This window comes from Rhinoraja longicauda, chromosome 21, assembly GCF_053455715.1.
Source record: "Rhinoraja longicauda isolate Sanriku21f chromosome 21, sRhiLon1.1, whole genome shotgun sequence".
NCBI classification, from domain to species: Eukaryota; Metazoa; Chordata; class Chondrichthyes; order Rajiformes; family Arhynchobatidae; genus Rhinoraja; species Rhinoraja longicauda.
In genome coordinates, this window is record NC_135973.1 from 38,385,450 (window position 1) to 38,446,348 (window position 60,899).

The 60,899-nt window shown below is 47.7% G+C and overlaps 1 protein-coding gene across 2 annotated transcripts; it reads right to left on the minus strand.

The window, feature by feature from the left end:
• Nucleotides 1-10,408: 10,408 nt before the first annotated feature.
• Nucleotides 10,409-36,036, minus strand: rps15a (ribosomal protein S15a). Of its 2 annotated transcripts, none has more exons than XM_078418360.1 (5): nt 35,954-36,036; nt 30,829-30,966; nt 28,297-28,376; nt 24,927-25,012; nt 10,409-10,539 (listed from the first exon to the last, which is right to left on the minus strand). In XM_078418360.1, the coding sequence occupies exons 2-5, from the start codon at nt 30,959-30,961 to the stop codon at nt 10,446-10,448; spliced, it is 393 nt and encodes a 130-aa protein (XP_078274486.1). In that variant the 5' UTR covers nt 30,962-30,966; nt 35,954-36,036; the 3' UTR covers nt 10,409-10,445. The 2 variants fall into 2 exon arrangements, with proteins under 2 accessions (XP_078274486.1, XP_078274485.1); XM_078418359.1 differs by having other exon boundaries at nt 35,863-35,969.
• Nucleotides 36,037-60,899: the final 24,863 nt, after the last annotated feature.

Sequence of the window (60,899 nt, forward strand, 5' to 3'; positions counted from 1 at the left end):
TTACAAGCCCACCGACTCGCACAGCTATCTGGACTACACTTCTTCCCACCCGGTCCCCTGCAAAAAGTCTATCCCCTACTCCCAATTCCTCCGTCTACGCCGCATCTGCGCCCGGGATGAGGTGTTTCAGACTAGGGCTTCCGAGATGTCCTCGTTTTCCAGAAAACGGGGCTTCCCCTCCTCCATTATAGATGAGGCTCTCACTAGGGTCTCTTCTACATCCCGCAGCTCCGCTCTTGCTCCCCATCCCCCCACTCGCAACAAGGACAGGATCCCCCTCGTTCTCACCTTCCACCCCACCAGCCAGCGGATCCAACATATCATCCACCAACATTTCCGTCACCTACAACAGGACCCCACCACTGGCCATATCTTCCCATCCCATCCCCTCTCTGCGTTCCGCAGAGACCGTTCCCTCCGCAACTCCCTGGCCCACTCGTCCCTTCCTACCCAAACCACCCTAACCCCGGGCACTTTCCCTTGCAACCGCACGAGATGCAACACCTGTCCCTTTACCTCCCCCCTCAACTCCATCAAAGGACCCAAACATTCTTTCCAGGTGAGACAGAGGTTCACCTGCACCTCCTCCAACCTCATCTATTGCATCCGCTGCTCTAGATGTCAACTGATCTATATCGGCGAAACCAAGCGCAGGCTCGGCGATCGCTTCGCTGAACACCTGCGCTCGGTCCGCATTAACGCAACTGATCTCCCGGTGGCCCAGCACTTTAACTCCCCCTCCCATTCCCAGTCTGACCTCTCTGTCATGGGCCTCCTCCAGTGCCATAGTGAGGCCCGCCGGAAATTGGAGGAGCAGCACCTCATATTTCGCCTGGGCAGTTTGCAGCCCGGTGGTATGAACGTCGACTTCTCCAACTTCAGATAGCTCCTCTGTCCCTCCCTTCCCCTCCTCCTTCCCAGAGCTCCCTCTATCTTCCTGTCTCCACCTATATCCTTCCTTTGTCCCACCCCCGACATCAGTCTGAAGAAGGGTCTCGACCCGAAACGTCACCCATTCCTTCTCTCCCGAGATGCTGCCTGACCTGCTGAGTTACTCCAGCATCTTGTGAATAAACCCATCCCAGTCAGCATGCTAGGTGCTCCTGCTGTGCCAGTCAACCACACTTCAGACCAAATGAGAGGCCATTTAAAACTGAGGTGAGAAGAAACTTTTTCTCCCAGAGGGCTGTGAATTTGTGGAATTCTCTGCCACAGAAGGCAGTGGAGGCCAATTCACTGGATGAATTTAAAAGAGAGTTAGATAGAGCGCTAGGGGCTGGTGGAATCAAGGTACATGGGGAGAAGGCAGCACGGGTTACTGATTGTGGATGATCAGCCATGATCACAATGAATGGCGGTGCTGGCTCAAAGGGCCGAATGGCCTCCTCCTGCCTTCTATTTTCTGTTTCTATGGTGACCGGGGTACAGGAGTGGGTGAAGTAGCAGCTACTCTCATGTAGCTCGACTGGAAGCCCGTGCGAGATTGATTACTCATTTTAGTCACAATGCCGTTCAAACAATACCAAGAACCCATTCCTTCTCTCGAGATGCTGACTGACCCGCTGAGTTACTCCAGCATTTTGTGTGTACCAAGAACTTGCTTGCAGATCACAACTGGAGTGATAGAAAACAGCGGGTGTAGCCCAAGAATGCAAGGAATGTGCTTTGTCGATCGTGCCTCTATATTATGATGATCCTGCAGCTCAGGAGGGGCCTATGTAGACTAAATGGATTACTTTGTAACTTTGTCGGCACCCTATATAATAATAATAATAATAATAATAATAATGCATTACATTTATATAGCGCTTTTCAAACACTCAAAGACGCTTTACAGGGATTACTAGAACATAGAGAAGAAAATAAATAGATAAATAAGTAAACGAACAGAAAAAGGAGACAGAAGGTGAGGTGACGGTCAATGGTTGAAGGCAGTGCTGAACAGGTGAGACTTCAGTGATGTTTTGAATGTGGTGAGTGAGGAGTCTCTGACGGTTTGGGGTAGTGAGTTCCAGAGGGTGGGAGCAGCGATGGAGAAAGCCCTGTCCCCCCAGGATCTGAGTTTGGTCCGGATGGGGGGGGGGGGGGACAGGAGGTTGGCAGCAGCGGAGTGGAGGGTACGGGTGGGAGTGTGCCTGTGGAGGAGGTCAGTCAGGTAGGATGGGGCCAGGTTATGGAGGGCTTTGTAGGTCATGAGGAGGATTTTGTACTGGATTCTCTGGGGGATGGGGAGCCAGTGGAGCTTGTAAAGGACGGGGGTGATATGGTCACGGATCGGGGAGTGGGTGAGTAGACGGGCAGCAGAGTTTTGAATGTATTGAAGTTTACTGATGATTTTTGAGGGTGAGCCATAGTCCAGTAGTCCAGTTGTTGCAGTAGTCCAGACGGGAGGTGATGAAGGCGTGGATGAGGGTTTCTGCAGCTGTGGAGGAGAGGGATGGACGGAGACGGGCGATGTTTTTGAGGTGGAAGAAGGCTGTCTTTGTGATGTGTTTGATGTGTTTGTCGAAGGAGAGGGTTTGATCAAAGATGATTCCAAGATTCCGGATGTGAGGGGAGGTGGATACTGGGAGACCATCAATATTGAGGGTGAAGTTTTGGGTGTATTTGGTGAGCGTTTTTGGACCAATGATGATGATTTCAGATTTGTTGCAGTTGAGTTTGAGGAAATTTGATTGAAGCCAAGATTTTATTTCAGTGAAGCAGTTTGTCAGTGTGGAGTGTGTGGTGGTGGAGATTGACTTGGTGGAGATGAGGAGCTGGATATCATCGGCGAAGCAGTGGAAGTTGAGACCATGACGGCGGATTAATTGACCAAGGGGGAACATGTAGAGGATGAAGAGGAGGGGGCCAAGGACTGAGCCTTGGGGGACACCTTGGGGGAGGGGAGCGGTGGGGGATTTACAGTTGTTAATGGAGATGAACTGGTGCCTGTCAGAGAGGTAAGATTTGATCCAGGATAGGGCTGTGCCGGTGATGTTAAAGGAGGTTTCAAGTCGGGTGAGGAGAATGGAGTGATTTATGGTGTCAAAGGCGGCCCTGAGGTCAAGTAGGATGAGGATGTTGAGGTTGCCAGCGTCAGAGAGGAAAAGGTCGTTTGTGATTTTGAGGAGCGCAGTTTCAGTACTGTGGTTGGAGCGGAATCCGGGTTGGAAAGTTTCATACAGGTTATTGGTAGAGAGGTGGTATTTGAGTTGAGAAGCTACAGCACGTTCCAAAACTTGGGACAGAAAGGGTAGGTTGGAGATTGGTCTGAAGTTGTTTGGGGTGTCAGGGTTGAGACCAGGTTTTTTCAGAATGGGGGTGACAGCAGCGATTTTGAGGGATGGCGGGACGATGCCAGTGGACAGGGAGTTTATTGTTGCAGTGATAAGTGGAGAGAGAGCAGGAAACATATAAGATTATTAAGGGGTTGAACACGTTAGAGGCAGAAAACATGTTCCCAATGTTGGGGGAGTCCAGAACCAGGGGCCACAGTTTAAGAATAAGGGGTTGGCCACTTAGAACGGAGATGAGGAAAAACTTTTTCAGTCAGAGTTGTGAATCTGTGGAATTCACTGCCTCAGAAGGCAGTGGAGGCCAATTCTCTGAATGCATTCAAGAGCTAGATAGAGCTCTTAAGAATAGTGGAGTCAGGGGGTATGGGGAGAAGGCAGGAACAGGGTACTGATTGAGAATGATCAACCATGATCACATTGAATGGTGGTGCTGGCTCAAAGGGCCGAATGGCCTACTCCTGCACCTATTGTCTATTGACTCATTGCCTACTTGTGCATACAAAACAAACTCGCTGTGACATCGCATGCGATAATAAAGTATCATTCATAAATGAATTGGGCTTGGGGAGGGTAACAAAGTCAAGTTCAAGATCAAACCCGGGTCTCTGGCGCTGTATTCACTGTATTCACTGTAAGGCAGCAACTCTACGCTGCGCCTCCGTGCCGTCCTATTTTTCATCTTAACCCCATTTTCCTGCATTCACCCTGAAACCTTTTTGCTAATCAAGAACCCATCCATCTCCACTTTAAAAATACCAAATGACATGGCCTTCAGAGCCATCTGTAGCAATTCATTCCACCTCATATCAATTTTAAAGGTATGCCCATTTATTCTGAGGCTGTGCCATCTGGTCCTAGACTCTCCCACTACAGGAACCATTCTCTCCACATCTGTCTTTCATTATTCAGTAGTTTTCAATGAGATCCTCCCCTTCTAAAATCCAGGTCCAGAGCCTTCAAAATGGGTCATATGTCCACGGGATAATTCTCAAACCTCCTCTGCACCCTCTCCAATCCCTGCACATCCTTCCTCAGGTATGGGCCAAAACTGCTCACAATATAGTGAGGTTAGGCAGGTTAGGACTTTATTCCTTGGAGCAGAGAAGACCACGGGTTATCTTATAGCAGTGTATTAAACCATGATAGGTTGCATGCATTCTTTTACCCAGACCAGGGGAATCAAAAACAAGAGGCCATATGTTTAAGGTGAGTGGCACTCAAGAGGGCAGTGGGTGTATGGAACAAGCTGCCAGAGGTAACTGAGGCAAATACTACGACATGCGACACTCGGACAGGTGCATGGTAGCAAAGGTTCAGAGGGATGTGTGTCAAATGCATGCAATCTTGGCCGGCTTCGACAAGTTGAGCCAAAGGACCTGTTTTGGGGTACTTTGGGAAGTTGAATATAAAGGGATGGTGTACTTACTGACAAGAACCCTCCCCCAGCATTAATGTACAGAGGGATCTTGGGATCCAGGTCTGTAGCTCACTGAAAGTGGCAACGGAAGTGAACAGAGTGGCAAAGGGTGTGTACGGTACGCTTGGGGCATTAGCTATAATGAGGTTGGACAACCTTGGATTGTTTTCTCTGGAGCGTCAGAGGCTGCGTGGATACCTGATGTAAATATATAAAATAACGAGGCGTAGTCAGAACTGCCACCCACTTTTCTACTATATGATTAACAGCTATACCTTGGCCCAAGTGCCCAGCTAATCACGATCCTGCTATAATTCTTGATAACCATCTTCACTCTCTGCGATACCACCTGTTAGACCACTAGATAGAGCTCTTAATGATAGCGTAGTCAGGGGGTATGGGGAGAAGGCAGGAACGGGGTACTGATTGAGATTGATCAGCCATGATCACATTGAATGGATGTGCTGGCTCGAAGGGCCGAATGGCCTACTCCTGCATCTATTGTCTATTGTTAGTGTCAGCTGCAAACTTACTCAAGCCTCATATGTTGATATGAACCACAAACAGCAATGAGCCCAGGACTGATCACCAAGGTGCATCACCAGTAAGCCCTCCAGTCCAAAAATCCATCTTCTACCACCAACCACTCTTGGCTTCCTTCCATCAAACCAATTCTACATCCAGTTAGCTAGCTATTCCTGGATGCCATGCGATCTGGTGCAGTCTACCCTGCTGAAACTTAAAGGGCTTGGTCCACACAGCCAATATCTACAGCGAGAAACGGAGTCATTCCTGGACAAGTCCTACAGGGAGATTGTTACACCGCAGGTACTTGAAGAGAAAAGGTAGGTGACGGTGAGAAAGGGAAGAAAACTTGGAGTGCAAGGGTTGTTGTACCTTTTGAGAACAGGTTAACCCACTTTGAATCTGTCGGGGAAGAAGACGTTGCCACACTGAGCGGTAGACAGATTTGCAAAGCAAAACGTGCTGTTGAGCCAAAACCAAAGAGGCCGACATCAGGCAACGCCGTGGTAGTAGGAGACTCCATTGTGAGAGGTACGGAGAGGGGTTTCTGTGGCAACAGGCGGGATTCGAGGATGGCGTGCTGTTTCCCAGGTGTCCAGGATGTCACGGACAGAGTGCAGAAAATCCTCAAGGGCGAAGGTGAACAGCTGGAAGTGGTAGTGCATGTCGGCACAAACGACGTCGGGAAGAAGTTGGATGGATATTCTGCAGCGTGACTTTAGAGAGCTCGGAAAAATGCTGAAAAGCAGGACCTCCAGGGTGGTTATCTCCGGTTTGCTTCCAGTTCCTCGTGCTGGTGAAGGCAGGAACAAGGAGTTACGATACCTGAATGTTTGGCTGAGAAACTGGTGCAGGGCGCAGGGATTTAGATTCTTAGATCACTGGGATCATTGGATTTTGGGGTAAGGGGGAATTGTACAAAAGGGACGGATTGCACCTTAACAGGTGGGGGAACCAGCATTCTGGCAGGCAGGTTTGCCACTGCTACACGCATGGTTTTTAACTAAATGGGGGGGAGGGGGGGTCAAATGGGATAGTCAAGGATGGAGTTAAAAGGAAAGAGAGTAAAGGGATAGTTAATGACCCCAGAATTAACAGGAAAGAAAGCTCACAAAGGGATAGGAAAGTATGGCCAAGTGTAATGGGAATCGATGTGAAAGGTGAGATGTGTAAGGAATTAAAAGTATTGCATATGAATGCACGAAGTATAAGAAGTAAAGTAGATGAGCTTGAGGCTCAGTTAGAAGTTGGTAGATATGACATTGTGGGGATTACAGAGACGTGGCTGCAGGAGGATCGGGCCTGGGAACTTAATATTCAGGGTTATGCATCCTATAGAAAGGACAGACAGGTGGGCAGAGGCGGTGGGGTAGCTCTGCTGGTGAGGGATGAAATTCAGTCCCTTGCGAGGGAAGACATAGGGACAGACGAGGTAGAGTCATTGTGGATTGAATTGAGGAATTGTAAAGGTAAGAAGACACTAATTGGAGTTGTCTACAGACTCCCAAATAGTAGCACGGATGTAGGGTGTAAGTTGCAGCAAGAGTTAAAACTGGCATGTAAGAAATGTAATGACACTGTGGTGATGGGGGATTTCAATATGCAGGTAGACTGGGAAAATCAGGTTGGTTCTGGACACCAAGAAAGAGAGTTTGTAGAGTGCCTCCGAGATGGATTCTTAGAGCAGCTTGTAATGTAGCCTACCAGAGAAAAGGCAATTCTGGATTTAGTGTTGTCCAATGAACCAGATTTGATAAGAGAACTCGAGGTAAAGGGGCCCCTTGGAGGTAGCGATCATAATATGATTAGTTTTAATCTGCAATTTGAGAGGGAGAAGGTTAAATCGGAAGTGTCAGTGTTTTGAATAAAGGGGACTAAGAAGGCATGAGAGAGGAGCTGGCCAAGGTTGACTGGAAAGGAACGGTGGAACAGCAATGGCAGGAATTTCTGGGCATAATCCGGAAGCTGCAGGATCATTTCATTCCAAAGCAGAAGAAAGATTCTAAGGGGAGTAGGAGGCAACCGTGACTGACAAGGGAAGTTAGGGATGGAATAAAACTAAAGCCAATCTCGTTGTACCCCTGTACAATGACAATAAAGATATATTGTATTGTATTGTATAACACAGCAAATAGTAGCATGAAGCCAGAGGAATTAGGAAACTTTCAAAGGACAACAGAAGGTAACAAAACAGGCAATACAGGCTGAAAGGATGAAGTACGAGAGGAAGCTAGCCAAGAATATAAAGAAGGACAGTAAAAGCTTCTTTAGATATGTTAAGAGAAAAAGGTTAGCAAAGACAAATGTGGGTCCCTTGAAGGCAGACACAGGTGAAATTATTATAGATAACAAGGAAATGGCAGAAGAGTTGAACAGGTACTTTGGATCTGTCTTCACTAAGGAAGACACAATCTCCCAGATATACTCGAGGACAGAGGATCTAGGGGGATCGAGGAAATTTGCATTAGGCGAGAAATAGTATTGGGTAGACCAGGGGCCTCCAAACTTTTCAGCATGAGGGCCATATAACATATTTGGCACATTTTTGTGGGCCGTAGGGAAAAATAAAGAAGTGTGAGTTCTATAAATTTAATGAACACAAAAAAGTTTAGACTAGGTTACGTTCGATTAGATTAGGAAAGGTTAAACTGGGTTAGGTTAGATTAGGTTAGTTTACATTAGGATTATATGGCAACAATTAAATAATGTTCAATTTTTTTAAAAAGCTTCATCCACTCACTTCCCCGGCCCCGTCTCCCTCTAACGCAGCGAAATAAGAACACGTGTAGTTGTTGTTCAGAAGCCCCGGCGAGGAGGGAAGTTTCACTTGTGATTTTTTCGTATTTCGCTGCATTAGAGGGAGACGGGGCTGGGGAAGATAGTGGAGGAGCGGCACAAATCTCACTGGCTCTGGGAGAGGGAGGGAGAGGGGAAAGAGGGAGGGAGCAGCCCCCACAAGAGGCAGCGATCCTTCACTGGATCCTCTGACACCTTCCCCCTCCCGCTCTCACCCGCTGCTCTGTCGACCCCCCTCTCTCCCTGGGGTGAGCGGCGGCGGCAAGGAGGGAAGTTTCTTTGGGTTTGGTGTTTGTAAGGGGGCGCTGCGATCTCTCGCCTTGTCCCGGCTCTGGGTCGGTGGCGATCGCTCTCTGGTGAACCTTCGCCTCCAGCCCCGGTGCCTAAGAGCTTGCTGCAGGCCGGATAAAATCTCGTGGCGGGCCAGATGTGGCCCGCAGGCCAGTTTGGAGACCGCTGGGGTAGACAGATGGGACTGAAGGTTGATAAATCCCCTGGGCCTGATGGTCTGTATCCCAGGGTCCTCAAGGAGGTGGCCCTAGAAATAGTGGACGCATTGGTGATCATTTTCCAATGTTCCAATAGATTCAGGATCAGTTCCTGTGGATTGGAGGATAGCCAATGTTATCCCACGGATCAAGAAAGTAGTGAGAGAGAAAACAGGGAATTAGACCAGTTAGCCTGACATCGGCGGTGGGAAAGATGCTGGAGACAATTATTAAAGAGGTAATAACGGTGCATTTGGATAGCAGTAAAAGGATGTCCAAGTCAGCATGGATTTATGAAGGGGAAGTCATGCTTGACTAATCTGGAATTTTTAGAGGATGTGAAAAGTAAAATGGATGAAGAGGAGCCAGTGTATGTCAGGAAGTTGGAAATGGAGTGCTGCAAGGCTCGGTGTTGGGGCCACAACTGTTTACCATATATATTAATGATTTGGATGAAGGAATTAGAAGTAACACTAGCAAGTGTGCAGATGACCCAAAGCTGGATGGCAGGGTAAACTGCAAAGAGGAGGTTGCAGGGTGACCTGGACAGGTTGAGTGGGCAAATGCATGGCAGATGCAGTAATAATGTAGATAAATGTGAGGTTATCTACTTTGGCAACAAAAACAAGGAGGCAGATTATTATCTCAATGGTGTCAGGTTAGGTAAGTGCAGCGAGACCTAGGTGTCCTTGTACACCAATCACTGAAAGCTGGCGTGCAGGTACAGCAGGCAGTGAAGAAAACTAATGGCATGTTGGCCTTCATAACGAGAGGATTTCAGTTTAGGAGTAAAGAGGTACTTCTGCAGTTGTATATGGTCCTGGTAAGACCATATCTGGAGTATTGTGTACAGTTTGTCTCCAAATTTGAGGAAGGACATCCTTGTAATTGAGGCAGTGCAGCGTAGGTTCACGAGAATGATCCCTGGGATGGCGGGACTGTCATGAGGAAAGATTGAAAAGACTAGGCTTGTATTCACTGGAGTTTAGAAGGATGAGAGGGGATCTTATTGAAATAAATAAAATTATAAAAGGACTGGACAGGCTAGATTCAGGAAAAATGTTTCCAATGTTGGAGAACCAGGGGCCACAGTCTTAGAATAAAGGGGAGGCCATTTAAAACTGAGGTGAGAAGGAACTTTTTCACCCAGAGTTGTGAATTTGTGGAATTTTCTGCCACAGGGAGCAGTGGAGGCCAAATCACTGGATGGATTTAAGAAAGTTAGGTCACGGGGCTAGTGGAATCAAGGGGTATGGGGAGAAGGCAGGCACGGGTTACTGATTGTGGATGAACAGCCATGATCACAATGAATGGCGGTGCTGGCTAGATGGGCTGAATGGCCTCCTCCTGCACCTATTTTCTATGCTTTTGTCTCTTCAACCTCCTTGGTTACTTAAAATAATGGAATCAAATTTGAGACAAGTTCTCCCATGCACAAAACCATACTGACTCTCAAACCAATCCATCTTTCCAAATGCCAATAAAAATACTTCTGACTTCTTGACAGCCTCAACATTAGAGAGAACAGTCTAGGTTTATCCAGCCGGTCCTTGCATCTTATATTCTGTAATCTATGCAACAATCCTGGTGACCCACTTCTGCACCCTCCCCAAAACACCCACACGTTAAGGTCAAAACGGGAGTCAGTGCATAGAATGTACAGAAGCCGCACACCAGCAATCACCAGGTGATGCAACGATCAGAATTCATTTATTTACGAGAGATCATTGGACTTTGGGGCAGCTAAGGAGATCACTATTGGAGACACTACAGAATGCAATCCTGAATCAGAAGCTTGCAACGCATTTCCAATGACTTTACCTTTGGCACAATAAGCACCAAAGTCACAGCAATCCTCACAAGTAAAAAAAAAAATCACATTTAAAAATAATTGACAAAGCAAATGGGTTTGACGTTTTATTGCAGAATAGTTCTCACATTTTAGAAAAAGAATCCTAAGATTTTTCCTCCGGTGTGTTTTCGTTTGGCCTCTTCATGGTCCATGATCCCAGCCGAAGTTGTGAGAACGAGGTACCTACAATTTAAAAACAAATCATGTGATTCTGGATTCAATTAACATTCTTTAAGGGAACAGTCGGCAAACTTGTGATACTGACATTGGGAATACTCCAAGGTTGCATAGAACTTTCTTAGCATTAATGTGCAAAATAATCGCAAATGACATTTCAGCCTTTACCCACTTTTAAGACTAGATGGCTGATCTTTAAATGAAAAAATCCCAGTCAATCCTCTCTAAATAAAGGCCATTCATACCCTAAATAGTGCCACACAGTCTAACATTTGTGAAGGAGAAATCTTGCCTGATGAATCTGTTGGAATTCTTTGAGGAAGTAAATAGCAGGACAGCCAAAGAACTCAAAGTACACAACATATAGAAAAGACAGACAGGTGGGCAGAGGGGGTGGGGTCGCTCTGTTGGTGAGGAATGATATTCACTCCCTTGCAAGGGGTGACATAGAATCAGGAGATGTAGAATCAGTATGGATAGAAATGAGGAATTGTAAGGGTAAAAAGACCCCAATGGGAGTTATTTACAGGCCCCCAAACAGTAGCCTCGACATAGGGTGCAAGTTGAACGAGGAGCTAATATTGGCATGTCGCAAATGTAATGCTACGGTGGTTATGGGAGATTTCAACATGCAGGTAGACTGGGAAAATCAGGTTGGTAATGAACCCCAGGAAAGAGTTTGTGGAGTGTCTCCGAGATGGATTCTTAGAACAGCTTGTACTGGAGCCTACTAGGGAGAAGGCAATTCTGGATTTAGTGTTGTGTAATGAACCTGATCTGATAAGGGGACTCGAGGTAAAAGAGCCATTAGGATGCAGTGATCACAATATGATAATTTTTACTCTACAAATTGAGAGGGAGAAGGGAAAATCGGAAGTGTCAGTATTACAGTATAGCAAAGGGGTTTATAGAGGCATGAGGCAGGAGCTGGCCCGAATTGACTGGAAGGAGGCCCTCGCAGGGAAGACGGTGGAACAGCAATGGCAGGTATTCCTGGGAATAATGCAGAAGTTGCAGGATCAATTTATCCCAAAGAGGACGAAAGATTCCAAGGGGAGTAAGAGACACCCGTGGCTGACAAGGGAAGTCAAGGACAGCATAAAAATAAAAGAGCAGAAGTACAACAAAGCAAAGAAGAGTGGGAAGCCAGAGGATTGGGACTCTTTTAAAGAACAGAAGATGACTAAGAAGGCAATACAGGGAGAAAAGATGAGGTACGAGAGTAAACTAGCCAATAATATAAAGGAGGATAGTAAAAGCTTTTTTAGGTATGTAAAGAGGAAAAAAATAGTCAAGGCAAATGTGGGTCCCTTGAAGACAGAAGCGGGGGAATTTATTATGGGAAACAAGGAAAATGGCAGACGAGTTGAACAAAGAGTTGCACTTTGGATCTGTCTTCACTAAGGAAGATACAAGCAATCTCCCAGATGTTCTAGTGGCCAGAGATCTTAGGGTGACGGAGGAACTGAAGGAAATCCACATTAGGCAGGAAATGGTGTTGGGTAGACTGATGGGACTGAAGGCTGATAAATCCCCAGGGCCTGATGGTCTGCATCCCAGAGTACTTAAGGAGGTGGTGCTAGAAATTGTGGACGCATTGGTGATCATTTTCCAATGTTCTATAGATTCAGGATCAGTTCCTGTGGATTGGAGGGTAGCTAATGTTGTCCCACTTTTTAAGAAAGGAGGGAGAGAGAAAACGGGAAATTATAGACCAGTTAGTCTGACATCAGTGGTGGGGAAGATGCTGGAGTCAATTATAAAAGACGAAATTGCGGAGCATTTGGATAGTAGTAACAGGATTGTTCCGAGTCAGCATGGATTTACGAAGAGGAAATCATGCTTAACTAGTCTTCTGGAATTCTTTGAGGATGTAACCAGGAAAATTGGCAGGGGAGAGCCGGTGGATGTGGAGTACCTTGACTTTCAGAAAGCCTTGGACAAGGTTCCACATAGGAGATTAGTGGGCAAAATTAGAGCACATGGTATTGGAGGTAGGGTACTGACATGGATAGAAAATTGGTTGACAGACAGAAAGCAAAGAGTGGGGATAAATGGGTCCCTTTCAGAATGACAGGCAGTAACTAGTGGGGTACCGCAAGGCTCGGTGCTGGGACCGCAGCTATTTACAATATACATTAATGACTTGGATGAAGGGATTAAAAGTATCATTAGCAAATTTGCAGATGATACAAAGCTGGGTGGTAGTGTGAACTGTGAGGAAGATGCTATGAGGTTGCAGGGTGACTTGGACAGGTTGTGTGAGTGGGCGGATGCATGGCAGATGCAGTTTAATGTGGATAAGTGTGAGGTTATCCACTTTGGTGGTAAGAATAGGAAAGCAGAGTATTATCTGAATGGTGTCAAGTTAGAAACAAGATCTGGGTGTCCTAGTGCATCAGTCACTGAAAGGAAGCATGCAGGTACAGCAGGCAGTGAAGAAAGCCAATGGAATGTTGGTCTTCCTAACAAGAGGAGTTGAGTATAGGAGCAAAGAGGTCCTTATGGAGTTGTACAGGGCCCTAGTGAGACCGCACCTGGAGTACTGTGTGCAGTTTTGGTCTCCAAATTTGAGGAAGGATATTCTTGCTATTGAGGGCGTGCAGCGTAGGTTTACTAGGTTAATTCCCGGAATGGCGGGACTTTCATATGTTGAAAGACTGGAGCGACTAGACTTGTATACACTGGAATTTAGAAGGATGAGGAGATCTTATCGAAACGTATAAGATTATTAAGGGGTTGGACACGTTAGAGGCAGGAAACATGTTCCCAATATTGGGGGAGTCCAGAACAAGGGGCCACAGTTTAAGAATAAGGGGTAAGCCATTTAGAACTGAGATGAGGGAAAACTTTTTCAGTCAGAGTTGTGAATCTGTGGAATTCTCTGCCTCAGTGGAGGCAGTGGAGGCCAATTCTCTGAATGCATTCAAGAGAGAGCTGGATAGAGCTCTTAAGGATAGCAGTCAGGGGGTATGGGGAGAAGGCAGGAACGGGGTACTGATTGAGAATGATCAGCCATGATCACATTGAATGGCGGTGCTGGCTCGAAGGGCCGAATGGCCTCCTCCTGCACCTATTGTCTATAAGAAGAATCAGTGGATGTTATTTACCAAGATTTTTAGAAAGCATTTGATAAGGCGAGACTGCTAAACTAGATGAGAGCCCATGGCGTCAAAGAGAAGATATGGAGGTCATGGATACCAGGTTGGCAGATGGCAAAGAGTGGCAATAAAGAGGGCTTTTTCTGGTTGGATGCCAGTAACTAGCGGAGTACCGCAGAGGTCAGTGCTGGGGCCACAACACTTCATGTTGTATATCAATGATTTGGATGAGGGGATTGAAGATTTTGTGGCCAGGCTTGCAGCTGATACAAAGATTGGTGGATGGGGCAGGTAGTATAGAGAAAGCCAGGACTCTGCAGAAGGACTTCAAAGGTTGGGAGAGTGGGCAGAGAAGTGGAGATGGAATATAGCATAGCAAAGTGTGGAGTCGTGTATTTTGGTAGTAAGACTAAAGGCATAGACTATTCTAATTGGGTTAGATATAGCTCTTTGGGCTAATAGAATCAAGGGATATGGGGAGAAAGCAGGAACAAGGCATTGATTTTGGATGATCAGCCATGAATGTTGAATGCTGGCTCGAATTGCCGAATTAGCACATTGAATTGGTAATAAGGAAGGCAAACACAATGCTGCATTTATTCCGAGAAGACTCCAACACAAAAAAATGGATGTAAAGCTGAGGCCTTATTAGGTGCTGGTCAGACCTCATTTAGACTAATGTGAGCAATTTTGGGCCTGATATCTGAGGAAAGATGTGCTGGGCCCGCAGAGGGTCCAGAGGTTTACGAGAATGATCGCAGGAATGAGTGGGTTAACATATGATGAGCGTTTGACGGCACTGGGCCTGTAATCGCTGGGGTTTAGAAGAATGAAGGACAACCTCAATGAAACTTAGCGAAAATAGTGAAAGGCTTGGATAAAGTGGACGTGGAGAGGATGTTTCCACTCGTGCAGGAGCCTCAAAACTTTTCAGCATGAGGGCCACATTATATATTTGGCACATTTTTGCATGCCGTAGGAAAAAATAAAGTGTGAGTTTTATAATTTTAATGAACTCAAAAAAGTTTAGATTAGGTTACGTTCGATTAGATTAGGAAAGGTTAAACTAGGTTAGGTTAGATTAGCTTAGTTTACATTAGGTTTATATGGCAACAAATAAATAATATTCAATTTTTAAAAAGAGCTTGAAATATTGGAATATATATGCTGTGGGTGTACAATTATTTGTAAAACAGAAAAAATACAGTGACCACCACTCGGGGAGAGAGTGGGGGCGGGGAAGAGAGTGGGGGGGTGGAGAGAGAGGGGGGGGGGGGGGGAAGAATCAGGATAGAGGGAGCACCGGGTAAGAGTGGGAGCGCGGGGAGGGTGTCAGAGGATCCGGTGAAGTAACGCCACCACTTGCGGGGGGGCTGCTCCCTCCCTCTCTCCCAGAGCCAGCGAGATCTGAGCCGCTCATCCACTCGCTTCCCCGTCCACGTCTAACGCAGCAAAATAAGAACAAACACAAGTGTAGTTGTTGTTCAGAAGCCCCACGTCCCCGGGGTGAGCAGCAGCGACGAGGAGGGAAGTTTCACTTGTGTTTGTTCCTATTTTGCTGCGTTCGAGCGGGAAGAGAATGGAGGAGCGGCACAGATCTCGCTGGCTCTGGGAGAGGGAGGGAGCAGCACCCGCTGACACCCCCCCCCCCCCCCCCCACCTTCCCTGCGCTAAAGCTCTCACCCGCTGCTCCCTCCACCCCGACTCTTCCCCCCCCCTCCCAGGTTGAGTGGCAGCGAGGAGGGAAGTTTCCTTGGGTTTGGTGTTTCGAGGGGACGCTGCTATCTCTCGCCTTGTCCCGGATCTGGGTTGGTGACGACCGCTCTCCGGTGAACCTTCGCCGGCAGTTTCTGCCTCCAGTGCCTGCCGCCTAAGCTTGCCGCGGGCCGGATGTGGCCCGCGGGCCATAGTTTGGAGACCGCTGCACTAGTGGGACAGTCTAGGACCACAGATCATAGCTTCAGGATAAAAGGACATTCCTTTAGGAAGCAGACGAGGAGGAAATTCTTTATTCAGAGGGTGGTGAATCTGTGCAATTCACTGCCAGAGAAGGCTGTGGAGGATATCAATGGATATCTTAAAGGCTGAATTAGATAGTCTGGATTAGAATGTGTCAGGGGTTATGGGGAGAAGGCAGGAGAATGGGGTTGAGAGGAAGAGAGATCAGCGACCTGGGTTTGATCCTGACTATGGGCGCTGTCTGTGCGGTTTGTATGTTTGCCCTATGATTGCATGGGTTTTTTTCCGGCTGTAGGCTAGACATTCCGTGTTGGAACCCTTCATCAGAAACCCTTCAGCAGAAGGCTTCCGACCAGAAATGCCAACTATTCATTTTCTCCAGAGATGCCACACTGAGTTACTCTTGCATTTTGTGTTCTATCTTTGGTATAAACCAGCATTTGCAGATACTTCCTACACTTGTTTGTAGGTTAATTGGCTTTGCTAGTGCTCGTGAATGGGGTAACCGCTGGTTGGTGCAGGCTTGGTGGGCCGAAGGGCCCGTTCCCACACTGTATCTCTAAAGTCTAAAGGGAAGCAGAGATAATCCAGGGGCTAACTTGCTGTCGCCAAAATTGGAGGACTTGCCTACAGTGAGGAAGCCTGTCAGAAGATACAGCTGGACGGATTAGCTGCAGAAATGGGCGGAGAAATGGCAGATGGAGTTTAATCCAAGCAAGTATGAGATGTTGCACTTTCAGAGGCTGAATGGAAGGAGAAAGAGTACAGTTAATGGCAAGACCCTCAATAATGTTGATTTGCAGAGATCATGGAGTCAGTCACAGTGATACTGTGGAAACAGGCCCTTCGGCCCAACTTGCCACACCGGCCAACAATGTCCCAGTTACATTAGTCTCACTTGTCTGCACTTGGTCCATATCCCTCCAAACCTGTCCTATCCATGTACCTGTCGGTTTCTTAAACAATGGGATAAACCTGGCCTCAACTACCTCCTCTGGCAGCTTGCTCCATACACCCACCACTCTTGAAAAGGTTGCCCCTCAGATTCCGATTAAATCTTTTCCCCTTCACCTTGAACCTATGTCCTCGATTTCCCTACTCTGGGCAAGAGACTCTGTGCATCTACCCGATCTATTTCTCTCATAATTTTGTACACCTCTAAAGTTTGTAAACCTCTAAAAGCAGAGCTAAAGTTTGTGGACTTTAGCTCTGCTTTTAACACCATTGTGCCAGAGCTACTACACTACAAACTCTCCCAGCTGACTGTGCCTGAACCCCTCTGTCAGTAGAATCACCTGAAGGACAGAAGCAGCATGTGAGGCTGGGAAAGCACATCTCGGACCCGCAGACCCTCAGCACAGGAGCACTGCAAGGCTGCGTACTCTCCCCTCTCCCCTACTCTCTCTACACCAACAACTGCACCTCCACAAACTCCTCTGTCAAGCTCCTCAAGTTTGCGGATGACACTACCCTGGATTGGACTGATCCAGGATGGGGAGGAATCTGCCTACAGATGGGAAGTGACACAGCTGACATCCTGGTGCCATCGCAACAACCTGGAGCTCAATGCTCTCAAGACAGTGGAACTAATTGTAGACTTTCGAAGAGATCCCCCTCCCCTCCCCCCACTCACCATCAACAACACCATAGTCACATCTGTGAAGTCATTTAAGCTCCTTGGAACCATCAACTCCAGGGACCTTAAATGGGGGGCCACCATCGACTCCAGTCAAAAAGGCCCAACAGTGGATGTACTTCCTGCAGCAACTGAGGAAATACAATCTGCCACAGGCAATGATGGTCCAATTCTATACTGCTATCATTGAGTCCGTCCTCACCTTCTCCATCATGGTCTGGTTTGGCTCAGCCACCAAGCACGACATCCGGAGGCTGCAATGGATCGTTCGCACAGCTGAGAAGGTTGTTGGCTGCAACCTTTCCCCCCATTGACGAACTGTACACTGCAAGGGCCAGGAAGCGAGCGGGCAAGATCATCTCTGACCCCTCTCACCCTGGCCACAAACTCTTTGAAGCACTTCCCTCTGGAAGGCGACTCCGGACTGTCAAAGCAGCCACAGCCAGACATAAAAACAGCTTTTTTCCACGAGTGATAGTTCTACTCAATAACCAGTCTGTAGACTCTTTTTTGCTCTGGTTTATTTTCACTCACATTTTTAGACCGTAATGGGGTATCCTTATTGTTTTGATGTGTTTATGCTGTATTCTTAATTGTTAACTGTATGTTTGTGTTGTCATTTGTGAGCGTCATTCCCCTGCAATCCATGGAATAGAGACCCAGCCTACTCAACCTCTCCATATAGCTCACACCCTCTACTCCTGGCAAGATCCTCATAAATCTTTTCTGAACCCTTTCAAGCTTGACAATATCTTTCCAATAACATGGTGCCCAGAACTGAACACAATATTCTAAATGAGGTCTCACCAACGTCTTATACAACCACTGCACGGTGGCGCAGTGGTAGAGTTGCTGCCTTACAGTGAATGCAACGCCGGAGACCTGGGTTCGATCCCGACTATGGGTGCTGTCTGTACGGAGTTTGTACGTTCTCCCCGTGACCTGTGTGGTTTTCCGAGATCTTCGGTTTCCTCCCATACTTCAAAGACATACAGGTTTGTAGGTAAATTGGCTTGGTAAATGTAAAAATTGTCCCTAGTGTGTGCAGGATGATGTTAATATGCGGGGATCGCTGGTCGGCGTGGATCTGATGGGCAGAAGGGCCTGTTTCCGTGCTGTATCTCTAAACTAAACTGCAACATCACCTCCCAACTTCTATACTCAATACTCTGACTGATAAAGCCAAAGTGCCAAAAGCCTTTTTCACCACCTTATCGACCTGCGACTCGACCTTCAAGGAACCATGCACCTGTACTCCTAGATCCCTCTGCTTTCCAACACTACCCAGTGGCCTACCATTTACTGTGTAGATCCTGCCCTTGTCCGACATCCCAAAATGCAACACCTCACACTTCGCTGTATTAACTTCCATCAACCATTCTTCCGCCCACCTGGCCAATCGATCCAGATCCTCCTGTAAACTTTTACAACCATCTTCACTATCTGCAAAACCACTCACTTTTGTATCATCAGCAAAATTGCTAATCTTGCCCTGTATGTTCTGATCCAAATCATTGATGTACTCGACAAACAGTTACGGGACCAACACCGAACCCTGAGGCACACCACTCGTCACAGGTCTCCAGTCCGAGAAGCAACCTTCCACCATCACCCTCTGCTTCCTTCCATGCAGCCAATTTGTTATCCATTCAGCTATCTCTCCTTGGAACCATGCGATCTAACCTTCCAGAGCACCCTACCATGTGGAACCTTGTCGAATGCCTTACTGAAGTCCATGAGTACATCTACAGCTCTGCCCTCATTGACCTTTTTAGTCACATGTTCAAAAAAAAAGCAATCAGATTTGTGAGACACGACCTCCCACGAACAAAACCATGCTGACCATCCCTAATCAGCTCTTGCCCATCCAAGTGCCTGTATAACCTATCCCTCAGAATACTCCCTAGTAACTTTCCAACTACAGATGTTAAGCTCACCGGCCTACAGTTCCCAGCATTTTCCCTGAGGCCCCTCTTGAAATACTGAAAGACTCGTAATACTGAAAATGGCGGCGCTGCCCTAGCAGCTGCGGATTACCTGCTGTTCGTTTGTCTTTGTGTTTTGTTGTTTTTTTTTGTCTTAATTGTAGATGTGATGTGATGTTTTTGTGGTTGTGTACTATGTGTGTGTGTGGGGAGGAGGGGGGGGGGAACTGTAAAATTGTAATATGTGTCCCTTCCGAACGGAGACCCGACCTTTGTTTTCTGGGTCGGGTCTCCGTTCCTGCTGAGGCCTACCATCGGCCCAACTCCTGGAGCTGGCGGCCTCCAGGGCTCCGGTTCGCAGAGCCCGCGGACCCACCACGGAGCCGACCGGACTCACCATCAGCGGAGCCGGCCGTCTTCGGAGGCTGCGGGAGCAGCTGCGACTCGCCTTAGGCTCGGGCCGCGTGGATGCCGACATCGGGAGCTCCGGCAGCGGCAGCGTGTTTGCCTGCCCCGGATCGCGGGGGGCTTGGGTCAGCCCACCACGGACATTTCACCGTCCGGTGCGGCCTGAAATAGGCCGCGGGATTTTTCTCTGCTGGGCGGGGGCTTCAATGTCGGGAGCCACGACCGCCCCGACGTGCAGCAACAGCGGCAGCGATAGCGTGTTCGCCCACCCCGGATCGCGGAGCTTGAGTCAGCCCGATGCGGACATTTCACCGTCCGGCGCGGCCTGGAACGTGGCAACCACAACAGCCTGACCACGGGAGAAGACGGCAGGGGAAGGGAAAAGACATTCTGGCCTTCCATCACAGTGAGGAGGGGACTGGAGGAGACTCACTGTGATGGATGTTTCTTTTTTTTGTGTGTTGGTTGGGGTTGTGTAATTTGCTTATTTTATTGCTTTTATTGTTGGACTGTGGGTGACTAAATTTCGTCCAAAAAACTTGTTTTTTGGATGACAAATAAAGATATCTTGAATCTCTTGAAATTTCAACCAGGGCTCCCGCAATTTCCTCTCTAGTTTCCCGCAATGTCCTCGAATATATCTGATCAGGCCCTGGAGATTTGTCTACCTCCATACACGATAGTATCTTGAGTACTTCTTCGATGGTAACACTAACTGCCCTCATGACATTTCCAGTGACTGCTCCAATTTCTCCGTCCCACTGTCTTTCTCCTCAGTAAATACTCATTGATGACCTTGCCCATCTCCTGTGGCTCCACATAGAGGTCACTGCTTAGATTCCTGAGATGTCCCACTCTCTCTCTAGTTACCCTTTCCCCCTTATGTATTTATAAAATCTTTTGAGATCGTCCTTCATGCTACCCGCCAGAGCTATCACCTGGCCCCTTTCTGCCCTTCTGATCTTTTTCAGTTTACTCCTTAGTTCCCAAAACTCCTCTGAGGATGTTCTTGATCCCAGCTGCCTTTACCTGTCCCATGCATCCTTCTTGTTTTTGACCAACACCTCAATTTCCTTTGTCAGCCAAGCTTCCTTATGTTTGCCTGTTTTGCCCTTCACTCTAATGGGGTGTACATATCCTGAGCTTTCGTCAGCACACTTTTAAAAACATCCGACTTGGCCGATGTTCCTTTCCCCTCAAGTAACCTGCTCCAGTCAACTTGAGCGAGAGCTTCTCTCATACTCTCAAAGTTGGCCTTACTCCAGTTGAGCATTTTAACATGTGGACCCTCTCCGTCCCTATCCATAACTATTGTTTTCCCAGGGTGGAAATGCCACGCATAGCTCCAAGGTTGATGGAAGAAAGTTTAATATTTTTTAATTCATAGAGTGGCGGGGGCTTGATATACACTGCCAGGGGTGGTGGTGGAGACTGAAATGATCGTGGCAATAGAGGTCTTTAGATAGGCGCATGGAAGCACAGGGAATAGAGGGATATGGATCATGCACAGGTAGATGAGACCAGATTAACTTGGCATCATGTTTGGCACAAACGTTCCTGTGCTTTGCTGTTGTACTGGCGTAGTTATGGCAAATCAGTGCCCAACAAAGGTTCACCAGTTACTTTGTAACTGCACTGTGTTCTAATCCCAGAAATTCAAATCCCAGAATTTTGTATGTAATTTTAATACTTCTAATCTGTCCGGCCATTAATCTATGCACATACTGCTATCTATACCTGTTCTTGAGTATGTTTTAGAATTGTGCTCGCTAGTTCATTTGCATTATTATTGCCATTGTAACATTCATTTTCTAATTATTATGTCAATTGCCGTCTCCACCAACAGACATGAAACCCACCCTCCTACTCCTCCTCCTCAGTTCACTGCACTCCCAATTTTCAATGAAAATGACTGGCTCTGCAAGCTGGAACAATGAATACATGATTCGTTTATTTAATGCCACCCATCCAAAAGTAAAAACGATACAATATTGTCATTTTTTATTTTTTTTTATGCTTTGGGGATCCCCCTTAATCTAGTCAAGATGGAATACCAAGCATTATTTAAGTAAATTCATCTCATTTCAAATTAGCCAGAATTTTGCTGAAAAAAGTACGTCTGAGAGAATTTGTTCACCTGCCTTGGTTGTACTAAATCTTATTAAATTTAACAAATCTTCAACGAACTAAGGGATTTACAATTATTAAGCACAAAATACTGCTGCAGGAAGGACACAGCTGACAAACTAATATTAAAATGTTGATTTTGGGGCAAAAAGACAGTGTTGAGTCATGCAGCACCGAAACAGGCCCTTTGGCTCAACTCATCCATGCCAACCAAGATGCAGCATATAAGATCGCCCCATTTGCCGACGTTTGGCTCACTTTGCTATAAATCTTTTCTATTCATGTTCTCATTCGACTGTCTTTTAAATGCTGTTAACAGTAAATGGAGGAGAAAAGCTATCACGTGCAAATGAATATAAATTAGGAACAAATCATATTTTTACTTTTATCGTTCTGGATTTGAAACAGCCTTTTGGTATCATACAACACTAATGTGAGCCAGTCTTCCTGATATTCGCAAAGAACAAACAGTTGTAGATATGCCTTAGCAGGTAACTCCAAAGAAAGGAAAACATAGCAAAATTGTAGCTTTAAAATTCTAGATTAACAAGGGGTCATGTTGGTTTAAAACTTTCATCATAGCTTTGCTTGTGTGCAGGAATTTTGCTTCTTGATTGCTTGGAGTTATTCATCGAATCCAAACATGTACTAAACGCGCACAAAGTTGTAGCTTAGATTGAACCATTTGCAGGTACAGCTAAATATCCAAATCAAACCCTGGCCCCACACAGCAGAAAAACACAGAAATTTAAGTCAAACTAGAGCAAGTTGGGCCCAAATCTTCATTGGTGCAGCATCCCTCTCCCCCTCCCTCCTCACCTCCTCCTTCCCCCGCACACTCCACCCACCTCAACCTCCCTTATTCTCCCTGCCGAGGAGATAGATTTAAACTTTAAAATGTGAATAACTTAAAAAATATAACAACAATTTAAATGAAACTTCTTCCATTAGCACCAAAGGGACGACGGTGAGTAAGGTGGGCCTAAAATTGTTGCGCTATCGTGTACCGTTTTGGCTGTAGTTCAGGAACAAACAAGCGAGTTTTAGTATATAGATAAGTGCAGACAGAAAAAGTCTACCAAAAGCCAAATAGTAAGGGGGTTCATTTCCTTATGGAATAAGTGAATATGCCAGTCATTATCGCAGGAGAGTAGGTAGGACAATCAAATTTCAAACAAAGGGTATGAAAGGTTTTTCAAATACTTGGGGTCCATCCTGTTCAAAGACTGCATATTAATGCAATTACAAGTGAATAAAGTTTGCCCATTAAAATAATAACAGGTTAAATGAATGTTGCCAGTAGAAATCTCAGGCAGTTTTCTACTCAATGAAACGTTGTGTCCCCCGAGCACAAACCAAATTGAAAATTTGCATACTCAGGTCAAAACCATAGTCTGAAAAAGTGAAAATCTCTCTCTCTCCCTCACACACACACACACACACACACACACAAAGTGGAACATATCTGCTGATGGATTATTCAGCCCTGTACACTACTTCCACTTCCATGCATAATTTACAATTTCCTTCGCCAAACAGCCGTGTAAAAAATACTTCCTTTCCCTATGTATAAATTAAAGGGACATCACAATCGGGAAATTGAATGCAGGTAGACTTTTTGCAATTAAAATAACGTGGAGATGTGGGAGGAAACCTAAGCTCCCAGATGTAACATACACGGTCACGGAACATAAACATACTTCACACAGATATGGACGGAACCAGGGTCTCCAGCACCCCAGCAGCTGCACGACTGAGCACAAAGCATTAACTATACTAACCACGCTAAATATTTCCAATATTCTCTGATTATATGTCACAAAGGTTCTTCAAAAGTAAATGAATGCATTTAGGAATGGTACACTTCATTCCAATTTGCTTAAAACACTGCAGCAAGGGATTATTCTTCATTGAACAGTGCAAGTCAAAACTATCAGTGAAGAAAAAGATATACAAGCGGGGTACTGATTTTGGATGATCAGCCATGATCATATTAAATAGGGTTGAATGACCTACTCTTGCACATATTTTCTATGTTCTACGATCGGCTCAATTGAGATTTAAAAAAGGTACTTGCAAAATCAAACCCAATTCAGTGCTGTTCCAGTCTTGGGATGATAAGTCTCGGGCCCTTTAATTCAAAACTCAAGTTACCTCCCCTACTTGAAGCAGCGCTTACTCATTTTTGCAATATTTTTATAAATAAAAGGAAGACCCTACGAAAAGGACAACCATTAAGTATTAATATAAAAGTTAAATAGACTGGAAATATCTTTGAATGATTATGAAATAAAAAAGGCGCCTATTCACTAGTTTTACAAAATGGGAACCAAATATTCCTCAGCATGGAATTATGCAGTTCCATAAATGATAAATCAAGCCAAATTCTATGATAGTAGACACAAAATTCTGGAGTAACTCAGCGGGACAGGTAGCATCAATGGAGAGAAGGAATGGGTGGCATTTTGGGTCAAGACCCTTCTTCAGATCCGACCTCGTCTCAACCTGAAACGTCATCCATTCCTTCTCTCCAGAGATGCTGCCTGTCCCGCTGAGTTACTCCAAGCATTTTGTGTCTACCTTCGATATAAACCAGCATCTGCAGTTCTTACCTAACTATGATGCCCAATTTCAGGTTAGGTACAATAACGTTTATAAAACATTTGGACAACAGGAAATGGGGACATCTTGGCCGGCAAGGACAATTTGACTAACGGAATTGTTTCCAGGCTGTATGAATAAGTCCTCGGAGATAGAACAGTGTGACAATTATCAATTCTACAATAACTCCAGAAAATCTCGTTCACTTCCTTAGTTAATAACTAGCTACTTAAGCATACTAGGCAGGCACCAAGGACCACACTTTGTCCTGTGATATGGCAATCGGCACACCTAACAATGCAGCCAACAAATGGGCTGGCAAACAGTACAAATACAACAAAAAAATTCAATCGTAAATGCTACACAGGCATGTTGGAGTAGAGTTGAAGCTATTAAAATCTGACCCAAAAACTAAGGTTTAAGACTGCTCATGAAAGTTGTGAGCAACCCCAATTTAAAACAATGTGATGAAGGATTAGGGTTAGGCAGGAAAGATTTATCGATTCAAAGGATGCAAGATCAGCACAATGAATGAGCACGGACAAAGTAAAAGCTAATACAAATTTTAAAAAGGACAAGATCGTCAGGCCTTAAATAGGAATACTGTAAAAATGCAGATACCTAAGCATTTCTTACCCAAACTGACGGGAAGGTAGAAGACTATTTTGCCACCTTTCCAGTTCTTTTACTTGAACATCAAACCTGGGGCTGATAACACCACACTATTAAATAAGAAAATAAACAAGTCAGGCAATACATAATCTATTCAGCGTTATTTACTACCTACACAAAACAATTAACACAGCAATACTAATAGGGGAGGCCATTTCAAACTGTGGTGAGAAGAAACTTTTTTACCCAGAGAGTTGCGAATTTGTGGAATTCTCTGCCACAGAAGGCAGTGGAGGCCAATTCACTGGATGAATTTAAAAGAGTTTGATAGAGCTCTAGGGGCCAGTGGAATCAAGGGATATGGGGAGAAGGCAAAGCACAGGTTACTGATTGTGGATGGTCAGCCATGATCAAAATGAATGGCGGTGCTGGCTCAAAGGGCCAAATGGCCTCCTCCTGCATCTATTTTCTATGTTTCTATATAAAGAACCATGAAGTTGTTGCCAAAATATTTCAGTTAAATTTATAAAAAGACATTGGTTTTGGAACAAATGTATTTCTTCAAGATTCAAACAAAATAATTAATACCCAGATGACAAAAACATCAACGCACGTGAAATGATCGCAAAAAAACTTCAAACCCATGGGAATTGCAAAAAACAAGAAATAGTATCAAAACAACTTGGAGGAGCATTTGAAAGAACCATACTTTCTAAGGAAATAATTATTAACAAGGCCTCTGTTTCTCTCCTATTTTTTCAGCGGAGAAAGGCATAAGAAGTGGGAAACTCGGTCGGGCCAGTCATTTTTACGGTTGTGGTATTGAATGTCCTAATGCCTATTAAGATAGACATATTTCCCGGGCTTGATCAGATATATCCGAGGACACTATTGGAAGCTATCGAAAAAAATTCAGGTTCCCTGGCTGAGTCAACATTAAATACAGGTTATGTGCCGAGGACTGGAGGGTGGCAAATGTTGTGCCTCTTTTTAATAAGGGCTGCAAGGAAAGGCCTGGGAATTATTGGCCAGTGAGTCTAACATCCGTGGTTTGAAAGTTACTATAATATATTCTGAGGGATAAGATATGCATGCAGTTAAGATAGATTAGGGATAGTCAGCACAGTTTTGTACATGGGAGATCATGTCTTATGAATCTGACTTGAGTTTTTTTAGAAATGTGACGCAAAAAAGGATATGGACAGAGCTGTAGATGTTGTCTATATGGATTTCAGCAAGGCATTTTACAAGGTTCCACATGGTAGAATGCTCTTGTAGGTAAGATCCAAGGAGAACTAACCAAGTTTTCTTGGTTAGTTCTCCTTGGATCTTACCTCCTACCATGTGGGATAGAAAATTGGCTTCATTGAAGGAAGCAGAGGGTGATGGTGGAAGGTTGTTTTTGGACCAGAGGCCTGTGACTAGTGGTGCGCCACAAGGATCGGTGCTGGGACAATTGCTGTGTTTTATATCAACAATTGGGATGAGAACATAAAAGACTTGATTAGCAAGTTTACTGATGACAGTAAAGTGGATGGATTGTAGATATTGAAGATGGTCAAAGGTTACAGCAGGATTAAGTGGCCAGAGGAATAGTTAATGCATTTTAATGCGGATAAGTGGGAGGTGTTCCATTTTGCAACACCTAACCAGGGCAGAACCATCACAGGACTCTGGAAAGTGTAAAGAGCAGAGGGATCTAGGGGCACAGAAGCAGCATCGCAGGTAGATACGATAGTTAAGAAGGCTTTTGACACATTGGCCTTATCAGTCAATGTTTTGAATGTACTGTAGAAGTTAGGATGTTGTTTTACAGCGGTACATAGTGCTGGTGAGACCACTGTTGGTCTATTGTGGTTTGGACAGGAATATGTTAAAAGAATAATGTTAAGTTGGAACGGGTGAAGAGAAGATTTACGAGAATGTTGCCAGGACCTGAGGCCCTGCGCTACAGGAAGATGTTGAGCAGGCTAGGACTTTATTCCTTGGAGAGGAGGAGGATGCGGGATAATCTTGAGGCATACAAGATTATGAGGAGAGATCAAATGGGTAAACACACAGAGCCCTTTACAGAGAGTACATAAACCAAGAACCAGAGTACATAGATTTAAGGTGAGAGGGAAAGATTCAACAGGAACCTGAGGGGCAACTTTTTCAGAGTGTGGTGGGTATATGATACAATTACAAAATTAAAAAAACATTTTGACAGGTTCATGGAAGAGGGGGTTAGGATATGGGCAAATACAGGCAGGTGGGTCAATGTGGATGGTTCATGTTGGTCAGCATTGGTTAGTTGGGCCAAAGGGCCAGTTTCCATGCTGTATGGCCATGACTTAAAAAAGATGGGTGGCAGTGTGAGCTGAGGAGGATGCAATGAGGCTGCAGGGTGAAGAAAGCCAAAGGAATGTTGGCCTTTATTGCCAGAGGATTTGAGTTTGAATTGGACAGGGTAGATGCAGGAAAAATGTTCCCAGGCATGTGAATGAGGTAAAAAATAAAAGAGGGAAAGAGCCGAGCGCTTGCATTGTACAGCAAAGGTCAGAAAATTGGAAAATGTTTGAAATTTTACACACAAAATTACCAGTTTCAAGCCTCTTTTAGCGCATTTCAAAGTAAAAACGGACATTACGAAACATTGTGAATATGTCACTTATACTAATAACATTTTAATTTTAATTAATTTAGTTATATAATCTTGCACTCAAACTTCCAGACCCCGGCCGCAGATTGCAAATTCAACCCACCGATCAGCCGTGGAAGTCCCAATGAGGTCCCTAGCGAACTCTAGCGGAACCGTAGTGTTTATTTTCTTTTTTTCGATCCGATTTCTCCGTTGGTAAACGCGGTTTTGGCAAAGTAAAAAACGCAGAAATCATGCAAAAAGTGCAGAAAACATGGAAATCCGTGGAAAATTCACATGCCTGTGTTCCCGATGTTGGGGGAGTCCAGAACCAGGGGCCACAGTTTAAGAATTTAGGACTGAGATAAGGAAAAACTTTTTCACCCAGAGTTGTGAATCTATGGAATTCTCTGCCACAGAAGGCAGTAGAGGCTAATTGTGGGATGTTTTCAAGAGGGGGTTAGATCTTAGGGCTAAAGGAGTCAAGGGATATTGGGTAAAAGCAGGAACGGGGTACTGATTTTAGATGATCGGCATGATCATATTGAATGGCAGTGCTAGCTCGAAGGGTCGAATGGCCTACTCGTGCACCTATTTTTCTATGTTTCTAAGATTATAACAGATCACATGAATAGGAAATGTTTAGGTTATGGGCCAAACACAGGCAAATGGGACCAGCTTAGACTACGCAGCCGAATGGATGAATTAGACCCATGGACCTATTTTCGTGCTGTTTGATTCCATGTGGATACCTGCGTAAAATCTGTTCTTTACCTTGTTTAGTCTCCCAGTGAGATTAACAACAATTTTTCCACCTCTGTGATCATCAATAATCTCAAACTCTCCAATGTAGCCTGCAAATATAAAAACATATGTGTTTTGAGATAGCCATTCGTTGATAAACATTCCACAGCAATAGTTCTTAATCTCCATGGTTTTGGATAAGAAATCAATTAAAATGACATGTTTAGAAATTAAAAAGATCCTGGAAAAATCACACCAGTAATACACAGCGCTAAATAAAATCATCAGGACAGCATCTGTGGTAAGAATGGTTAGGTGTTGGTTTGGGAAGAATGATCCCGACCTGAATTATCACCTATCCATTCTTTCCGCAGATGCTGCCTGACCTGCCGACTTACTCTAGAACTTTGTTTTATTCAAGATTTTTCTGTTCATGGGCGTTACGAGTTTTATTTCCAGATTATTTTTAATTCCTTCCACAAATGCAGCTTTTTAATACCATTTTTGACAGGGACATCTGTGGAGTTGTTAACGTAGGTTGGATATTCTAAGCCAGTATTCTGGCTCTTCCCTGAGTAACAGTCTTATTACTAAAACACAAGACGGAGTTATTGACTTTGTTGGTCATTGTGACCAGACATGTTTAGCCGAGTGCAGACGAGAAACTATGCTGAATTAAAGCTAAGTTTCCACAGTATGAAGTGCTGCCCACGATCATGACAAGATGGAAGAACGTTCGGTACCCACAGCCTCTTCAAAGCTAGATTCCACCATTCACCCGCACGTCAGGGGCAATTTATCACCCGATTAACCTACAAGGCTGCACATCTGTGGGATGTGGGGGGAAACAGGAGTTTCTGGAGGAAACTCACATGGTCGGAGAAAAAAATAATGTAGATTCCAGACAACACTGCAGGTCACGATCACACCTGGGTCACTGGTGCTATGAGATAACTCTACCCGCTGTGCACCCAACAATTTAAATCCAGCACACTAAAACCTCTTCTGAACCTCTCCCATGTGATTAACGTTTTAGTTTCCTCTCCTAATTTCTACTTTGGTTGAGTGAAAAGATTTGTTTAACACTCCTGTGCAACCATGAAATAGCATCGTACTTTTTAGTTTAGTTTAGAGACACAGCGCAGAAACAGGCCCTTCGGCCCATAGTCCACACCGACCGGTGATCCTCTCACACTAGCACTATCCTTCATACACTAATGACAATTCACCAAAGCCAAATAACCTCCAAACCTGTATGTCTTTGGAGTATGGGAGGAAACCGAGGCACACAGTGCGAACATCCAAACTCCGTAGGCAGCACCCGCAGTCAGGATCAAACCCAGGTTTATGGCGCTGTAAAGCAGCAGTTCTACCGCTGCACCATTGTGCCGTAACGTAACGTAAATTGCTTTGTTATAAAAGCAAATTGTTTACATCTACAATACCACCAAAAGGGGCATCTTTTTGTCTTCGTGTGATTTGTATTATTTCATGTTTTTTTCTTGCAACACTTTCCTACCAAGCAGGGCATGTTCATTCATCTCTTCCCTCTCTCTAATCCAGGTCCTAATCTATATTTCTTCAATCCTTATCATCTCACTCTCGATACCATCACCTATCTACACCAGGGACAATTTAAAGTGGCCAATTAACCTACCAACCTACACATCTTTGGGATATGGGAGGAAATCCACAGTCAAAGAGATTATACAGAATCCATCCAGACAACCAGGTCAGGATTAAACCCAATTCACCAGTGCTTAGACATCAGCTCTACAAACTGTGCCATTGTGCCAACCTTTAAATGCACTCTTTCAAATCTAGAATACAGGGAATCTGCAAGAACAAATGTAGACTGGGTAACCGTTTTGATAAACATCACAGGACTGCTCGCACGCAATAAGGATTTTTACCTCATTCACATGCCTGGGAACAATTTCCCTGCATCTACCCTGTCCAATTCTTTAAGAATTTTATATGTTTCTATAAGATCTCCTCTCATCCTAAATTCCAGTGAATACAGGCCCAGTCGACCCATTCTTCCATCATATGTCAGTCCCGCCATCCTGGGAATTAACCTGGTGAACCTACGCTGCACTTCCTCAATAGCAATAATGTCCCTCAAATCAGGAAACCAAAATTGCACACTATACTCCAGGTGCGGTCTCACCAGGGCCCTGTACAACTGCAGTCAAACCTTCTTGCTCCTAAACTCAAATCCTCTGGCAATAAAGGCCAACATGCCTTTGGCTTTCTTCACCCTGCAGCCTCATTGCATCCTCCTCTCAGCTCACACTGCCACCCATCTGCCTGTTTAGCTTTCCCTTTAAAGGCTCCCTCCTTTTGGATGGCACAATTTTAAATAAAAATTAATTTAAAAAATAAACACATACACACCCAGATCAAATAATATTGTGAACTTCCTTTTGCTTTTCGAAGTTACTCAGAGCCCTGGACTAGTAATCCTAAGAATACACCTTTAATACCTACTAAGTTGAGATTTTAACCATAACTAGGAAATGCGAGAAACAATATATATTGAGTTGTTAAATGTTATCTCACCATGCTTCATCATTACAGTCAGGAACCTCACAATCACTTTGGAGCATGGCCGGATGAGAACCTGACGTTTTCCACGTTTCTCTGCATTGTTGATGCTTGTCAGGGCATCGGCAAGAACGTTCATACGCACCATAATGCCTAGAAGAAACGTCATGGCAGTATTCTGAACAATCAGAGGAAAAGGCACCGAGCGCAGAAGTAAGTCCTCCAGCCCACCAGGTCCATGCTGACTAACAATGCCAACCATTTGTACTGACGCCATTTACCAGTACTCGGTCTGTAGCCTGCAATACCTTGTTAGCTTAAGGTTATCATCCAGACAATTAAATATTGCACGAGTACGTTTCCAACTTTGCTCAAGCAGTCAATTCCAGCTTCCAACCATCCCTTACCCGATGTTCATGACCTCTGGTTTTAGATACCCGTTGCGAGGAAAATATCCTATTATTGTCTCGATCTGTCTCCCAATTTTGAATCATCTACCCTTTCTATGCCTCTCAGCTTTACAACAGGCCTTGCCATCTCCCAATCCAAGCAAAACAAATCCAGGCTAGAAAAGGAATGTACGAAAAGCAATGTTACAATGGTCATGGGGGATTTCAATATGCAGGTAGATCAGATTGGTTATGGATCCCAAGAGAAGAATTTTGTAAAATGCCGACAAGATGACAGTCTGCAGTTGAGCCTAGAAAATGCAATTCTGGATCTGGTGATGTGAACCAAATTTGATTGGGAAGCCGAAGGTGAAGGGACCTTAGTGGGACAGGCAACATCTCTCGAGTGAAGAAGGGTCTCGACCCAAAACGTCACCCATTCCTTCAGAGGAATTCCTTCAACGTCACCCATTCCTTCTCTCCTGCACCTATTTTCCTATGTTTCTCCAGAGATGCTGTCTGTCCCGCTGAGTTACGCCAGCATTTTGTGTCTATGTTCGGTTTAAACCAGCATCTGCAGTTCCTTCCTTATGCACCTCGTATTTCGCTTGGGCAGCTTACACAGCAGTATATTGATTTCTGATTACAAGAAACCCTTGCATCCCTTCGCCCCTCTCCCACCCTAATGATCGTGCTATTTCCACTATTTGCATCCATATACGCCTTCATGATCACCCCTTCCACAGCCAACAATGGTCATTGATGTGTTCTGAACCATTACTTTCCAGACTGATTCTCAGTCAGAAGGGTCTTGACACAAAATGTCACCTATTTCGTCATCTTTTGCTGCTGTCATTCCTGCTAAGGTCCCCTTCCAATCAACTTTAACCAGCTCATCTCTCATGCCTCCGTAATTTCCTTAACTCAACAGTAATAACGATACCTAGACACAAAATGCTGGAGTAACTCAGCACAACAGGCAGCATCTCTGGAGAGAGGGAATGGGTCATTTCAGGTCGAGACCCTTCTTAATAACGATACATCTGATTTTGGCTTCACCCTCAAACTTCTTCAGACTGAAGAAGGGTCTCGACCCAAAAGGTCACATATTCCTTCTCTCCAGAAATGCTGCATATCCCGCTGAGTTACTCCAGCATTTTGTGTCTATCTTTGAAATATGAGGTGCTATCCCTCCAATTTGCATATGGTCTGGCAGTGGAGGAAGCCCAGGACAGGCAGGTCAGTATGGGAATGGGAATTAAAATGTTTGGCAACCAGATCACATAGGCCAAGGTGAATTGGGCAAGGAGAGAAAAGATTAAACATAAAGGTAACCTAGTCAATAATATAAGAGGATACCAAAAGTTTTTTCAGATATGTAAAAGGTAAAAGGGGCAAGAGTAGATATTGGACAGCTGGAAAATAACACTGGTGAAGGAGAAATTGGGAATAAACAAATGGCAGACGAAGTAAGTAATTCTTCCCAGAGGAAGACACCTGTAACGTGCCAGAAATTCATGAGGAAGGAGGCAGAAGTGAGTGCAGTCACGGATAGGAAAAGTTTAGAAGGAAATGGGCCAAATGCAGGCAGGTAGGACAAGTGTAGATGGGGCATTTTGGTCGGCATGGATGGTTTGGGTCAATGTATAACAATGCACTGTTTAAGAAGGGATCAAGGCAAAAGAAAGGAAATTCCAGGTTGGTTAGCTAGACTTCAATAGTTGGTAAGATTTTAAAGTCCATTGTAAAGAATGAGGTTTTATTGCAAGAGACAAGCTACTAGCGTGGATAATAAATTGGCTGACTGGCACTGGCAGAAGGCAAATAGTGGGAATAAAAGGGGTCAATTCTGATTGGTTACCAATGGTGTTCTGGAGTGCTCAGCTACTTTTCACAATATGTTAATGATTTGGATGATGAGATGGATCATTGGCCAAGATTGCAGATGATACAAAGATAGGTGGAGTTAAGGAATCAGGGACTATGCAGGACTTGGACAGGTTGGTAGAGTGGGCAAAGTAGTGGCATATAGTTTAGTTTAGAGATAGTGCAGAAACAGGCCCTTAGGCCCACCGGGTCCGCGCCGACCAGTGTTCCCCGCACGTTAACACTATCCTACACACACTAGGGACAAATTTAACATTTACCAAGCCAACTAACCTACAAACCTGTACGTCTTTGGAGTGCGGGAAAAAACGGAAGATCTCGGAGAAAACCCACGCAGGTCACGGGGAGAACGTACAAACTCTGTACAGAAGCACCCGTGGTCGGGATCGAACCCAGGTCTCCGGCGCTGCATTCGCTGTAAGGCAGCAACTCTACCGCTGCGCCACCGTACCGCCCATGTCCACTGGTTCTTGATTCCCCTGCTCTGGAAGACTGTATCTACCCTATAAATCTCTTCATGATCTTATACACCTCCAAGATCATCCTCCTACACTCCAAGGAACACTCCATGTCTGCCCAACTTCTCCCTAAAGCTCAGGCCCCCAAGTGCTGACAATATCCTTGTGAATCTCAAACATTCACCTACAAATCTTTAATGTAAAACAATCGAGCAGTAAGGGTCAGGGCCATAAACTTAGTGAGACATCAGTCTGAAGAAGGGTCTCGACCCGAAACGTCACACATTCCTTCTCTCCAGAGATGTTGCCTGACCTGCTGAGTTACTCCAGCATTTTGTGATACCTAGTGAGACACCACAGCATTATTCTTCATTAACGAAAATTAACCTCCCCAATCACCCTAAGCCAATTTTGGATCCATTTGCCCCATATCCCTTGCAAGATAGCCTTTTGGATAAATGCATTGACATAGAAACAGATCCTTAAAGACCTGACTGAACTTCACATTGGAGACATCAACCTCATCAATGTCGTTATTCCTTTAAGTACTTCAATCAAAATTGTCAACACTGTAAGCACATCAAATCAATTTTGGCATGTGGCTTCAGGGCAGGGAGCTTGACAGAGAAATGAGAGGAATAGATCAGGTAGACACACAGTCTCATGGCCAGAGTAAGTGAATCGAGGGCATAGGTTTAAGGCAGTGGTGTCCAAATTTTTTCAAAGAGGGCCAGATTTGATAATGTGAAAACACCCAAGGGCCAATGGCCTCCCCCCCCGAACCTTTAACTAATGCGCCGTCCCCCCCGGACCCTTAACTAATGCGCTCCCCCCCCCCCCAGACCTTTAACTAATGCGCTCTCTCCCCCCCCCCCCCCCCGACCTTTAACTGATGCGCTCCTCCCCCCCCCCCCCCCCCGGACCTTTAACTAATGCCCTCCCCCTCCCCCTCCCTTTAACAAATGCGCTCCCCCCCCCCCCCCGGACATTTAACTAATGCGCGCCCCACCCCCCCCCGGACCTTTAACTAATGCTCCCCCCCCGGACCTTTAACTAACGCGCCCCCCCCCCCCCCCCCAACCTCGCGTCTGACATACCGCAGGTCGGGCAGCACTGACCGCCGGGAGATGCAGTCGCCGTCGCCTCTCCCGCTGGGGGGGAGGGGGGATGCGGCACCTGCCCGACTGATGGGAGCGCCTGCCAATGAGCGTGCGGGGTGACGAGAGCTCAGCTGCTACTCTCCCGTCCCCCCGCACGCCCTCAACCTCGCTGCCGGGAAGTGTAGTCGCCGTCGCCTCTCCCGCTCAGGGCGGGGGGAGGTCGGGCTCTGCTGACCGCCGGGAGGTGTAGTCGCCCTCTCCTCCTACCTTCATTCTGTTAAGACAGTGCTGGCGGGCCGTATATAATAAATTTTAAGAAGGAAGCTGCGGGCCGTATAAAATCTGACATCGAGCCACGATTGGCCCCCAGGCCGGACTTTGGACATGTCTGGTTTAAGGTGAAAAGATTTAATAGGAATCTGAGGGGTAACTTTTTCAAACAATGGGTGGTGGGGGTTGGAACACGGTAGTTGAGCCTGGGACTATCCTAACATTTAAGAAACACCTGGACACGTACATGGATAGGACAGGTTTGGAGGGACATGGACCAAGTACAGGCAGGTGGGACTAGTGTAGCTGAAGAAGGGTCTCGACCCCAAACGTCACCCATCCTTTCTCTCCAGAGATTTTTTAATATCTTCGGTATTTATTTATATCTTCTTTTTATATCTTCGGTATATACCAGCATCTGAAGTTCCTTCCTACACGAGTGTAGCTGGGGCATGTTGGCCAGTGTGGGCAAGTTGGCGCAAACGGCCTGTGTCAACACAGTACTAAGAGTTCACAGAATACAAGGCAGACAGACGAACTGTGGCCAATAACTGTCAAATTACACTTTCTCCCAACTCTCAGATAGTGGAATGAAACTCCAGGCCGACAAACCAAACCCGAAATGGAACCAGAACACGGGCACACAATCCGACTCCATCTCACTGTGCAAACCATCTCCCTCCGCCGCGACAAGCCCGAGTTTCCACCCTGGCGCTTCACTTTGCACACTCTGGCCCGGGGCGAGTCTGCCCTGCGCTGTCCCGGAGTGAGTTTACTCTCCACGGGCCCACAGGCCCCGCCATCTCTTCCCCATCATCCACATGAAAACCTTCCAGACCCGCGATTGGGGGGGGGGGGGGGGGGAGATTACTACCTAAAAATAATGCAAATAGCGAGCGCAGCCCGCGACAATAATGGTGTAGAATGAAGCCGAGCGGCACATACTTGGAGTACGTGTTAAAACTAAGAGCCGATTGTTTAGGATGAGGCGGATATAAGAAGGATTAGGAAGAGCCGGCGGCCGGAGACATCTTACCGAGCGGTCAATATGGCGGAGAGAGGCGGCAGCGGAGCGCGCGGCGCATCACGGGACCGCCCGACTGCCCGCCCACCCGCCCGCCACTCACACTAGCCCCGCCCCGCGACCCAGCGACCCGCCACTCACACTAGCCCCGCCCCACGGCCCAGCGGCCCGCCACTCACACTAGCCCCGCCCCGCGACCGAGCAAGTGTCACTCACACCTGCCCCGCCCGCCCACCCAACGGCCCAGCGGCGCATCATGGGACCGCCCGCTAGCCCGCCCGCCACTCACACTAGCCCCGTCCCACTGCGCATCCCTCAGCAAAAGCCCCGCCCCGCCCACCAAGCACTCAGCACTAGCCTCGTCCAGCGGGCTGTCACTCACACTCGCCCTGTGCCGCGCGCCATCATTCACCACCGCCCAGCGGCCCGCGGCCTGTCACTCAGCACTAGCCCCGCCCATCCAGCCAATGAGCACTTAATTCACCAGCTCCTGCTCCACAGATGCTGCCTGACCCGCTGACTTACTCCAGCATTTTGTGTCTATCTCCACAGATGCTGCCTGACCCGCTGAGTTACTCCAGCATTTTGTATCTATCCATGGTTTAAATTAGTATTTGCAGTTCCTCCCTGCACATTCCAACTTCATCTTATTCTATTGTGCATGCAGAGTTTTTTTTAAATCAGGATAAACTTTATTCAGAGTAAAAAATACATACAAAACAAGAACTGTGCAAAACTTTTTCCGATATTCTGAAGGTTATACATACATTCATTGTTTAGTTTAATTTATTGTCACGTGTATCGAGATACAGTGAAAGCTTTTGTTGCGTGCTAACCAGTCAGCAGAAATATCGAAGAAGGGTCTCGACCCGAAATGTCACCCATTCCTTCTCTGCACAGATGCTGCCTGTCCCGCTGAGTTACTCCAGAATTTTGTGTCTACCTTCAGCAGAAGGCCAATACATCATTACAATCGATCCATTGTGTCATAACAGAGTGTTCACAAATATTTTTCCCCACGCCCTTGTCACTCATGTGGCCCCCAGGGATAATATCCCTTCCTTATTTTGAGGGGTGTCTCCACCACACCCTGCCCCCCATGTCCAGCAGTGGAAGGACCCCAGACTGTGGTCCTCCCCCACAGACCCTTGGCGTTGGCCGAACCAAGCTTCAGTGCATCCCACAGCACGTATACCTGCAGTCTGCAGCAGGCCCGTCGGCAACATTGCCGACGGACAGCTCGCTCTGCTGGGAGATCAAGAAAGTTCAGGCAGACCAAAGCGCGTCTTTCACCAAGTTCATGAGTTCAGTTTAGTTTATTCTCACATGTACTGAGGTACAGTGAAAAGCTTTTGTTGCGTGCTTACCAGTCAGCGGAAAGATAATATACAATCGATCCATTTACAGATTATGTAACAAGATAAGGAAATAATGTTTAGTGCAAGGTAAAGCCAGTAAAGTGCAATCAAGGATAGTCCCAGTTGCCAAACACTTTAATTCCCCTTCCCATTCCCACACTGACCTTTCTGTCCTGGGCCTCCTCCATTGTTAGAGTGAGGCCAAAGGACAGTGAGGCCAAATGCAAATTGGAGGAACAGCACCCCATATATTGCTTGAGCAACTTTCAACCCAGCGATATAATCTAGCAGTAACAGGATCGTTCCGAGTCAGCATGGATTTACGAAGGGGAAATCATGCTTGACAAATCTACTGGAATTTTTTGAGGATGTAACTAGGAAAATTGACAGGGGAGAGTCAGTGGATGTGGTGTACCTCGACTTTCAGAAAGCCTTCGACAAGGTCCCACATAGGAGATTAGTGGGCAAAATTAGAGCACATGGTATTGGGGGTAGGGTACTGACATGGATAGAAAATTGGTTGACAGACAGAAAGCAAAGAGTGGGGATAAATGGGTCCCTTTCGGAATGGCAGGCAGTGACCAGTGGGGTACTGCAAGGCTCGGTGCTGGGACCCCAGCTATTTACGATATACATTAATGACTTAGATGAAGGGATTAAAAGTACCATTAGCAAATTTGCAGATGATACTAAGCTGGGGCACGGTAGCGCAGCGGTAGAGTTGTTGCTTTAAAGCGAATGCAGCGCCGGAGACTCAGGTTCGATCCTGACTACGGGTGCTGCACTGTAAGGAGTTTGTACGTTCTCCCCGTGACCTGCGTGGGTTTTCTCCGAGATCTTCGGTTTCCTCCCACACTCCAAAGACGTACAGGTATGTAGGTTAATTGGCTGGGTAAATGTAAAAATTGTCCCTAGTGGGTGTAGGATAGTGTTAATGTGCGGGGATCGCTGGGCGGCACGGACTTGGAGGGCCGAAAAGGCCTGTTTCCGGCTGTATATATATGATGATGATGATATGATGATGATGATGATGGGGGGTAGAGTGAATTGTGAGGAAGATGCAATAAGGCTGCAGGGTGACTTGGACAGGTTGTGTGAGTGGGCGGATACATGGCAGATGCAGTTTAATGTAGATAAGTGTGAGGTTATTCACTTTGGAAGTAAGAATAGAAAGGCAGATTATTATCTGAATGGTGTCAAGTTAGGAAGAGGGGATGTGGGTGTCCTAGTGCATCAGTCACTGAAAGGAAGCATGCAGGTACAGCAGGCAGTGAAGAAAGCCAATGGAATGTTGGCCTTCATAACAAGAGGAGTTGAGTATAGGAGCAAAGAGGTCCTTCTACAGTTGTACCGGGCCCTGGTGAGACCGCACCTGGAGTACTGTGTGCAGTTTTGGTCTCCAAATTTGAGGAAGGATATTCTTGCTATTGAGGGCGTGCAGCGTAGGTTCACTAGGTTAATTCCCGGAATGGCGGGACTGTCGTATGTTGAAAGGCTGGAGCAATTAGGCTTGTATACACTGGAATTTAGAAGGATGAGGGGGGATCTTATTGAAACATATAAGATAATTAGGGGATTGGACACATTAGAGGCAGGAAACATGTTCCTAATGTTGGGGGAGTCCAGAACAAGGGGTCACAGTTTAAGAATAAGGAGTAGGCCATTTAGAATGGAGATGAGGAAGAACTTTTTCAGTCAGAGAGTGGTGACGGTGTGGAATTCTCTGCCTCAGAAGGCAGTGGAGGCCAGTTCGTTGGATGCTTTCAAGAGAGAGCTGGATAGAGCTCTTAAGGATAGCGGAGTGAGGGGGTATGGGGAGAAGGCAGGAACGGGGTACTGATTGAGAGTGATCAGCAATGATCGCATTGAATGGCGGTGCTGGCTCGAAGGGCTGAATGGCCTACACCTGCACCTATTGTCTATTGTCTATTGTTTATTGATTTCTCTAACTTCAAGTAACCCTTGCATCCCCTCTCTCTCCATCTCTCCACAACTTAGTCGATGTACTAGTTTCACTGTTGTCCTGGTGAGCCCATTGTTTGTAACTCATTTTCACCTAGCCCACCGCCAACAATGGACCGTTTGTTTTATCAGTGAAGTGAGATCAATTGACCAAATGGTGGCAGCACAACAACCTGGCTCTCAATATTAGTAAGACCAATAAACTGATTGTGGAGTTTGGAAGAGGAAGGATGAGGACCCACAATCCTCTTTATATCAACGATGGTGGTGGCTGTCAAAAACTTCAAATTTTGGGGCGTGCATATTTCCAAATTTTTTTTTTGGACCCAGCAACTATAAAGAAAGCACATCAATGCCTCAGCAGGTCAGGCAGTATCTCAGGAGAGAAGTTACTGCTGAGTTACTCAAGCATTTTGTGAAAAACTGCTGAGTTACTCCAGCATTTTGTGAAACATTCCTTCTCTCCTGAGATGCTGCCTGACCTACTGAGTTACTCCAGCATTTTGTGAATAAATACCTTTGATTTGTACCAGCATCTGCAGTTATTTTCTTACACATCAATGTCTCTACTTCCTGAGATTCGGTTTGTCAGAGAGGATTTTCTTGAACTTCTACAGTAGAGAGCATATTGACAGGTCGCATCACAGCCTGGTTCGGCAACTTGAATGCCCAGGAGCGAGGAAGACTGCAAAAAGTTGTGAACACTGCCCAGTTCATCACCGGCACTGAACTCTCGACCATCAAAGGGATTTTTAAAAAAACAGCCAGCATAATCAGAGCCCCACACAACCCTGGCCACACACTCATTTCACCCCTGCCATCGGGAAGAAGGCACAGGAGCCTGAAAACTGTAACGTCCAGGTTCAAGAACAGCACACGGCACGGTGGCGCAGCAGTAGAGTTGCAGCCTTACAGCAGTTGCAGCGCTGAAGACCCGGGTTCAATCCTGACTACGGGTGCTGTCTGTACGTTACATTCTCCCCGTGACCTGCGTGAGTTTTCTCCGAGATCTTCGGTTTCTTCTCACACTTCAAAGACGTACAGGTTTGTTGGAAAATTGACTTAGTAAATGTCCCTACTGTATGTAGGATCATGTTAATATGCAAGGATCGCTGGTCAGAGTGGACCCGGTGGGCCGAAGGGCCTGTTTCCGCGCTGTTTCTCTAAACTAAACTAATCTGCTTCCCAATAGCCATGCGGCTATTAACCATTACAACCTCAAATAAGCTCTGAACTACATAGACTATTCTTCCTTTTATTGCACTATTATTATTTGTTTTTGTGTTTACATATGTGTGCGTGAGCGCATGGCTCGGTGCTGGGACCGCAACTACAGTATTTACAATATACATTAATGATCTAGATGAAGGAATTAAAAGTATCATTAGCAAATTTGCAAATGACACAAAGCTGGATGGCAGTGTGCCATGAGGATGCAGGGTGACTTGGACAGGTTGAATGAGTGGGCAGATGCATGGCAGATGCAGTATAAGGTGGATAAATGTGAGATTATCCACTTTGGAGGCAAGAACAGGAAGGCAGATTATTATCTAAAGGGTGTCAGGTTGGGAAAAGGGGAAGTACAACGAGACCTGGGTGTCCTAGTACATCAGTCACTGAAAGTAAGCATACAGGTACAACAGGCAGCGAAGAAAGTTGATGGCATGTTAGCCTTCATAACAAGAGGATTTGAGTATAGGAGCAAAGAGGTCCTTCTGCAGTTGTACAGGGCCCTGGTGAGACCACACCTGGGGTATTGTGCGCAGTTTTGGTCTCCTAATTTGAGGAAGGGCTATTGAGGGAGTGCAGCGTAGGTTCACGAGGTTAATTCCCAGGAAGGCTAGTGGAACCAAGGGGTATGGGGAGAAGGCAGGAACGGGGTACTGATTGTGGATGACCAGCCATGATCACATTGAATGGCGGTGCTGGCTCGAAGGGCCTAATGCCCTCCTCCTGCACCTATTGTCTATGTATCTATGTATCTCCATGATAAGCAGCCTTTCAAGTCATGCAAACTCAAGTAACAAAACACTGACTAGATGAGCCTTTTGTGCACCTGTCACAGCACTTGATGAACACCTGTCACAGCACTTGATGAACACCTGTCACAGCACTTGATGAACACCTGTCGCAGCACCTGATGAACACCTGTCACAGCACCTGATGAACACCTGTCTGCCATGACCACCTTGAGTTCCTGGTTGCTAGCCATTTCCGTCCACCCCCATTCTCTCTTCGACCTATCTGTCCTTGGCTTCCTCCACTGCCAGGGTGAGGTAAAACCCAACCTAGAGGTACAGCACCCCTTGATACCTCAATCTGCCCATTTCCTGACATTTGTACCTTTCTTTCCCACAAAGCCCCAGCCCTCTTATTCAGTTTCTTCTCCACCCACTCCACCTGCTCTCCACCGCACCTCCTCCCATCTGGGGCGTTCTCCACCCACTCCACCTGCTCTCCACCGCACCTCCTCCCATCTGGATGCCCCAACCATTGCTCCCCTCTGATAGACATAAAGTGCTGCAGTCACTCCAGTTACTCCAGTCCAGTAACTACGATTGTTTAGAAAGCCTGTGATAAGGTGGCAGATGGGAGACTGTTGAGGAAGATGAGAACCCATGGTATCAAAGGGCAGATACTAGCATGGATGGCAGAAGACAAAGAGTAGCAACAAAGGGGGCTTTTTCTGGTTGTCTGCCAGTGACTAGTGGAGTTCCGCAGGGGTCGGTGCTGGGGCCGCTACTCTTCACGTTGTATATTAATGATTTGGACGAGGGGATTGAAGGCTTTGTGGCCAAGTTTACAGATGTTACGAAAATAGGTGGAAGGCAGGTAGTGTTGAGAAAGCAGGGACTCTGCAGAAGGACTTGGACAGGTTGGGGGAGTGGGCAGTGCAGTGGCAGATGGAATATAGTGCAGCAAAGTGTGGAGTCATGCATTTGTGGAATCAGGAATAAAGGCGTAAATTATTTTCTAAATGGGGAGGGAATCCAGAAATCGGAGGTGCAAAGAGACCTGGGAGCGTGGGTGCAGGATTCCCAAAAAGTTAACTTGCAAGTCCAAGTCCAAGTAAAGCAAGCAAACGCAATGCGAGCATTTATTTCGAGAGGGCTTGTATACAAAAACAGGGATGTAATGCTGAGACTCTATCAGGTGCAGGTAAGGCCGCATTTGGAATATTGTGAGCAATTTCGGGCACCATATCTGAGGAAGGATGTGCTGGCTCTGGAGAGGAGGTTTACAAGAATGATCCCAGGAATGAGTAGGTTAACATATGATGAGCATTTGTCGGCACTGGGGGAACCTCATTGAAACGTACAGAATAATGAAAGGCTTGGATAGAGTGGATGTGGAGAGGATGTTTCCACTAGTAGGAGAGTTATAGGAATAGAGATCATAGCCTCAGAATTAAAGGATGTTCTTTTAGGAAGGAGATGAGGAGGAATTTCTTTTGTTGAGGGTGGTGAATCTGTGGAGGACTGTGGAGGCCAAGTCAGTGGATATATTTCAGGCAGAGATAGATAGATTCTTGATTAGTATGGGTGGCAGATGTTATGGCGAGAAGGCAGGAGCATGGGGTTAGGAGGGAGAGAATGATTGAATGGCGGTGTAGACTTGATGGGCCGAATGGCCTAATTCTTCTCCTATGAATGAGTGAATGAATAAGTTTATTGGCCAAGTATGTGCATATACAAGGAATGTGTCTTGGTGCTCCGCTCACAAATGACAACACAAACATACAGTTTACAATTAAGAATAAAGCATAAACACTCAAAACAATAAGGATACAACATTACAGTCTAAACATGTGGGTGAAAATAAACCAGTGAAATAAAAGCAATAACCTTATGAACTCAGCGGGTCAGAAAGCATCTCTGGAGAATTCAGTACAATCCTTGCCAAAACACATTGATGGTGAAGCAAAGGACAAAAGTTACAAGAACTACCGTGCCATAACCTTTAAATGGTCACGGGATAGCTGAATGGCACGGTGAAGAAGGAAATACAAATTAAAAGAGAGCAGAGGAAAGCATTGGCATAGCGCTGTGAATGAAATGGGAAAAGTCAAGAGTCAAGAGTGTTTTATTGTCATGTGTCCCAGATAGAACAACAAAATTCTTACTTGCCACAGCACAACAGAATATGCAAACATGGTGCAAGTTAGAAGGAACTGCAGATGCTGGTTTAAGTCAAAGATGGACCCAAAATGTGGAGTATCTCAGGCAGCATCTCTGGAGAGAAGGAATGGGTGATGTTTCAGGTCGAGATCCTTCTTCAGACTGATGTCAGGGGAGCGGGAGGTACATAGATAAGGAAGTGTGTAGATAAGGAAGTGTAAGGTGTGAAAACAGGACTAAGGGAATGAGATCAAGGAAAATGTAGTATCGACCATTGTCAGTTGGGAGAAGGTAACAACAAAGCAAACAGAGATAACATGTAGTCGTGGACAGTCAGACTGGTCAGAGAACTGGGAAGGGGAAGGGTTGGAGAGAGAGGGACTGCAACGGTTATTTAAAGTTAGAGAAGTCAATGTTCATACCGCTGGGGTGTCGGCTGCCCAAGCGTAATATGAGGTGCTGTTCCTCCAATTTGCGTTGGGCCTCACTCCGACAATGGAGGAGGCCCAGGACAGAAAGGTCAGTGTGGGAATGGGAGCAACCAGTTTTAGGCAGACTGGGCGGAGGTGTTCAGCGAAACGATCGCCGACCCTGGGCTTGGTCTCGCCGATATACAGGAGTCCACACCTGGAACAGTGGATACAGTAGATGAGGTTGGAGGAGGTGCAAGTGAACCTCTGCCTCATGCCTGAAAAGACTGTGGGGGTCCTTGGATGGAGTCAAGGGGGAGATAAAGGGACAGGTGTTGCACCTCCTGCGGTTGCAGGGGAAAGTACCTGGGGAGGGGGTGGTTGGGTGGGAAGCGATGAGTCCCACTGAAAGCGGTGTAGACTTGATGGGCCGAATGGCCTAATTCTTCTCCTATGAATGAGTGAATGAATAAGTTTATTGGCCAAGTATGTGCATATATAAGGAATGTGTCCTGCGGAAAGCAGAAAGGTGTGGAGATGGGAAGATGTGGCTCGTGGTGGGATCCCTTTGGGGGTGATGAAAATGTCAGAGGATTATGTGCTGTATGCGACGGCTGATGAGGTGGAAGGTAAGGCCAGGGGGATTCCGTCCCTATTGCGACTGGGAGGAGGAGGAGCAAGAGCGGAGCTGCGGGGTACCGAGGAGACCCTAGTGTGGGCCTCATCTATAGTGGAAGAGGGGAACCTCCATTCCCTAAAGAATGAGGACATCTCCGATGACCTGGTATGGAACACATCATCTTGAGTGCAGATGCGGCGTAGACATGAGGAATTGGGCGTAGGGGATAGAGTCTTTGCAGGAAGCAGGGTGGGAAGAAGTAGTCTAGATTACTGTGGGAGTCAGTGGGTTTATAATAGATGTCAGTTGATTGTTTGTCCTGTGATGGAGATGGTGAGATCAAGAAACAGTGGGGAGATGTCGTAGATGGTCCAAGTAAATCTGAGTGCAGGATAGAAGTTAGTAGTAAAGTTAATGAAATCAGTGAGTTCTGCATGGTTGCAGGAGGTAGTACTGATGCAGTGGTCAATTAGCACAGGTAAAGTTCGGGATGGAGTCAGTGTACACCTAGAACGGGGATTGTTCGACATACCCGACAAAGAGACAGGCAGAGCTGGGGCCCATGCGAGTGCCCATGGCAACGCCTTGGATTTGGAGAAAGTGGGAGGAGTCAAAGGAAAGTGGGAGGAGTTAAGGGTGAGGACCAGCTCTGCTAGTTGGAGGACAGTGTTGGTAGATGGAAATTGGCTGGTTCTGCGGTCGAGGAAGAAACGGAAATTAACTGGTTCAGCGGTCGAGGAAGTACACTGTAAACAATATAATAAATAAGTAAAAAATATTCACACACACATACATACACATAAAAATAAAACAATAACAAATAAACAATTAAAATGTCTTAAGATGAATGATATTGTCATCAGTGGGGCATTCAAAAATTTGGAATTCACAGCATTTCAAAATTCTGGAATTCACAATCTGACCTGGTGTTCCCCAGACAGCAGAGGTTGGACCCCAGCTTACCACATGGCCCATCAATGGCAAATGTGATGGTAGTTGAAAGAAGCATAAATACTCTATTGGAAATGCCAAATGAGGCTTCGAGACAAGTGGGATTATTTTTTATACACAATGATCTAGGATTTTCAGGATATAATTTTACGATCCAATGGATTAAGGAGCATGATTTACATAAGATAAAGTAGTTAACAGTTTGTTCAAAGTACGTTTTACTTTTTACAAAGTATATTCCTTCGCTCCAGAGATGCTGCCTGTCACGTTGAGTTACTCCAGCATTTTGTGTCTATCTTCGATGTAACCAGCATCTGCAGTTCCTTCCTACACATACGTTTTAGTTAATGTAAGTTTAATTAACATAATTAATCTTCAATGGAAACATCGGATTAGGTGGTTTGCAGCAAATAAAACATCATATTTTGCAGTAACTTTGCAAGACCAAGTTTTATAATCAACTAAAGATTTCCAATGGAACCAGGAGCAAGAAATTGCATAAAATAAATTTGTTTACAGCATGTTAGATCAAACTTATTTTATGGCAATTGAATAGAACATGACTATGTTAAAGGCAGCATAATGGAGCAGCTGGTGGTGGGCTGCCTCACAATGCCAGAGACCTGGGTTTGATCCTGACCTCGGGTAATATCTGTGTGGAGTCTGCACATTCTCCCTGTGACCATGTGGGTTTCCTCTGGGTGCTCTGGTTTTCTCCCACATCCTGAAGACATATAACATATATAACATATAACAACTACAGCATGGAAACAGGCCTGTCCGGCCCTACCAGTCCACGCCGACCATTCTCCCTGACCTAGTCTCATCTACCTGCACTCAGACCATAACCCTCTAATCCCCTCCTATCCATATACTTATCCAATTTACTCTTAAATAATAAAATCGAGCCAGCCTCCACCACTTCCACCGGAAGCCCATTCCATACAGCCACCACCCTCTGAGTAAAGAAGTTCCCCCTCATGTTACCCCTAAACCTTTGTCCCTCAATTCTGAAGCTATGTCCCCTTGTTGGAATCTTCCCCACTCTCAAAGGGAAAAGCCTACCCACGTCAACTCTGTCCGTCCCTCTCAAAATTTTAAAAACCTCTATCAAGTCCCCCCTCAACCTTCTACGCTCCAAAGAATAAAGACCCAACCTGTTCAACCTCTCTCTGTAGCCTAAGTGCTGAAACCCAGGCAACATTCTAGTAAATCTCCTCTGTACCCTCTCCATTTTGTCGACATCCTTCCTATAATTTGGCGACCAGAACTGCACACCATACTCCATACACATGGGTGTTCGTAGGTTAATTGGCCTCTGTAAAATGCCCCTAATATGTATGGAAAGTGGTATAACACAGATGTGGTGTGAAGGGGTGATCAATGGTCTATCTAAACTAAACTGAACTACTCTGCACTGGAAACAGCAGATTAGACTGTGCAAGGACTATTTTAAAATACATTTTGCACTGATTTTGTACAACCATATAAATGTTCCCAATCAACAGAGAACCATGAATTACACCAGGTAAACTAATTTACAACGTGTTATTCTGGAGTACTACTGAAATAATGACATTTGCATGTAACACAGCTGTGAATTAAAGAACCCCACCAAGCCGCTTGCAGGATGCAGAAAGCTGTTTCATGTGGGTGGCAATAACTCTCCCACGGGTTATGTGGGAATTGTGGGAAGAACTGAGCTGTTCTTCCATTTTGTCTTTGAACATGGTCAGCACTTCATTCTGTGGCAGTCGAACTTTACTTCAGTGAATGTACCCTTCAGAGCTATGGTAAACATGTCCGGTACAGGTGGCCCATCAATACAGTAACAAAGGAGAACTTGTGAACTCATGCTTACAGCTAGAAACCCTAATCATCCTATATAGATAAAGAAGCCTGTTTCAGTGGAGAATTATAGAATGCTGGATCAGTATAGTTAACTCTGTAAACAAGTGTACGTGACTAACCTTGCTTTATGCTTTAAAGAATGTTACTAAAATACTGCATGCTTTGACTCTACAGAACGGTCTCTTACTTGACTGTTCTCTTTGTCTGACAAGTTATTGCAAGTAAAGTTGCTACAGATCGATCGTCACTTACACCCTGCGTAAATTGTTCCAACAGTTTTGGAGGTTCCACCGAGATCGGTAATCTCTTCCACCAACAGTGCATGAGGTGGTGCAGTGGTAGAGCTACTGCCTTTACAGCGCCAGAGACCTGGGTTCGATCCTGACTATGGGTGCTGTCTGTACCGAGTTTGTATGTTCTTTCCATGACCTGCGTGGGCTTTCTCCGAGATCTTCAGTTTCCTCCCACATTCCTAAGATGTACGGATTTTTTAGGTTAATCGGCTTGGTATAAATGTAAAATTGTCCCTAGTGTGTGTAAGGCAGTGTTAATATGCAAGGATCACTGGTCAGTGCGGACTCAGTGGGTCAAAGGCTCTCTTTCCGTGTTGTATCTCTAAACTAAACTAAGACTTGGATTCATGGAAACGCAGCTCCAGTGACAGACGACTCAGCCAGTATAAAAACAGTAAAGGTTTTCCTTATATCGAGTATGTTCTGCAAGCACCTGTTTTAATCCAGGTGGGTGAAGGGCACTGCCAACGCTGGAGTAAACGTGAGGGTTATTTGGGTGTTCAGGTTGGAGACGTGTGAGGGTGAGTTTGAGTCCCATTGCATGAGTACTTCAGATGTAACTCGGACTCCTGCCACCTGCAGAAGTTTTCGGATAACTCTGCAATTGTGGGCTGCATCAGTGAGGGGAGGGAAGCTGAATACAAAGGTGTAGTTGACAAATGTGTTGAGTGGTGTGGGCTGAATTATCTGCAGCTCAACACCAACAAGACTAGGGAGTTAATGGTGGACTTTAGGAGGAGAGGAACACCGCTGTCCCCTGTCTCCATCAATGGTGTGGATGTGCAGTTTACCGGGGAGTACAAATACTTTGGAGTGTAGCTGGACAGTAAACTGGACTGGTCCAGGAACGCTGAGGCCCTGGACAAGGAACAAAGCCGGCTGTACTTTTTGAGAAGGCTTGGCTGCTTCAAAGTTTGCAGTAAGATGCTGCAGATGTTCTACCAATCGGTGGTAGCCAGTGCCATCTTCTTCACAGTCGTGCTGGGGCAGCAGGGCGAAGGCTGCGGAAGCCAATAGGATTAACAAACTCATCGGGAAGGCTGGCTCTGTACTGGGGGTGGAGTTGGATTCATGGGAGGTGATCTTGGAGGGGAGGATGCTCCTCAAACTGCAGAGCATCTTGGACAATAGAGCTCCACCCCCTCCATGACACACTGGTCAACCTGAGGAGTTCCTTCAGCAACAGACTGGTTCCACCAAGATGCAGGACAGAACGCCACAGGAGATCCTTCTTCCCTGTGGCTGTCAAACTGTACAACTTCTCCCCCTTCTGTCATGGGGTAGACTGAGACGGACTCACCACACCCCCCCCCCTCCCCCACCCCCTAACACCCCCCCCCCCCCCCCCCCACAATCAAACTGCTCTAGATTTTCTCGCAGTGGCCCAGGGGGGTATTTGTGCAATTGTGAACAAATCTTGCTGCTTCCTCTTGAACCAAGGTAAGCAAATCAAAGCTGATCTAAGGATTATCCAAGACCATATCCACACCTTGCTTCAGATCTCAGAAGTAAAGCCCTTTGATGGTGGGGCTGAGTCCCTGACTGAGGAAACTGGGCTGGAGGGCTGGAGGGTTATTTAGCCACTGCTGCCACCGCATATGTACTGATCCAGCTGTCACTGCCTCATGCTCAGCTAAACAATGCTCCCAACTAACTCCTGAGCCACAGCAGCCTCACGCTTCACTGTAATACTGATCATGCACAAAGCAACTCATGAGTATCTCCCTGTAGGATGATACTGATAATGCTGACTAACATTGTTTTATTGTCCTGTTTGGACAAAAAGGGGGATTGTGGAAATTGTGGGAAGAATTCTGAGGCAGCACGGTGGCACAGAGCGAAGGTACTGCCTGAAAACCCCAGAGACCCAGGTTCGATACCAATTACGGGTGCTGTCTGTACAGAGTTTGTGAATTCTCCCGTGACCACGTGGGTTTCCTCTGGGTGCTCCAGTTTGCTACCACACTCCAGAGACGTACATGTTTGTTGGTTCATTGGCTTGGTATGAATGTAAATTATCCCTAGTGTGTGTAGGATAGTGTTAATGTGAGGGGATCGCTGGTCAGCGTGGCCTCGATGGGCCGAAAGGCCTGTTTCCGTGCTGTATCTCTAAACTAAACAGTTTAAGAATAAGGTGTAGGCCATTTAGAACTGAGATGAGGAAAATCTTTTTCACCAAGAGGGTTGTGAATCTGTGGAATTCTCTGCCACAGAACTCACTGGATGTTTTCAAGAGAAAGTTAGATTTAGCTCTTAGGACTAATGGAATAAGGGATATGGGGAGAAAGCAGTACCTGATTGTGGATGATCAGTCATGATCATATTGAATGGCGGTGCTGGCTCGAAGGGCCGAATGGCCTACTCCTGCACCTATTTTCTATGTTTATGTTTCTAAACAAGTGTATGTGTAAGTGTATTGATTTTATGCTATCAAACTTCATATAAAAATACTGCATTCTTTGAATCAACAGAACAGACTTGACTGGTCTCTTTGTCTGACAAGGTATTGCTAATAAAGTAGCTACTGTTTGATAGTCACTCATATCCCACGTAAATTAATCCGACGCATGTATTTGGGAAGGTCTACCAAAATTAGGGTTGCAAACTATCTCACTCCCAAATACGGGACAAGGTGACGTCACCGCCCTGCACCCCACGTCACCTCACCCAGCCAGCTCCTACTCCACCAATGGCGGCCGCCCGGGCTGGGAGGTGGGTTGCTAATATGTTGCCAACTGTCCCGTATTAGCCGGGACATCCCGTATATTGGGTTAAATTGGTTTGTCCTGTACGGGACCGCCCTTGTCCCGTATTAGGCCTAGGGGGCGCTGTAGGCTCGGACAATGTAGGCCCGGGGGCCTACTGTAGGCCCGGGGGCTGCTGTAGGCCCAGATAGTGTAGGCCCAGAGTCCCGGGCGATGCCTAACGGAGGTCGCGTAGCAACCCGTCCTCAGGCCCGGGCTGCCACCATTGGTGGAGCGGGAGCCACTGGCTGGGTGAGGTCATGTGGGGCGCGGGGCGGTGATATCACCTTTTGCCCTGCATTTGGGAGTGAGAAAGTTGGCAACCCTCGTTGCTACGCAACCTGCGTTACGTGGCGCCCGGGCCTACAGTGTCCGGACCTACAGTGTTCGGGCCAACACTGTCCGGACCTGCTCTGTCTGGACCAACAGCCTCGCCCTCCTCTTCCCTCCTCTCTTCTCCCCTCTCCTCCCCTCTCCACTCCTCCCCTCTCCTCCCCTCTCCTCCCCTCTCCTCCCCTCTCCTCCCCTCTCCTCCCCTCTCCTCCCCTCTCCTTCCCTCTCCTCCCCTCTCCTCTCCTCTTCTATCCTCTCCCCTCCTCTCCTCCTCCCTCCTCTCCTCTCCCCTCCTCTCCCCTCCTCTCCTCTCCCCTCCTCTCCTCTCCCCTCCCAGCACAAAAGATAATTGCAATGTGGTGGAGGTGGGAGATTGTCTCATTTCCTCTCCTCCCCTCCTCCCCTCTCCTATCCTTCCTTCTTCTCTCACCCCCTCTGCTCTCCTCTCCTCCCCTCCCACTCCCCTCTCTCCTCCTTTCTCCTCTCCTCTCCTCTCCTCCCATCCTCTCGCTTCCCATCTCCTCTCCTCTCCAAGCCTCTCCTCTCCTCCCCTCACTTCCCCTCCCTTCCTCCCCTCCACTCTCCCCTCCTCCACTCTCCTCTCCTCTCCACACCTTTCCCCTCTTGCCCTCTCCTCTCACACCTCTCGTCCGATCTCCTCTCCTCTCCTCCACCTCCTCTCCTTCCCTCCCATCTCCACTCCCCTCTCCTCTCCCCTCCTGTCCTCCCTTCCTCCCACCTTCTCTCCTCCTCTATCCTCTATCCTCCACTCTCCTCTCCACCTCTAATCCCCTCTGTCCTCCTCTCCTCTTTCCTCCCATCTCCTCTCCTGTACACGCCTCTCCTCTCCTCCCCTCCCCTCTCATCCCCTCCTCTATCCTCCCCTCCTTCTCTTCTCGCCCTCCTCTTTCCTCATCTCTTCGCCGCTCCCCTCTCCACTCCTCCCCTCTCTCCTCTCCCATCCTCTCCCCTCCTCCTCCCTCCTCTCCACTCCTCCCCTCCTCTCCTCTCCTCTCCTCTCCCCTCTCCTACTCCCTCCTCTCCTTTCCTCCCCTCCCCTTTCCTCTCACCTCCTCTCCTCTCCTCCAATCTCCTCTCCTCCCCTTACCTCACCCGTTCTCCACTCTTCTGTCCTCTACTCCCCTCTCCTCCCCTCCTCTAACCTCCCCTCCTCCCTCTCCTCTCCTGTCCTTTCCCCTCCTCTCTTCCCCTCTCCTCCCTTCTCCTCCTCTCCCCTCCTCTCCCCTACTTTCATTCTCCCCTCCCCCCTTAATTCCTCTCTCTCCTTCCCCCTTCTCATCCCTTCTCTCCTCTCTTCTCTTCTCCCCTCTCCTCCCCTCTCCTCCCCTCCCCTCCCCTCTCCTCCCATCCCCTCCCCTCCCCTCCCCTCCCCTCCGAGTGTGTTCAGGGCCGAGTGTGTTCGGGGCCGAGTGTGTTCGGGGCTGAGTGTGTTCGGGGCCGAGTGTGTTCGGGGCCGAGTGTGTGTTTAGGGCCGAGTGTGTTCAGGGCCCAATGTGTTTAGGGCCGAGTGTGTTTAGGGCCGAGTGTGTTTAGGGCCGAGTGTGTTTAAGGCCGAGTGTGTTTAGGGCCGAGTGTGTTCAGGGCCGAGTGTGTTTAGGGCAGAGTGTGTTTAGGGCCGAGTGTGTGGGGCCGAGTGTGTTCAGGGCCAAGTGTGTTCGGGGCCGAGTGTGTTTAGGGCCGAGTGCGTTTAGGGCCGAGTGTGTTCGGGGCCGAGTGTGTTCGGGGCCGAGTGTGTTCGGGGCCGAGTGTGTTTGGGGCCCAGTGTGTTTGGGGCCGAGTGTGTTTGGGGCCCAGTGTGTTTGGGGCCGAGTGTGTTCGGGGCCCAGTGTGTTTGGGGCCGAGTGTGTTTGGGGCCGAGTGTGTTTGGGGCCCAGTGTGTTTGGGGCCGAGTGTGTTCGGGGCCCAGTGTGATTGGGGCCGAGTGTGTTTGGGGCCCAGTGTGTTTGGGGCCCAGTGTGTTTGCGGCCGAGTGTGTTCGGGGCCGAGTGTGTTCGGGGCCGAGTGTGTTCGGGGCCAAGTGTGTTAGGGGCCGAGTGTGTTCGGGGCCGAGTGTGTTAGGGGGCGAGTGTGTGCGGGGCCGAGTGTGTGTGGGGCCGAGTGTGTTCAGGGCCCAGTGTGTTTAGGGCCGAGTGTGTTTAGGGCCGAGTGTGTTTAGGGCCGTTTGTGTTTAGGGCCGAGTGTGTTTAGGGCCGAGTGTGTTTAGGGCCGAGTGTGTTTAGGGCCGAGTGTGTTCAGAGCCTCACCCGTTCTCCACTCTTCTGTCCTCTACTCCCCTCTCCTCCCCTCCTCTAACCTCCCCTCCTCCCTCTCCTCTCCTGTCCTCTCCCCTCCTCTCTTCCCCTCTCCTCCCTTCTCCTCCTCTCCCCTACTTTCATTCTCCCCTCCCCCCTTAATTCCTCTCTCTCCTTTCCCCTTCTCATCCCTTCTTCTCTCCTCTCTTCTCTCCTCCCCTCTCCTCCCCTACCCTCCCCTCTCCTCCCCTCCCTTCCCCTCCGAGTGTGTTCAGGGCCGAGTGTGTTCGGGGCCGAGTGTGTGCGGGGCCGAGTGTGTGCGGGGCCTAGTGTGTTCAGGGCCCAGTGTGTTTAGGGCCGAGTGTGTTTAGGGCCGAGTGTGTTTAAGGCCGAGTGTGTTTAGGGCCTAGTGTGTTCAGGGCCGAGTGTGTTCGGGGCCGAGTGTGTTCGGGGCCGAGTGTGTTAGGGGGCGAGTGTGTGCGGGCAGCGGGGCCGAGTGTGTGCGGGGCCGAGTGTGTACGGGGCCGAGTGTGTGCGGGGCCGAGTGTGTGCGGGGTCGAGTGTGTGCGGGACCAAGTGTGTTCCGGGCCCAGTGTGTTTAGGGCCGAGTGTGTTCAGGGCCGAGTGTGTTCGGGGCCGAGTGTGTTCGGGGCCGAGTGTGTTCTAGCCGAGTGTGTTTGGGGCCCAGTGTGTTTGGGGCCCAGTGTGTTTGGGGCCCAGTGTGTTCGGGGCCGAGTGTGTTCGGGGCTGAGTGTGTTTGGGGCCCAGTGTGTTTGGGGCCCAGTGTGTTTGGGGCCCAGTGTGTTTGGGCCGAGTGTGTTTGGGGCCCAATGTGTTTGGGGCCGAGTGTGTTCGGGGCCGAGTGTGTTTGGGGCCGAGTGTGTTTGGGGCCCAGTGTGTTTGGGGCCCAGTGTGTTTAGGGCCGAGTGTGTTCGGGGCCCAGTGTGTTTGGGGCCGAGTGTGTTTGGGGCCCAGTGTGTTCGGGGCCGAGTGTGTTCGGGGCCCAGTGTGTTTAGGGCCGAGTGTGTGCGGGGCCGAGTGTGTGCGGGGCCGAGTGTATTCCGGGCCCAGTGTGTTTAGGGCCGAGTGTGTTCGGGGCCGAGTGTGTTCGGGGCCCAGTGTGTTTGGGGCCCAGTGTGTTTGGGGCCCAGTGTGTTTGGGCCGAGTGTGTTTGGGGCCCAGTGTGTTCGGGGCCGAGTGTGTTCGGGGCCCAGTGTGTTTAGGGCCGAGTGTGTGCGGGGCCGAGTGTGTGCGGGGCCGTGTATTCCGGGCCCAGTGTGTTTAGGGCCGAGTGTGTTCAGGGCCGAGTGTGTTCGGGGCCGAGTGTGTTCGGGGCCGAGTGTGTTCGGGGCCGAGTGTGTTCGGGGCCCAGTGTGTTTGGGGCCCAGTGTGTTTGGGGCCCAGTGTGTTTGGGCCGAGTGTGTTTGGGGCCCAGTGTGTTTGGGGGCCAGTGTGTTCGGGGCCGAGTGTGTTTGGGGCCGAGTGTGTTTGGGGCCCAGTGTATTTGGGTCCCAGTGTGTTTGGGGCCAAGTGTGTTTGGGGCCCAGTGTGTTTAGGGCCCAGTGTGTTTAGGGCCGAGTGTGTTCGGCGCTGAGTGTGTTTGGGGCCCAGTGTGTTTAAGGCCGAGTGTGTTTAGGGCCGAGTGTGTTTAGGGCCGAGTGTGTTTAGGGCCGAGTGTGTTTAGGCCCGAGTGTGTGCGGGGCCGAGTGTGTTCGGGGCCGAGTGTGTGCGGGGCCGAGTGTGTTCGGGGCCGAGTGTGTGCGGGGCCGAGTGTGTTCAGGGCCGAGTGTGTGCGGGGCCGAGTGTGTTCGGGGCCAAGTGTGTTCGGGGCCGAGTGTGTTCGGGACTGAGTGTGTGCGGGGCCGAGTGTGTGCGGGGCCGAGTGTGTGCAGGGCCGAGTGTGTGCGGGGAGCGGAGCTGCGTGTGTTCACCTAACCAAAGTTGCGTAGCAACCCGCCTCTCGTCGCCATTGGTGGAGCGGGTGGACCTGGCCGCGGCTGGATGAGGTCACGGCTGGATGAGGTCACGGGTGGACCTGGCCGCGGCTGGATGAGGTCACGGCTGGATGAGGTCAGGGCTGGATGAGGTCACGGCTGGATGAGGTCACGGCTGGATGAGGTCACGTGGGGCGTGGGCGGTGACGTCACCTTGTCCCTTATTTAGGAGTGAAATAGTTGTCAACCCTAGTGGGCAGGGAGGGGGAAGAGGGAGGGAGGGAGAGAGAGCGAGGACAGCATCCATCACACCTGCTCATTGTTTGTCAATGAAGGAACCTCCCACTCCCCACACAACTCTCCCTCTTCACCCGCTCTCCCCTTCTCCCTTCCCCATGTCCCACTCCCCTTCTCCCCTTCTCTCCTCCCTCTCTCCCCCCGCCGCTCTCTCTATCTCTCTCTCCCCCTTCTCTCTCCCCATCCCTTCCTCCCACCTTCCCCCCTCTCTCTCTCTCTCTCTCTCTCTCTCTCTCTCTCTCTCTTTCTCTCTCTCTCTCCTATTTAATGGTATCTCCCCCATAATTATTTTGTGGTCAACACTCCCACCCATTGGTGATCCGCCGCAATGACAGGTCCTCTGTGTTTTATCCACAACACTTTAATTCATGTTCATAAGAGATTGGAGCAAAATTAGGCCATTCAGCCCATCGCGTCTACTCTGCCATTGAATCATGGCTGATCTATCTTTCCCTCTGAACCCCATTCTCCTGTCAAATGGCCTAGATTCTGCTCTTGGAACTTAATGAACTTATAAAGTTATGAAGTTAGACACAAAATGCTGGAGTAACTCAGCAAGTCGGGAAGCATCTCAGCATTTCGGGTTGAGACCCTTCTTCAGACTGATGTCAGGGGAGGGGGCGGGACAAAGATAGGATGTAGTAAGATACAGGAGGACAGTGGGATAACTGGGAAGGGGGAGGGGAAGAGAGGGACAGAGGAATTATCTAAAGTTGGAGAAGTCAATGTTCATACCGCTCACATTGAACCAGCATCTGCAGTTATTTTCCTACACAAGTTATAAAGTTATTAAAACCTCGACGCCAATGTGGAGTGATTAAACTTGAATATTAAAATAAGTCAAAACACTCACCAACCATATACAGTTTTGAAAAACATAAACGTAGATAAACTGATGTTGACATAATTGTCAAAGTAAGCTGATTTATCAGATAAATAATTTAACAAAAGGTCTTTCCATATTCAACATGTTAAGCAAAAGTTTATGCAAAACATATGCAACAGGGCAAGAGCATCTTGTGTTGCTGATTTCAGGGAGTTATGCACAAGGACTCCAAGATCCACAATATTTAAACTCTCCTTGGCCAATTCTGTGTTCCCTGCATGCTTCAAAAGTTCCATTATTGTACCGGTGCCAAAGAATGCCTCTCCAGCGTGTTTGAATGACAACCGACCTCACCTCGGTTGTCATGAAATGCTTCGAGAGACTAATCAAGAAGCACATCTGTGCCTTCCTTCCTCGCAACATGGACCCACTGCAGTTCGCATACCGTCCGAACAGATCCACGGATGATGCGGTCTCATCTGGACAGCCAGGGGGGCTATGTGAGGATGCTGTTCATTGACTTTAGTTCAGCTTTCAACACAATAGTCCCCAGCAGACTGGCTGAGAAGCTGCTGGAACTGGGGCTTAGCTGGAACTGGGACTTTCTCACCACCAGGGCCCAAGTGGTCAGGATGGGGGAACACACATCTAGCCCCCTCGCCCTGAACATAGGATCCCCCCAGGGTTGCGTCCTTAGCCCCCTACTGTACTCCCTGTGCACACATGACTGTGGGGCCAGGTTCAGCTCAAACTCCATCATCAAGTTTGCTGATGACACTGTGGTGGTGGGCCGAATCTCCGACAACGATGAGAAGGCCTACCGGGAGGAGGTGGCTGATCTGGCACTCTGGTGTCAGGACAACAGCCTCCTCTTGAATGTCAAAAAAACTAAGGAGCAGATTGTAGACTTTAGAAGGGCTCAACATCCAAGGACGTACACGCCACTGGAGATAAATGGATCTACTGTGGATAGGGTGAGCAGCTTTAAATACTTGGGAGTCCACATCAAAGAGGATCTGACATGGACAACGCACATTGCCGCACTGGTGGGTAAGGCAAGGCAGTGCCTTTACCACCTCAGACAGCTGAGAAAATCAGAGTGTCTCTGAGGATCCTTCATTGCTTCTACTCTGGGGCTGTAGAGAGCATCCTGTCCGGCAACATTACAGTCTGGTTTGGGAACAGCCCTGCCCAGGACAGGAAGGCCCTGCAGAGAGTAGTGCGTTTGGCAGAACGCGCCATGGGAACTACACTCGTCCCCCTGCAGGACCTATACATCAGGAGGTGCAGATCGTGAGCAAGCAGGATTATGAGGGACCCCTGCCACCCCAGCAACGGACTGTTCCAGTTGCTATGGTCAGGCAAACGTCTCCGCTGTCACGCTGTGAAAATGTGAGACGGAGTTTCTTCCCACAGGCCATCGGGACTGTTAACTTTTATAACTCCTGGGACTAAATTCTGTCTTCTCTGTATTAACTTTATTTTTATGTAACTAATTCTTTTTTGTGCACAATCCGCAGGCATTGCCACTTTCATTTCACTGCACATCGTGTATGTGCATGTGACAAATAAACTTGACTTGACTTGACTTGAGATCCCTCTGGACATCGATGCTGTTCATGGTCTTGGCCACAAGCTGCAGACTCTCTCCTTCTGCACAATGACAAATCCTGTTGTTCCCTGCTCAACACTCCCACCCTGTGGCGTCCCGCCGCAATTACAAATCCTTTCATTTTTGTGGTCAACACTCCCACCCAGTGGTGATGCGCAGAAACGACGTCCCCTGTTTATTCACAAAATGCTGGAGTAACTCAGTAGGTCAGGCAGCATTCAGCAGGTTCAGACTGAAGAAGGGTCTCGACCTGAAACGTCACCCATTCCTTCTCTCCCGAGATGCTGCCTGACCTGCTGAGTTACTCCAGTATTTTGTGAATAAATCGATTTGTACCAGCATCTGCAGTTATTTTCTTATACGACAAGTCCCCTGTATTTTATACACAACACTTTCATTCATGCCCATAAGAGGTAGGAGCAAAATTAGGCCATTCAGCCCATCGAGTGAACTCCACCATTTAAACCATGGCTAATCTATCTTTCACTCTCAACCCCATTCTCCTGCCTTCGTCCCATAACCCCTGACACCCGCACTAATCAAGAATCCGTTGCTAGAACTTAATTTTAATAGTCTTATATTCCCTTATATTATGTTATATAAAGTCATCTCTGGGTCAATCGCCATTGCAGCAAAGCGCCGCCTGCTTATCCACACAAAAAAGCTAGCTTTAAATTTAAAAACCTAATTTGTTCATAAAATATTCTGATATCTGTAAATACAGATGTGGAGCGAATGTGAAAGTGACCACAAAATAACAAGAGCTGTCATTGCGATGGGACACCACTGGGTGGGAGTGTTGTGCACTACACACACTGGGGACAATTTACTAATTTTAGCGAAGCCAAATAAACTCAAAATCTCCTTCCTCTCTCTCTCTCTCTCTCCCTCTCTCTCTCTCTCCCTCTCTCTCTCCCTCTCTCTCTCTCCCTCTCTCTCTCCCTCTCTCTCTTCTTCTGTAATTCAGTAATTCTCCTGCACAGACACACCTATTCTTGCTTCAGTGGATATGGAATGTGATCTCGTTGGGACAGAGAGGGAGGGAGGGAGGGAGGGAGGGAGGGAGGGAGGGAGGGAGGGAGGGAGGGAGGGAGGGAAATTAATTTAGCCTGTGGGCAATTCTTTCGATAGGAGCCATCACCTCCCTTTTTTCAATGTCAAGTATTCTTTCCACCAAGTTTACTGCTCAGTTCATTCCGCCCTCTCCCCCCCTCTCTCACTCTCTCTCCCTCTCTCCCCCTCTCTTGCTCTCTCCCCATCTCTCCCCCCCTCTCTCTCACTCTCTCTCCCTCTCTCCCCCTCTCCCCCTCTCTTCATCTCTCCCCATCTCTCCCCCCCTCTCTCTCACTCTCTCTCCCTCTCTCCCCCTCTCTTGCTCTCTCCCCCCATCTCCCCCCCTCTCTCTCACTCTCTCTCCCTCTCTCCCCCTCCTCTTGCTCTCTCCCCCCATCCCTCCCCCCCCTCCCCCCACTCTCTTCTTTGAAAGTGGCGCCACGGGTAGACAGGGAGTGTTGTGGAACAGATGGATCTAGGAGCGCAGATATACAATTCCCTGAAAGTGGCATCACAAGTAGACAGGGTGGTCTAGAAGGCTTTTGGCACTTTGGCCTTCATCAGTCAGAGTGTAAAAGTTGGGCGCTCACGTTACAGATGTTCAAGACGTTGGTGAGGCCGCATTTGTAGCATTGTGTTCAATTCCGGGCACCATGTTGTTGGAAAGATGTCGTCAAGCAGGAAATGGTGCAGGGAAGATTTACGAGGATGTTGCCAGGACTCGAGGGCCCTGAGCTACAGGGAGAGGTTGAGTAGGCTGGGACTCTATTCCTTGGAGCGCAGGAGGATGAGGGGTGGGGATCTTATAGAGGTGTGCACAATTATGAAGGGAATAGATCGGGTAGATGCAGAGTCTCTTGCCCAGAGTAGGGGAATCGAGGACCAGAGGACATGGGTTTAAGGTGAGAGAGGCGGGGAAAGATGAAAGATTTAATAGGAAGCTGAGGGGTAACTTTTCCACCCGGAGGGTGGTGGGTGTATGGAACGAGCTGCCGGAGGAGTAGTTGAGGCAGGGGGCTACCACAACGTTTGAGAGACATTTGGACAGGTACATGGACCGGACAGGTTTGGAGGGATATGGGCCAAACGCAGGCAGGTGGGACTAGTGTAGCTGGGACAGGACAGGACGGCCCTGCAGAGAGTAATGTGTTCGGCTGAACGCACTATGGGAACTACACTTGTCCCCCTGCAGGACCGATACATCAGGAGGTGCAGATCCAGAGCAAGCAACATTATGGGGGACCCCTACCACCCCAGCAACGGACTGTTCCAGATGCTACGATCAGGCAAACGCCTCCGCTGTCACGCTGTGAAAACAGAGAGGATGAGATGGAGTTTCTTCCACAGGCCATCAGGACTGTTAACTCTCATATCGCCAGGGACATTTAATTTATTGTATTAATTTATTATTGTGTTTTGTAGTTTAGCACAATCCGTAGGCGTTGCCACTTTCAATTCGCTGCACATCTTGTATATGTGTGTGACAAATAAACTTGACTTGACTTGACTTGACATGTTGGCCGGTGTGGGCAAGTTGGGCCGAAGGGCCTGTGTTTCCACACTGTATCACTCCAGAGAAGAAACTGTTCCTGAATCTGGAGGTGTCAGTGTTTACACTTCTGTACCTCTTGTCTGATGGGGAGAGAGAGAGAGAGAGAGAGAGAGAGAGAGAGAGAGAGAGAGAGAGAGAGAGAGAGAGAGAGAGAGAGAGAGAGAGAGAGAGAGAGAGAGAGAGAGAGAGAGAGAGAGAGAGAGAGAGAGAGAGAGAAAACAGGGATGATAAAGAGTTAATCTTCTTTGGAACCCTTCCCGGACCAGGTGACACTAGTCAGAACTTACAGGAGAGGGAGAGGGAGAGGGAGAGAGAGAGGGAGAGAGGGAGCAGTGAGAGAGAGGGAGAGAAGGGGAGAGGGAGAAGGGAGGGAGGGAGAGAGGGAGGGAGAGAGAGAGAGAGTGAGAGAGAGGGAGAGGGAGAGGGAGAGAGACGGGGTGACAATGGAAAAGAGGACGAAAGAGAAATTGAGTGAGTAACCTCATTCCGAGTAACCTCGTGTCTCTCTCCCCTCCGCTCTCTCTCCCTCCTCTCTCCCCCCTCTCTCCCCCTCTCTCTCTTCCCTCTCTCTCCTCTCTCTCCCTCTCCTCTCTCTCTCCCCTCTCTCCCTCTCTCTCCTCTCTCTCCCTCTCCTTCTCTCCCCACTCTCTCTCTCCCCCCCTCTCTCCCTCTCCCTCTCTCTCCCCTCCCCTCTCCCTCTCTCTCCCTCTTTCTCCTCTCTCTCCCTCTCTCTCCCCCACTCCCCCTCTCTCCCCCCCTCTCTCCCCTCTCTCTCCTACTCACTCATCTCTCC

Bases quoted from the DNA above. Each gene is read 5' to 3' on its own strand.
- rps15a (XM_078418360.1), bottom strand. From the start codon at position 30,961: ATGGTGCGTATGAACGTTCTTGCCGATGCCCTGACAAGCATCAACAAT. The intron at 28,377-30,828 runs GTGAGATAACAT...TTATATTTGCAG, and splicing joins GACTGTAATGATGAAGCATG to GCTACATTGGAGAGTTTGAG. The intron at 10,540-24,926 runs GTAAGAAATGCT...TTTAAATTGTAG, and splicing joins CTACCTTCCCGTCAGTTTGG to GTACCTCGTTCTCACAACTT.